A 71854-nucleotide genomic window follows, 5' to 3' on the forward strand; every position below is an offset into this window, starting at 1 on the left:
TTCACACCGGCTCCTGAACACTGATGTTTGAATATTCTGGAATTTTGTGAGCTGACAACTGTTTCAGATGACAAAAACCAATAGGATGCAAATGTCCTGATTTCCTTCTGAGTTCTTGCTATAAGGAAGACACGGAATTGGATGCTCTTGGGCAAGCCAGATGCCTGTTTGTCCTACATAAACATATGGTCTGAACAGACCATCTGGGAGGATTTGAGCCCCCTGACGGGTGTAACACTGATAAGCCCTTGTCATACCTTGGGCCACTGTAAGATATGAATAAAGCAAGTGTTTGTTGAGTGAACAGATAAGCGGGCAAATGGTGAAGGCACAGTGCTTCTTAGCTTGGGAAGATCACTTTCGTGAGAATTCTCGCCACTCGTGTCCACTTTAGGAGAAAGGAAAGGTCTCTGCAATGACCCTTTGGGAAGTGAAATATAAGAAGCAAGAGCTAACAGATCCATAGTTGTGTTTTCTTCTCTTCTTTCGGCCTTTGCCTCTGCCTCTCTGGCTTCTCCTCTTAATGTACTAGAACATAAGTCATGTAAAATATTGCTCAATGGATGTTCTTGCCTCCTTTGTCATAGATTAATTGGCCATATAGGTGTGGCTTTATTTCTGGACTCTCTATACCAGATAATTTCACCATATGTGGCATCTAAAAAACAAAACAAATGAGAAAACAAACAAAAAGCAAATAGACTCTTCAATGCAGAGAGCAAACCTGTGGTTGCTAGAAGAGAGGGCTGGGTGAGGAAATGAGGGAAACAGATAAAGGAGATTAAGAGGTACAGACTCTCAGTTAGAAAATAAGTAAGTCATGGAGATGCAAAATACAGCACAGGGAATACAGTAACTAATATTGTAACATTGTGTAGTGACTACACTTTTGGGGACCAGCGTTGAGTAATGTATAGAATTGTCCAATCAATACATTGTACACCTGAAACTAATGTAACATTGTGTGCCAATTACACTTCGATTAAAAAAATAATAAATGAAAGTATTCGTCTGTGGATCCCCCAGTGATTTAGCAGATGTAGGAAAACTGAAATCATTTTCTTACAAAAAGTCTCATCTGGGGCGCCCGGGTGACTCAGTCAGTTAAGCATCCGACTCCAGCTCAGGTCATGATCTCGCGGTCTGTGAGTTCGAGCCCCGCGTTGGGCTCTGTGCTGATGGCTCAGAGCCTGGAGCCTGCTTCGGATTCTGTGTCTCCCTCTCTCTCTGCCCTTCCCCTGCTCGCACTCTGTCTCTCTCTCTCTCTCAAAAATAAGAAAACATTAAAAAAAATTAAAAAAAAAAACCCCTCTCATCTAGAGAAGTAACATTTATCCGTCTTCTAGATTTGTGTTAGGACCACACTAGGTGCTTTGCCCACATTCATTCAATTCATTCTTACAACCACGTGAAGTAGGAAACTAAGACTCAGAGATGTTAAATGAGTTGGCCAATGTCACACAGGACTTCTGGCTTCTAGGCCTAAGTAATTTTTACTACACAAGAGGAGTCCTTAAGAAAAAAAAAAAATGTAGCGTTTGGTATTCCAGGCCGTTTCAGTTGACATTTGTCCTGAAGAGAACACACTTACCCTCTAAGATGAAAATAGTGGGGATGATGAAAAAGATGACTCTTATCCTTTGAACTTAGGGTTTATCCACTCATAAAATAATTCAGAAGGAAACTTATAATTTAAACATTTCGTAAAGGGATTGTATGTCAAATATGTCTGCAGAGGGGTCAGCAGCCCCGTGAGAAACACCTCAACCTTATCCTGGCACCCAAGACAACTGGTTTCTAGAGAATTCTCTTCAACCACATCTTCCCACTTACCCTCGCCACCCCCTCCCCCATACACTCCATTACGAAGGAGCACTGGTTTTAGTGAACAAGGAAACCTCGGAAACAAGGTGCTGAATGGTTCATGCGCTGACTGAATGAAAGGTACAGGGAAAGAGAAAAATAGAGTGTCCAGGGCCTTGGGTCTGAATACGTAAAGAGCCACTGATCAGAGAACAAATATCCTTTGGAAGGAGACTGAGATATAGCAAGTTTAACTCTTTTTTTTTTTAAATTTTTTTTTAACTTTTATTTATTTTTGAGACAGAGAGAGACAGAGCATGAACGGGGGAGGGTCAGAGAGAGGGAGACACAGAATCTGAAACAGGCTCTAGGCTCTGAGCTGTCAGCACAGAGCCCGACGCAAGGCTTGAACTCACGGACCGCGAGATCATGACCTGAGCCGAAGTCGGCCGCTTAACCGACTGAGCCACCCAGGCGCCCCTAGCAAGTTTAACTCTTAGCAAAAAGGATGAGAGAGAAATGAGAGAAGAAATAGAATGGAGGATATAGGGTCCAATTAGTAAATAGATAGACGATAGATAGATAGTTAATGAAATAAGATAGGAAACAAGCATTCTGAATTTCTGAACTATTATGGGAAGGTTTCCTACTCTTCTCTAAATATGTCTATTTTCACTGGGACTCAGTAGCTGGCCAAAAGGGCAAGGAACCCCAAGGAACCAATCGTCTGCACTGCCAGCTATGGGGCCTGTAAGACATGCACACAGTCAGTGCTCTCCCTTATTCCTTGTCACTTACCATTTCCAGAAGAGGCCAGCCTATCTTTTAAATGCCGGGAACTGTGACTCTTTGCCCAAGGGCTTCCTCTGGTCCCTCTGCCTGCCTTCTATGACTAGAAGTGCTGGGTAATTGATGCCTCCTCCCCCACCCAACTAACCTTCATCTAAATTCACACACTCCTTCACTCCTTGGGAGGATAATTCTGAGTTTCATCTACCCCGGAGTTAAGCTCTACCACAATGACAACTATTGATAACTCATTCTTTATTGGCTTCTTTCCCTACCCCGTCTCCATTCCCCTCTCCCTTACTGGTTTTAGCAGAGATTACCTAACTGACTACTTGGTCTGGAATCCATCCTCGTGGTCTACTTCTGAGTAAACCAAAGATAAAGCAGAAACTATTTCCAAGATCCCACAGTTGGCCAATAAGAATCCAAGCACCGAGGCACAAAGGCTAAAAGTTCATGCTGTGGATAGCCAAGTGGGGCATCCATTCTCCCAGGGGTGAGGAGTCATTCCAAGTTCCAATACCAGGCCAGTAGTTCGGTCACTAATTCTTTAGACATTTTCTAATAGCACATAGAGATACAACAGATCTGTGGATTTTTTTTTTCCCTTGAGGAACATTCAGGTTTGTCTTTATAGTATATCAAGCTGAAGGGAGGAAATGCAGTTCAGAGAATTAGCCATGAGTTATGGAATATAAAATTCCTCTCAAACCTGTCACTTCAAAAATCTATTATGTTGTAGAAGTTCTGCTCTGGGTAAAATAAGAATATGGTGGTTTAGTTCTTAGGAAACTGATACTCCTGTCAGAACCAGATGCACAAGCATCCACCAAATAGATCTCTGTCCTCCGGTGCCCTTTATCCCCATACCTCTGGGGTTTGGGTTTGGAGGATGGAAAAAGATAATCTTTGGGTCAAGAGTGGATTTCACATGTTAGCCTTGAACTCCAACACTATTTGAGGTACTTTAAGAAGGAAGTTAACGGCATTCCTCTCTTTACCGTCATTCACACATTACTGCCTCCTGCAGACTACTTTTCCATATACTGGCTTTATTGTGCAAGGAACAGTGATGGATTACAGATGGCTACAAATTCTTTGCCATTCTTCTCATTGAGAGGTGGAGTATAATGCCTCTCTCCTTTAATCTGAACTCCTATTAGTGATTCACTGGGTAAATGGAATATGATAGAAGTGATATGGGACTTCTGAGTCTAGGTGACTTAGATGTTTTGCAGGTTTCCTCCAGGCCTCTTGAAGAAGGGCTGCCATGTTTTGAGGAAGCCCAAGTATCCCCATGGAGAGGTCCATGTGAGGAGAAGCCAAGATATCCAGTGGACAACCACGGCTGAGGTCCAAGCTAGCTATAAGAAATACTGGAGCACGACATCTTGGGAGTAGATTCTCCAACCCCAGATGACATTTCTTATCCTGATGAGTTCATCAGAGATGAGTTGTCTCTGTCGAACCTAACCGAATTTCACATTAAGGAATAAAAAAATATATATATTTCCATTGTTTTAAGTCACTAAATTTTAGAGCACTTTGTTATACAGCCATCAGCTACATGCCAAAATAGTAAACAAAAAACAATATTAGACTCCCAAGGGGATTGTGGAGATTAGGGCCACCAACAAGGACTAAAAACAATGCAATGATGGTGATTCCTGCCATGTCCCCATTTATTCCTCATACTTGCTGTATGTAGAAAGCAGATGACTTTTGAAGAATGATAGTGGGTTTTAAGATCTCCGTCAGGTATTGGCTCCAATTAGAGCTGCTATTACCTGTGTGGTCTTTATTGATGGAAGAAACCAACACAGCTCCTGGCACCAGGCTAGGCATATTGATCTGACAGATGCGTATTTCTCTCTACCCATGAGTAAAGACCCAGAGCTGGCAAATTACGGCCCGTGGGCAAAATCTGGACTACGGTGGTTGTTTCTGTTTTTGTTTTATAAATAAAGTTTTGTTAGAACACAGCTATATTCATTCATATATATATTGTCTCTGGCTCCTTTTGTGCTATAGCAACAGAGTTGAATAGTTACGACAGAAACGATACGCCCTGCAAAGTCTGAAATGTTTATTTTACGTGGACGAACAATCGCTGCTAAGCCTGCTAAAGACCATCAGAAGAAATTTGCTTTCAGCGGACGTAGTCAGTAATATACTCTCACTGTCCCACCTCAGAGCTAGTGTTATTCTATAGTAATCATAACTGTAATTTGTCATTATCTAGTCCACAGGAGCCATACATGACTATCCATTCCACAAGGCATCATGCAGGTACATTATGTTAATGATATCATGCTGACTATACCTGGTAATGAGGATGAAATAACTATTCTAGATATGTTAAGATGCACACCTACCAGGGGATAAGAAATCAATCCCACAAAATGCAGAGGCATACAGCGAGTGAAATTTCTAGAGGTCTAGTGGTTTGGAGCATGCCAAGATATCACCTCATGGTGAAGGAGAAGTTGTTGCCCCTGACCCCTCCTATCACTAGGAAAAAGGCGCAATGTCTAACGGGCTTTGGGGGATCTTGGAGGAAACACTTACATCCTTGGGCGTGCTAGCCCAATCCGTTTACAAGAACCCTGAAAGATCATTAATTTTGAGTGGGGTACAGAACAAGAAAAGTCTCCGCAATAGCTCAAGACTCTCATGCAAGCTGCTTTTCTATCTAGATCCAGTATATCCCACAGTGTTAGAAGTGTGTGTGTTAGACAGGGATCCTGTGTGGAGCATTCACCTGTTAGGTAAATCCTAGAGCATACCTTTAGGATCTTGGAGCTCAACTGTGATGCTTTCTTCAGAAAAACTATTCTCCTTTTGAATAGCAGTTTGAAACCGGAGGCTTGATCATGGACCATCAAGTTATAATGGACTCACCATGAAAAACTAAGTGTTGTCAGCCCACCAAACCTCTAAGCTGGGCGTGAACAACATGTCATTATTAAGTAGACATGGAATCTATGAGATCAGGTAGAAGTAGGTTGAACGAGCCAGTGATCCGGATACCCATGGTCTCTATTGTTGGAACTCACTCGTGGCTTCGTGAGATGTTCTCTGTGACCAGCAGACTCACAGAAAAAGATTTGACCTTGTTTATAGAAAGTTTTATGTGATATCCTAGTTTTCATCCAAAACAAATGGCTATATCACTTCAGCCACACTCTGGCATGGCCCAGAAGAATAGTAATGGAGAATTTCCCCAGTGGGCAGAATGTCCAGCAGTGTCCCTGGTCATGCATTGTGTCTGGAAGGAGAGATAGCCAGAGCTATGAATCTATGTTGCCTCATGGGCAGTGGCAAATGGTTTAGATGATGATCAGGGACTTCAACATGACTGGAACACTGGTGATGAGAAAGTCTGGGGGAGAAGTAAGTGATGGAACTCTCTCGGTGAGCACAGCATGTCACATGCAAATACTCAGCAAAGCTCAGACTCAGCATAGAAGAATCTTGATAATGGTCGAGATGACACATTCTGTGGACCTGTCCGGTCCCTTTCTTTAGTCATTGTCTTTGACCAATGGGATCATGAACAAAGTAGCCATGGGGGCAGAGATGGAGAGTATGTTTGGGCTCAGCAACGTGAAATTCTACTCACCATGGCTGATCTGGCTCTAGCCACTGCTGAGTGTCCAACCCATCCAAAGCAGAGCCCCACACTGAGCCCCTAAAATAGCACCATTTCTAGGGAATCGCAGGCCTCTGATGGTGAGTTAATTACATCACATCACTTCTATCATGGAAGGGGAAGTCTCCTGTTCACACTCCGTAGAAACTAACTTGTTACGTGGATTTGCCTTCCCTGAAGGCAAATGCCTGAAATGCTTTTGCCAAAGTCAGTATCTGCAAACGTATAGAATTATTATGTCTTATTCACCATCATGGTATTTCATGATGCTTTGCTTCTGGCCGAGGAACTTATTTTACAGCAAATAAAGTGTGGCAACCAGCTCATGTGTGTGGAATTCACTAGTCTTACCATGTTATCCATCACTCTGAAGCAGTGGAACGGTCCTTTTGATAATTCAGTTACTGTGCTATGTGAATAAAAACACTCTTCAGGATAGGGGTACTGTTCTGTAAGGTGCAGCAAATCCTCTAAATTGTCAACCAATAGATGTTGCTCCTTCTCCCTTATCCAGGATTGTGGGTCCCCAAATCAAGGGACAGAAATGGGAAAAGCTCCTCTCGATGCTACGCCTCATGATCCATTTGTAAAATTCGTCCTACTTGTCCTGCAACTTTGGGTTCTTCCGGTCTAGGAGGCTTAGTTCTGAAGGGGCAGATGCTTCTTCTGGGACATCCAGCAATAGTTCCATTACACTGAAAGCTGACGCTGCGTGCTGGCCATGCTGGGCTCCTCATACTAAAGAACCAGCCAACGAAGACGGGGTTCCCGAACTGGCTGGGATGATTGTGGCCACCAGAGGGAAATCGGATTACCACTAGACTATAGGAGTAGAAGTGTATCAGGATGAAGGGCAGCTTTTGTACTCTCACGTCCTGCAGCCAAAGTGGAAAACGACCCAATGCACACAGGACAGCCTGAAGCTCAGATCTTTCAAAGGTGACGATGTCGTTCACCCCAAGAGGCAAAGAAGCATGACCAGGTGATGTACTTGCTGAGGGCAAAGGGTACATGGAATGGGTAGCGAAGGAAGGAGGCTATAAAATCAGCCAAGACCACATGATCAGTTGTAGAAATTCGGGTGATAAGAGTTACAAATGTTTCTTACTTTCCTATAAATATATTTGATTCTATGTTAACCAATTCTTGTTTTCTCCTCTAGCTCCCATCTAACATAGAACGTGGGAAAGGTAGTTATCCTTTGTTTTAGCTTTGTTGGGCTGCCATGACAAAGTCCCACACACTGGGTGGCTTAAAACAGCAGAAATGTATTCTCTAGAGTCTGGCTGCTAGGAGTCCAAAGTCAAGGTATCAACAGGGTTAGCCCCTTTTGGAAGCTCTGAGGGACAATCTGTCCCAAGCTTCTCTGGTGGAATCCAGAAACTTCTGATTATTTGGCTTGAGACATAGCTCTCCAATCGCTACCTCCCTCATCATGTGACATTTGTTCCTTTGTGTATGTCCAAATTTCCCTCTTTGTACGAGGATGCCAGTAATTGGATTCGCCTAATCCAGTATGACCTCCTTAAAACCTGATTACATCTGCAATGACCCTATTTCCAAATAAGATCACATTTATGAGGTCTGGGATTTAAAACTTCAAAAGCATATCTTTTTGGCAAACATAAATCCATCTATAACATCCTTACATCTCAGCATTTAAACTAGAGGATATCAGGGGAGCCTGGGTGGTTCAGTTGGTTAATATGACTTTGGCTCGGGTCATGATCTCACGGTTTGTGAGTTTGAGCCCCGCGCTGGGCTCTGTGTTGACAGCTCAGAGCCTGCAGCCTGCTTTGGATTCTCTGTCTCCCTCTCTCTCTGCCCCTCCCTTGCTTGTGCTCTCTCTCTCTCTCTCTCTCTCTCAAAAATAAATAAACATTATAAGTGAATGAATGAATGAATGAATTCGAGAATAGCAAAGAGAGAGTGGATCTCAACCACAGGAGGAACGAACATCACCCAAAAATGGATAACGTAACAACGCAGGGGGCTACGTAGCCTCTTTTGGAGACAGGGTTAGTGTGTTTTCAACTGTAGAAGTGTCAGTTGCATCTTCTTAGACAGAAACATCATCTTCTAACGTCTTTGCTGGGAAGTTACGTAGAGTTAAAAGGAGTTGGCAAGGATGGACTGTGGCGGTTTCCTACAGTAGCAACTTAGCTGAATCGGAAACTGCGTTCTCCCTTCCTGTTTCACGCGGGGCTAGGGTTCCCCGGAAGAGAAATGTACATGAGACTTGCGAGGCAGAAGTGAAGCAGCCACCCGCTCGCTCTGCAGAGGGCACCGTTCTCAGGGATCTGGTGGCTCACCCCGGCTTCGGGCAGCAGCTGTGATTGCTGCCGATCCCCCCCTTCAGTTCTGCAACTCCTGCACCAGTCCGTGGTCAGCTCCCTGGCGAAGGGCCCCAGATCCTTCTCCAAGGTCACCCACATCATCAAGGTTGATAAAAGGCAAATGTGGGTTCCAGTTCTTCCTCCAGATTCCACTTGTTTGTCCTCCTCTACTTCATGGCCGGCTTTTCTCCCGGGCTGTTGGCTCCACTGACCCACAGGGACTTCAGCCTGTTATCAGACCTGGAGGCAACACACTCCCCTTGACTTCTTCACTAGACCCACGGCTAATTCCCCCCGACGAACCCCTCCTTTTCTCTCTCTCTGCACTTTGGCGTCTGATCGGACCTTGATACATGTGTCTTCCACTAAACATCGGCAAGGTTGTCACAGGAAAGGAAATCAGGAACCCTGGAAAACACCGGCATTCACAATCACCTCTGCACGGGCAGGCAGTCCTCTATGGAAAGGTTTAACTTGGGACTTTTTATCTAAATACCTTATTCTTGCCCATTTTTCGGGGGCCGGTGCTTAATACTCACTTTCTGCCCACATCCATACATAACGACTGTCTCCAGTTAGAGCTTGAAAGCAAACATCAACCCCCATTTCCCGAGACCGGATGTTGTATGTTTGGGGGCTAAACCATAAGTATAACGTGTTGTGGCTTATCTACAAAAGCCTGTTCACAAGCAAGGTGTTAGCCACATTGCTTATATCCATTCAATTTGGCTTGCCAGACATTTTACCTTCCAGGAGATCTAGTTAGAGCAATTTATCAGTGCTCTGTCTTAGTCAACTTCTGAAGTGTGATTCAGGTCCTAGTTCTTTATTTTAATATAGCTTTTCATTTTTGTTTTACTGTAACCTCCAATTTTCTCTTTCCCGTGCTTTATTACCTTTCCAGAAGGTCACCTTTCCTCATTTACTGTCAACATGTGATTGCTGGGTTGTGTATGTTTCTTCTTTCATATTTCTCCATCTGACAGCTTTCATGCCCCACCTCCCTCCTGCTTGTCCTGATCCCAAAGCAGTTAGCACAAGCTGTTCATTGCAACGTGAGCTCCAGGGGCGCCTGGGTGACTCAGTCCATTAAGCATAAGACTTTGGCTCAGGTCATGATCTCACAGTTCGTGGGTTTGAGCCCCACATCGGGCTCTGTGCTGACAGCTCGGAGCCTGGAGCCTGCTTCAGATTCTGTGTCTCCCTCTCTCTCTGCCCCTCCCCCCCACTGATGCTCTGTCTCTTAAGAATTAATAAACATTTAAAAAATTAAAAAAAGAAATGCAACCTCCATCTCTTGGTTAATATGCATTGATTGGAAAAGTATCAACTGTTGTAATAAATGTATATCGAGGGGCTAGACCCGTTGGGCTGTTCAACTAAAGGTTAACGATGGCAGCTGTATCTGCTGAATCTGTACATAACAGACTCCTGCTCTTAAATCATTACACCCATTCAGCACAAAGCAACCCTTGCTGGATGCTGAGAATGACGCATGCACTGGTCGGTCAGAAGCTCTGCTTTCTCAGGAAGACAACACTCAATTATTTCCCAGTCAGCTGAGGCACCTAGCAAGGCCCAGAAACCTGGGAAGTCTGGTTTTTAGAGCCATAGTTGGGTTAATCCACTTTATTTTCATGAAGTGGTTAACATTCCTCATGAAGAAATAGAGGCTAAGTGACTCAAAACGGATTAGCAAAAAAGTCCTGGGTCTCTCAGAATTCTTGGTATGTGGGTTGGCAGGATTCCTGTCGGCCCCAGGACAGTCTTTTTCTCAAAATCATCAAGTTCAAAGACCATCAATCATTTCCACGTAGCTAAAGAAGAGAAATTGTATTGATTCTTCTCCTTGTTTTGTTACAAAAAAAAAGGGGGGGGGAGGGGGGGAGAAAAGATAAAGAAATAAAGGGAAAAAAGCCTTACACTCTATCAGAAATTTAACTTTTGGATTTAGAGTAAACAAAAAGAAACGCCTAGGAAATCACCATGTATTTTAAATCACTAATGATATAACAACTTGACTCCTTAAATATGTTCTGACACCAAGAAAAGTACTAGTCTGAAGAAGAGAAAACACCAAAAGAGAAATTTACTTTTCACCTGATTAACACTTCGTAGTAAACATAATTCAAACAGCTCTCAGCTAATTCCCATTAAATCCAGTCTTCACTTTCTTTTTCACTTCTAGTAGAAAAGCTATTTAAAAAAATATATGGCAAAAATAGTTTGTTACAACAGTTCTAAGCAGTGCTCACAAAAATACGTCAAGCGTAGTCATCTAGAACAGGACATGGCAGGATTCTTCGATTCGGCGACTCATGCCAGGCGTGTTTCCAATTTGCTGTGACTCTTCCCTATGGCCAGCTCCCTCTAGACATGTATTTTAATAAAACGCAGAAAACCTTGAGATCATGTTCTTCCCCTCCCCCGACACCCTCTTTTCTGTGGATTGGGAACCCCCGGGATACCAGCTATGGATTAACCAGGTGTGATGGGAAAGCCACTGTACCCAGGGAGCTGAGTTCAGTTTGCTGTCAAAAGAGCAGGAAATTGCACTTTGCTGCTCTGTACTCTCTGTGGTTAATGTTACCAAAGATGCCAAGTGAGAAAGTGGCAATGGGGCAGGGGAGGGACCGTCAAGACCCCTAAATGGCAGATGCTCACACATATTTATCAGATCGCCACTGCAAAAGATCACAGAATTCTAACTAATCAATCTAGCAGTGACCTGATCATCAAAACTCAAAGGCTGGAGTGGAACCCCCGCCCCCAAACCTCAAAGGTGACTTCACCTGACATTTCCCCTAATTTGGAGAGAATTTCGTTGGTAGAAGAGGGGGTGACGACTGGGCACGCCGATGACCGGGGGTCTTTGGGTTCCTTGCTAATTCTCTGCGCTTCGCCCTGAGAACACAGAATGTTTTCCCTTCCTCATCTTTCTTTCCCCATATAAAAACATGTGTTTCTTTCCAAATTATGTTACATACACAAGGTACCGGAGGTAAGAGATGCTTGAACCTGAGTTGAGGAAAAAAGACACATCCCCAAATGAGTTTCATTTATATAATGAAAATAAATTTTTACACAATCAACAGAAACACATCAAGTTTGTTTTGTTTTGTTTTTTGCGAAAAATATTTTTAAATAAATTTTTGTCTTTTTTTTTTTTTTTTTTACATTCTGATATACATATGTAACAAGGTTTATGGCACTGTAACCAGAATCAAATCCAAAAAATGATAATAATAATAATAAAGGAAAAAAGGTGGGGAGGAAAGTAACTGATTTTTATTGAACTCCTTTCTATCTCCAAGCTGGCAAATTTACACTATTTGCCTATTATTTGGCTGCCAGCTCTCACTGGTTTGCACACTCAAAACCCCGTATTATTGCACGAGAAGCCAGTAAAGGCTTATGGTAACATGGTCAGTCCCTTGCTATTTCAAAAAATCTCTTAAACCCAAGAGAGGGGAAAAAAATAATCCAGAGTATGAAACACACAAAATCAACAGTATCTTTTGTCTCTTTAAAGAATGTGAAGGGTTCTTAGACCACTTAAGTTGCCCTGATTTTTCTCTTTGCACCAGTGAGCACGCCAGGGCTTGGTTTGATTGGGTGTTTGTTTTCTGCGTGGATGACCCAGACAGATGTCGGGCCTTTGTGATTCGATGTCTTTTTCTGCCGCTTCCTTTTGGTTCTTTTTAATTTGTTGCAATTGTAGTAGTATCTTCGGTCTATGAACCTGCACAGACTATTTAATCATAAACTCTACAAATAGCTTAAAAGGAAAAGGGGGAAGAAACAGCTTTTATTATATTTTTATTGTTGGCTTAAAAAAATTACTCCTTTAGCCTCCCTGCTTCGTCAGTTCACGGGAAGTAAATCTCAATGGGCATCAAAAGTTAAATTCTTCTCACACTTGTTAAAAATAAAGAGTTTTTAAACAAGTTTTGTTTCCATTCACAAACGTTACCCCCATCTAAAAAAAAAAAAAAAAAAAAAACGAGAAAGAAAGAAAGAAAAAGAGAGAAAAAGACAGAATCCATCCTCCTTTCTCTTCGTCTCCTAGTGGAGAACAGTAATCCTTTCCATCCAGACCTCTGTCACACCACCGTTTCCACACCCATCAGCTTTGGCGTAAGGATCCGTGGTGTTACACCGTTGTTCAGGTCTTCCTCAAACTCCAGTAACTGCCCCATGAAGTTAAGGTTTGGGGAAATAATTGGCCGTTTGCCTTTGACAAACTTATAAGCGTCAGTCATGGTCATCCGAGTGTGCTTCATCAAGTACGCGATGACGATGGTGGCGGACCGGGACACCCCCGCCTGGCAATGGATGAGAAGCCCCTTCCCACACTGGTGAGCTTCCTCTGGGAAAAGGGAGGGAGGCAACAGGTGCAGGAAAGAAGGGAGAGATGGGAAAAGAGAGATTAGCTTTTATCCAGACGTCACAAGGCTATATTTTGTCGAGAAAAGAATAAATTCCAGCGGTTGTAGAGCTCAGTTAGAATTTGCTAGTTAATTGTGTGTGTTTATGGCACAACCTCCAGAACTGGCTGACAGCAATATGAACGTGAATAAGATGCCACACGTCTACACTTAAAGAGAGAATGAGTGGCTCAGCGGGTTAAGGGTCCGACTCCGGCTCGGGTTATGACTTCACAGTTCGTGGGTTCCAGCCCCACGCTGGATTCTGCACTGATGGTATGAAGCCTGCTTGGGATTCTCTCTCTTGCTCTCCCTCTGCACCTCCCTCACTTGTGCACTCTCTCTCTCTCAGAATAAATACGTAAACTTAAAAAACAATAAATAAAGAGAAGACGAGGTAAAAGAATCATTTAAAGGAACCGTTCACATCACAGGTGGTGACAACCTACTTACAGCCAGAGTCACAACACAGCTAACTTGCCCGTGAAGCAAGCCACTGATGAAGGAGACCCTTTGGATCAAGGATGTTAATTCCGATCTCAAGGTTGTGAAGCTTTTCAACACTAGTGTTTTTAACAATGTCCGTCCCAGCTGTGACAGAGAGGAAAAAAAAAAAAAAAAAAAAAAAAGCCCTGCATTTCTTTCTTTCTATTATAGGATTGATCTGTAGGAACTGGTGTTAAATCGATGAGGGTTTCCGTCCTGCTAAACTCCGAGGCCAAAGAAACAAAACGCAACGAGAAAGTTGCTATGTGCGGCTTCTTACCAGAAAAGTCTATTGTTGCAAATGTAGCTAAAGAGTTGCAGTGCTCGGGCACAGGGGGCATCACCTACGTGTGACTGTCCAATCCCTCCCCGCATCCATGTATGCTGTTCCAACATGGCGATGGGGAGCAAGATGGAGGAATTCTAGTGATGGTCCAGGACCCAGAACGATTGAAAGAAGCAATACTTTGTAAGTTTTCAGATATATTAGAAGCCCGGGAGAATAGCTTTGTGGGCACTGCCTACATGGATTCTTAATGACAATTCTAGACCAAAAGGCATCCCAAAGAAAGTTTCTCTGAAGGGATATCAATTAGATGAGGAGTAGGGGAGGGGTGTAAAGAGGAGTGATCTAACTTAAACCACTGTTTTTTTAAAAAGTTTATTTATTTATGTAAGTAATCTCTACACCTGACATAGGGCTCGAACCCATAACCCCTAGACCAAGAGTGGCATGGTCTTCTGATTGAGCCAGCCAAGGCTCCCCTAATTTAAACCACTTCTATGGGTTACCCTCTGGCGAACTGCGAAAAGAAACCTCACACAAAATTCCATCTTAAATATCTATGAATGAAGCTTACTTCTCCTAGATGACAGTAGCTGAAGAAAGCAGCTCCCTTTTCTAGTTTCTGCTCCTCAGCACACGCTATTTATTCACCTCCACACCAAGACTGGGAAGCATGGTTGTAGGAAAATGAGCTGCAAAGTGCTAGGTTTGACCACTGGTTTCACGGCACACTAGATGAACACCGCGTGTGAATCACCTAACTCCCGAGAGCCTCAATCCTCCTGTCTGCGTAATGGGAATAATACTAACTAACAAGGCTCAGGGAATCTGGGAATAATATCCCCCAATTCAGGAATAAATAAATTGGCACCGTGAAACCCTAAACTCTGCTCAGTTTATATGAGACTCTCAGTGAATGTTATTATGTTTATAAAGCCTATTGTTTTCCCCAAAGCAAGACTACACAATTTCAGTTTATCTAATGATACAAGGACAAAAATGAAATTGTGCCTCTGCAGGCTGTGATGCTGAGTTGTTCTTCAGGTTAAATGCTAGTTGTTATTTGCTTTGTTTTCCTTCTAAAAAATCAGATAAGCCTGAATAACCTGTAAGGAATGCAGGTGCTTGGATTGAAATCCTGTTGGAACAAGCATGTCTTATGCTACTCCTTAAATGGGAAACAATCTCTTAACTTCCCCCAACTGGAATTAAATCAGATAAAATTGCAGTCATAACACCATATATCAACCGGAAAGTTCCTCGTCAACTTGGTGACATACATTTCTTCCTCGGGTCTCAAGGTTTGACTCGAATATTATGAATAAAATATCTAAGACACCTTTGCATCCACAAGTGTTGCCATTCAGGAACCAACTGAGCAGTGGAAACATCGCCCTAGCATATTGTAGAAAGGCTCCTGCCTCAGCGTCAAGAGCCTTGCGTTCTGGTCCTTTCTTGGCCACTAAAATTCTTATAATCTTAGAGAAGTCACTTTACTTTTCTGAGTTCAGGGACCACTCAGAATTTCCTTCCAGACTGCATATTCCATGGTCCTGCATTGAAGGCACAATCGGCCAGGAAAACAGCTGGGTGATGTGGCCAGAACCGCCAAATCCACAGCAAACCTATCAGACCCAGGGCTTTTTTATTCTGAAAAAGGATCACCAAATATGAGTGCATTCTTCCTGGGACAGAGGCCAGTAACAACCTGCTACAGTATTTAGGGAAAGAACTCAATCACCTTTTTGTGGTTAATGAAGGCTGGAGTCACTTAAAAAAAAATTGTTGGTTATGGGCTAGGTATTCCCCCAAATGATCATTAGAGCCTTAAAACAGTTCGAGGCTATGGGAGCAGCAAAAGGTTCCGTTGGGATCAGGGTGAGGCTGGCGGTTCCCTCCTTCTGGAGACTAAAGTCTGCTGTGGTTAGAATTCCCCTCCTTGGGAACTGCTCAGGCTACACAACCTGATCTTTCCTACTTTAGCGGGTTTGGGGTAAGCTGTCTCACGAAACCTAGTACCATTTTGCTAACACGTTCATACGCTTCCGCTACCCCGTGTCTACGAACTGACACAAAGCAAGTAGAAGGGGAAAAAAACCAACTCATCCCTCCGCTCTCCTCCGCACCGATGTGATACCCGAGGATGTTCGCTACAGCACCGCTTTCCTGAAGAACATTCTTCAGAAGCGGCCTTTCAGCAAATGCTACCTGTGCCTCAACCTCATGTAGAGAAGCTATACCGACTGCAAATTCATTTAACCTGAGGTAAGGGAGGTGGGGGCGAGTTTGGAGGCGGTGTCATTTTCCTCGCACTTCATTTCCCGAAAGGCACCCACAGCCATGGTCGACCAGATGGCCATGGCAGCAGCTCTGTCCTCCTATGCCTTCCTCCCTGTTACTTCTTTTGAAATGACGTGCCAGAACCTACCTACACCAAGCCCTTCTGTCTTTTTCCTGGAGAACCACAAGGATGCAGCTTTCTGATTGACCAGATCCCGACCAAAGGGAATCACCGATTCGTTACAACCCATTCCAGGGGCTCCCATGCATTCCGTGGGCCATGACTTGGGAGAATACTTTGGCTGGTCCAGGTGGGGGAGGCCTGAAAACACCTCTGAGCCGCCTTTTTTTTTTTTTTTTTTTTTTTTTTTTTTTTTTTTTTTTTTTTTTTGCAGCCCAAGCATCAACCTTGGACTCGCTATCAAAGCGAAAGCTGGAGGGGGAAAGGAAGGCTGAAGATGAGCCGCCCCCGCGGGAGATAGTTACCAATGAACTCGAAGGCCTCTTCGAAGTACTGCCGCAGGTTCTGCTTATTGCTGTCGGTGGCCGGCAGCCGCTTGTAGTTGAACAGGCCTTTCTCGTAGTGGTAGAGGGGCAGGTGAGTGGTGACGTTGATGACGTAGCCTATGTTCAGCCGCTGCATCGTGTCCAGGTCCTGAGCGTCCTGCTCGTTGCCGAGGAACAGGAAAGGCAGGATGGGCGTCAGCTCCGCGTTCTCGATGTCAGGGGTGGTGGGGAGAGACTGAGGTAGCACGCTGGACGCTGCAGACGCGCCGCCCCCCACCTCCCGGCACTCCTGGAGCTGGAGGGAGTTGTCACAGAGGTTTTCATGGTTCTGCTTAAAACTGCTAAGTCCACCTGGAGCAGACACACAGAAGGTGAGAGTGACCACTTCTAGAACTTCGGAGCCGGCGGAAAGAAGGTGCCACGGTCCCCCCCCCCCCCGGCCTCCCCCCCGGGAAATAAACTATGCTTTGCTGCCTAGGCACCTCTTAGAAAATAAAATCGGACCCCAAGTGCCAGCCCGGGGGCATCCCCAGTGGCTCAGCCGGTTGGGTGTCAGACTCTTGATTTGGGCTTGGGTCACGATCTCACCGTTCGTGGGTTCAAGCCCCCCACTGGGCTCTGCACTGACAGTGGGGAGCCTGCTTGGGATTCTCTCTCTCCTCCCTCTCTCTTTCCCTTCCCCGCCCATGCTCTCTCTCTCGCTCTCAAAATAAATAAACTTGAGAGAGAGAGAGAGAGAGAGAGAGAGAACAACAATGTGAGTCCTTTTGGAGATCCAGGACAAGCTTCAGATGATCCCATGGCAGGCAGTACTTTGGAAATGTGCTCTTTCTACAAACTGTGGCATGTTCCCCTGGAAAGAGTTCCGTGCAGCATCAGGCAATTTTATCAGCAGCAGATTTGATCTGCTTCAAAGAGCCATATGCTCAGTGGCCTACATAGAACCTTGTACTTCGAGAGCCAGGGAAAGCATGGCCGACCTCCCCAGGCACTGGAGGCACGTGCCTTGCACTCTTCCATATGCTTACCTAACCCAGAATGAGAAGTTTGCTCCCAACATGGCAAAGTGGCTATGAACAGGGACCTTGGAAGGCCCGGATTCCCTTGGCTATCGTCCCAGTAACACAACTTCTTGGCTCTGTGACTTAGGCAAGTTAATTTCTCTCTCTGTGTCTCGGTTCCCTATCTGCAAACTGAGGGTAACGGCATCTACCCCTGAGCGTGATTGGGGGTCTGGAATGAATGCACACGGGCAGTGTGCAAACGTCCCCATCAACAACTGCAGCGTCACTTATGGGAATGTATCTTAAGAAAATCACCTAACCAAACATATCCAGCTAGATGTGGCAAGACGTTGACCACAGCATTATTGTTTTATAGGAAAGGCCAGGAACCAAAACAAATTACAAAAAAAAAAAAAAAAGGAAAAGTTAATATATTCATCCCAGGGAATGTGACGCAGCCATTGAAAGTTGTGAAAGGGATCTGAAAACAAAGAAAATGTTTCTGTTTAACGTTAAGCAAAACAAAACCAATCCAAAAACATTCACCACACACGTGACAAAAAGCTAAAGGACCATGCAAAAAAGAATTTGAGTTAGGAAATGTATGGATCGCAGAATATCATTTAAGTTTTTCCTTTAATATTTGTTAGATACATCGCACACATGGTTAAGCCCAAAGGATTGTTACAACAGTCGAATTACATGATATACGTGTAAGGGCTATGAAACCTGAGTTGATATGATTACCGCCGTGTGGGCTCCCATTCTAATCAAACAACCAGATACCCTGGCCTTCCTTTTAAAAGGAGGGGGAGGGGCGCCTGGGTGGCGCAGTCGGTTAAGCGGCCGACTTCAGCTCAGGTCACGATCTCGCGGTCCGTGAGTTCGAGCCCCGCGTCAGGCTCTGGGCTGATGGCTCGGAGCCTGGAGCCTGTTTCCAATTCTGTGTCTCCCTCTCTCTCTGCCCCTCCTCCGTTCATGCTCTGTCTCTCTCTGTCCCAAAAATAAATAAAAAACGTTGAAAAAAAAATTAAAAAAAAAAATAAAATAAAATAAAAGGAGGGGGAAGTTAGAGACCTCCTAGAAGCTGAAAGCCTCCGGAACACGACATTTATGCCTCCTGATACAGGCCTTACATCTGTCTTGATAGTTTCAGGAGATAAGGCAGGAAACACAAAGCGTGAACAGGATACCGTTGTGTTGAAATAAACACAGGAAGTCTATCTGTCCTCTACTTTCTGAACCTAACATATGCCCTCCTCCATTTCAAGTCTCATCTTTGGCAACTCGGGCAGGGATCTCCAGGCCACAACCTAGACAGTCTCAGGTTGTTCTTGCCCCAAACACACACAGCCAGGCGTGACAACAGGCTAAGTCATATTTTCATCAAGGCCCAGCGATGACACAAAGATCATTCAAAGAGGGTAATATTATGGTCATTTCATTCATCTGTAAGTGTCAAAACCTATCTTTGCTTTTCAAAAAGGAAAACAGGAGCTATAGAGTCATTTTGGTGGATTTCTAGAATTAAACTCTGCCCTTACATATTATTAGCGTACTCTGCTACGAAATCATGATTAAAAAGTTTGGGCCCTAAGAGATTATTTGTCAACTAGACAGAGGAAATGGAAAGCCAGAAAGACTTCACTAGTGACAACTTAAAAAAAAAAAAAAAGCAAATTGAAATCACCCACTGTTACCATCACAAATGCCACGAAAGAGACTTTAAAGAGTTATTTTAAAATCTGCTCAGCTTTGCCTCCATAAAATCCAAGTAAATGATTTACACTGATTCTGGGATGGGAACCTAATTCACTTTGTTTTTCCCCTTAAGAAAAAGGCAGTCGTTACACTTTTTCATCTAAGATGAGAGGAAAGAACCAAATAAACTCAAAAGAAGTCTCGAAGGGGTGGGGAGGGGACTTTTCTCTGTTCTTATTTAGGGTTCTCAAGCTGTAATTTGTCTTAAAAGCGGCTAGTTTAAAAAAAAAAAAAAAAAACGCATGCCAAAAAAGAAAAAAAAAAAAAAACCCACACACAGAAAAAAAGCACCGTACAGCTTTTTAAAATTCTGTCTCTATACCTCCTTTCCCAATGACATCAGCTGGAGGCTCCCCACCTGCCCAGTTGCCATAGCAGTTACACAAAGACATACAATGACATCAGTTGGCATGATATCAGCTCTTTGAGTACAAACAATACAAGAAGAACTACTTTGTTTAAGGCCTTTGGTGCAACTGTGTTCTGGGGGGCCAATGATGTAATGCTAACAGGTGGCATGGGCCTTGCATTTGCCTAATGGGGAAAAAACCCATGGGGGAGGGGAGGAGGGAACGTGAGACAGACAGACACAGAAGGCTCCGACTCACAGGGGGTGCTCACGTGTAAAACTACGTGTATGTTGTATGTTGCGGCCATGTGGGGACTCCGTTCATAGAATATTGGAAGACGACGAGGCTAGAAAAGGAAACGCCACGGACTCAAACACATTAGTTGGACAAGGGAATTCACATTGAGGGGTACGAAGAAATCGCCTCCTGTTCACTCGTCAGTCTGCTGACCAGCTTCAGCATCAGTCTCCCTACGGGTCACGCACATCCACACGCCGCAGTCACACAACTCTCCTGGGAGGGAGCTTCCGGCAAAATGAACGGGTCGAATCTCACCGTGGTGGTTCTTCAGAGAGATGTCTGCGGGGAGGATGGTTTTTCTTCTCTTAGGGAATTGGAATGGGAAGCCGGGGAAGGAGGAGAGGGAAGACTAAGGCTGATATGGTTTTCTCTTCCAACCACCTTCCCCGGACCCTACGCTACCATGTATCACTAGAGGCTGAACTGCCTGATCACCTAGCGAGGAGCTTTGATTCCATCCTGTTGGTCCTTCACTACGTAAGAACATTACAGCAGGATAACTGACAAGCAAAGTAGAGACAAAGTAGCTGGTGGTTAAGAGCAGTTGATAGAGGCAGACAGACCCAGGGTGTGATGTTGATTCTGCCCCATCAGAGCAGTGAGTCTTGATGCAAATCACTGCCCCTCATTAAGTTTCGGCTTACTGATCTGTAAAGTGGACGTAATGTCACCTGCCCACAGGGCTGTGGTCTGAGCAGCCTGGGTAAGCATGTTGATATATAGCCAGGCATCTGATACGTAATGTCTTCTTACCCCACAATCATTACCCTCCTTGTCCTTATCTCCCTTTGATCGTCTGCACTGCATTTCGCGAGAACTCTAAGTGCTGTGCGTGGTCCTCAGGCCGGCCGCCTTGGGTCTGAGCGCCAGCACCACCAACACTAGCTTCCGGACCACGAGCAAATTTCTTTCCCCCAGATAGAACACAGGGGCAATAAGAGTACCTCACACTACTGTTTTGAGGATTAAACTACTTAGTAAAAATAAAGTACTTGAAAACAACTATCCATGGTAAGCACTTTTCTACATCTATTACTTTGGGAAACTACCATTTTAAAGATCTTTAAAAAAAATCTTTTTTTAATTTTTTAAAAGTTTATTCATTTTTGAGAGACAGAGCACTAGTGGGGGGTGGGGGAGCAGAGAGAGAGCGGGGGGACACTGAATCCAAAGCAGGCCCCAGGCTCCGAGCTGTCAGCACAGAGCCCGACGCGGGGCTCGAACCCACGAACAGCGAGATCATGACCTGAGCCAAGGTTGGACTCTTACCCGACCCAGCCACCCAGGTGCCACCTCCCCCAAATTTCTTAATATAAAGATCCTACTGGGATGAGCACTGGGTGTTATAGGTAGCCAATTTGACAATAAATTATAATAAATTAAAAAAAAAAAAAAAAGAAGACCCTAAACAACGATCAGGAAACTAATATTCCAGAGCTTTTCCTTTTAAATTTTTACTTAAAAAGAACCAGGGACAAACATATCTGAGCAGTTTTAACACTGAAATAATATACTTTTATCATAAAGAAAACAAATAGCTCCCTATCCTGCCTAAACAAATATATCTGATTTCATTTGTTGGCCCTAGCTTTCCCAATAACGACTGCATAGTTTTTGACTTCCTGTTTGGTTTTATTTTATTTTTTCCAGAGGAGGATGGTGTTTTAAATAAAAGTGCTCTACACCCATCCCTGCCCCCACCCCCCACGCCTCCCCAGTCCCCACCGGGCTGAGCGATCTTGATCTTCTTATGCACACAATTGCTTGCAGTTAACCGTGCAAATATTTTCTAGGCAGGAGCACCATTGCTGGGGGCAAACATTTCAAACCTTATCGGCAAAACTAGGTTCTCTGCCAAAATGAGCATGGTCAGCACTTTGATTCCGAATGGCAACAACCAAGAATACCCAACCCCTAGAGAAAATATGTAGGAATACAGGTCGCCTTGGTTTCCCCCAACAGCAAGGCGACCGTCCCGCTGAAGCAATGGATCCCAGTGTGAGTGGGAAACCTCCTGGTAGATTTGTTTCAGTTCCTGTTGCCGTGTTGACTATCGCCGTCCTAGAAACAGAGGAGCCTTCTGTAATGTGATTCAGAAGCAGGGCTCTGGGCGGCAAATTAAAGAACCACATCCAAATGCAGAATCTACAAGCAAGAGATTTCCGTATTCTGGGGATGGACAGCACTTTCGCGCACACGCTTTTTTCGTTTCATGCTAGGCCGGAAAGTGAGCACTTTCCAGAAATTGAAGGAAAACCCTCACTGAAGGTCAGCAAATGGAATTAACCCCCAAAGGAAGGTGGAGGGGGATGAAAATGGAACTCTTCTAGAAGCTTGCTGACAGCATGCTGATCACTCCTTTTTGTTGTCTACTTTTCCTTACTGGGTGATGAGTCTTTTAAAGCAAACTGGTGCTCTGATGACCGTGGTTAAGAACACAGACTCTGGAGCCAGGCTGCTTGGGTTTAAACCTCTGGCTGCCATCACTAGCTAGCTATGTTACCTTGGGCAAGTTACGTAACGTCCCTGCCCCTCGGTGTCCACATCCACATAGTTAGCTCTAGTATCTATCTCATAGGTCTCTTCATATGGATACGATGCTATATGAGTTAGATATTACAACAAATGAGAAAGATACCGGTGTAAAATGGGCCCTAATGGATCCTATTTTGGGGGTCCTCCAAGGAAACTGCAGCATATCGAAGCAGACTCTCCAGATTCTATACACACAAGGATCCTTGTGGAAGAAACAAAGCTTGGAGAAACCAGAGTGGACGTCAGGCTTCTAGCACTGAAACTCTCATAGAGCGGAAGTCACAGTCAATTCATACTTTTCGAGGCAGAAAATCACCCACCTTCACAGGGGAAGTATTGGGGATGCCAGCTAGAACCACAGAGGTTACTGTCCCTGGCTTGTTTCACATGAAACAGTCTTCATAGTCCACAGACACAACTGAGGATTTCATAGTAGGAATGATTTCAAGTTCAATGCCAGGTGGTGTCACCTAAGCTGTCATATGATCCTGTCCCCAGGCAACGTGGGGAGGCTATCTTAGAGAGGATGAGTCAAGTGAGAGCACTGTGTCACTAGGTAGACGAGGACACAAAGGGATTAAGAAACACTTTTGTTACCCAGGGAAGAGAGAGACTTAGGAGGTTGGGTCCAGCAGCCATGGTGGCCGGGACCACGAGTCAGAGATGAGTCTCCCTAGGATCCCTACAATCCTATCACATCATCGCCTACATGTGAAATGTCCAAGTGTGAAAAAAGAACACAACACATATACAAGAGGTACGTTAAGCTTAAAATTCTTAACAAATCAGTATCTTGACGCCAACTGAGTACATGTTGATTATTTGGGTAAATACCGTTAAGTGTTCCAGAAAGATAGATACATGTTGCCTCACGGGTTTTTGTTTTTATCTGTTTGTTTATTGTCTGATCTCTTTGGTAGGAGATACACGTTATCTACAGATATATCTTAAAACCCAGCTCTAGAAGGCCATCTGTGATATATAAGGCAGAGGGGCAAAGCTTTGCCTTGATTCAGAAAAATGACTCTGTCGTGTGCCAGCTGTGGGGCTTTGTGAACGTTACTGGGTGCTCTTGGATGAGTTTTCCATAAGTATAAATCTGGAATACTTCTGTTCAGGTGGGTGGTAGGGATTCAGTGAAACTGTATGTAAAACATCCATCCTGGTATCTTTAAGAAGGTATTCAAACCCTGTGGCTATTTGGAGAAGAATTGTCAGCAGGGGACAAAGAGGAGGAGCACTTCCGGGGGGGGGGGGGGGGGGAGGGGAGACGTTGGGGGGGGTTTCCTTGCTCTAGAGCTGTCATAGGTTTAGCTGGAGGGGGGACCTTGAAGAAAGGTACGCGGAGGGAATCGGAGATCATCTTCCAGCGCCAGTCCCAAGGGAAAGGGTGCTGGAAGATGCCACCGGGCTGCCGGCCTGCAGCTCTGCTCTTGTAAAGGTCAGGTTCAGTGCTGTTGGGTCCCAGCTTAGACAAACGCAGGAGGAAGTGGCGTGCAGAACGGGGGCGGGTCTTGTGGTTGGTGGTCTCCATTGGAAACTTCATTATATTTAGTTATTCATGTTCTAAGATTTCAATAGAATGGGAGGGGGAGATATATAGGGTTGTGAAACAAGCATAAAATACATGCATTTCTGGCAAATTTTCTGGATATATATATATATATATATATATATATATATATACACATGTATACACACACATATATGTACATATATACACATGTATAATCTACCGGCAAGACATTGCTTGTATAGTCATTATAACTCGAGTAATTTACTTATTTGTGTACCCCTCAGATGACATGCCATTGCTCCCAGCAAAACAGCTTGGTAGATTATAAAATCTAGCATTCTGCAAATAAGCTAATACTTGATTATAATATATACCAAGAACGAAATTCCACTTTTGCTCCTTCCTAATCTTTGTATAATTGGCAACGAGCTCTTAGCTTCATTTTTATCTCTAGATACTTCTGTATATAATTTGCTTGGGGGCTCTTCTTTCTTATGTTTTAAGACACGCTGCTCTCTTCTTTGATTGATAAAATCTTTGTAATGTCCTCAACAGAAAGAACTTCTAATAAATCCCTGCCTAAATATTTACCTCAAAAAAAGTGAACGGAGTCGGAAAGATCCAATGACTGAGGAACTGCGACTTCCGACAACTGAAGAAGAAGGGGCGCCTGGGTGGCTCAGTCCGTTAAATGTCTGACTTCAGCTCAGGTCAGGATCTCACGGTTCGTGAGTTCGAGCCCCGCGTCAGGCTCTGTGCTGACAGCTCGGAGCCTGGAGCCCGCTTCAGATTCTGTGTCCCCCCTCTCTCTGTGCCCCTCCCTCACTCACACTTTGTCTCTCTCAAATATAAACATTAAAAACAATTTTTTTTTTAAAGGTTGAAGACGAAGCTTTGGTTGCACACCTTCCAAGAAACGCTGATCCCGGAATGTTTCTGTCCAAGTTGAAAAGATTCTCCCTGTGTCCCCAGCACAGGGAGGAAGTGGCCTCTGGTGTAGACACGTGCCCTCGCACCAGAACCGGCCAGAAAAGGGCTGCAGATTCCACTTCAGCCCGCTGAAGTCACTCAAATGCACCAAAGGGGCACCTTCTCCCAGGAGGGGAGGCGCCCTTCTCATGTCCCCTTCCTACCACCCCCAACTTTAAGGCTTTCACGGGTACCCAGCGATCAGGATACCACCAGTCTCATTTGTGTGTACTTGAATACCACAAGCAGCTGGTTTGGGAGGCCGCTTCACAAGTATGTAAATACAGCCTGTTTCTTTAAATCTGTTACCTCATTTATTTACATTAGAACAGAAAGCACCGCCAGAAGCAACAGCTGATGACAGTCATGTAATTTTCCACAAAGACAACAATTAAACAGCTTTGTGTTATTTTAGCGAGCAGATGACTTTTCGGAGTGAGTGGGAATCAAACTGTAAGATTTCAGACTTCCCACAGCCGGGACCCCCCTCAGGTATCTGCCAGAGTCCCAGGGACTTGAAGGAAGATCAAGCTTTGGGTCCCTCTCCCTCACAGCCAGCTCTCTCTCTCCCTCTCTCTCTCCTCTCCCTCTCTCTGCCTCCCTCCCTACCTCCTCCCTCTCTCAGAAACCCGACAGGAGAACAGGGGAAGGAAACAGGAGAGGGAGAGGTTCTACCCAGAACTGGTTTCTGCTTGGACTGCCAATGAATCCACAGAATATTTTTGAAACCGATTTTTATCTTTATTATGTTTTAAAACTTTATATTTTTATTTTGAGAAAGAGAGCAAGCCCGTGGGAGAGGGGCAGAAAGAGAGAGAGAGAGGGAGAGAGAGAATCGCAGGCAGGGTCTGCACTGGCAGCACAGAGCCCGATGCAGGGCTCGAACTCATGAATCGTGAGATCATGACCTGAGCGGAAGTCAAGAGTCAGACGCTCAACCGACTGAGCCACCCAGGCGCCCCTGAAACCTATTTTTAAAGAATCCAGGGTAAGGGTGGGGAAAGTGGTCAGGCCCCCTTACCCCACCCCCACATAGCGAGGCCCTGTTAATGGAGAACCCCACCTTCACACTCACTCTCCCCATTCTGTCGGAAGAACCATCTGGAAGGCAGGGGTGGGCATCATTGACTCCTAGGGGTCGATCCCTTTGCCTGAGGGGCTGGGAGAAGCCTTCTGTTCACCCTTCAGCCTGGTCTGGACTGGTCTGAGCAGCCATGCCTGATGGGTCCGGGTGCCCACTCTGGCACCATGGGAAGACCAGCCTGTGGAATCTCATGTTCATGGGGAGTTCGCCTGCCTCTACATCGAGCTTCACTCCCACTAACAAAAATGCCAATGAAAGAGAGTAAAAGTGATTGTCTTCTTTTCATGACAGGGCTTTGGAATCCAATCAAGTGAATAGCTTTCCACGAAGAAGTGTGCCTATCGGGGCGCCTGTCTGTTGAGCCCAGTCTGTTGAGCATCCGTCCGACATGGGCTCAGTTCATGACCTTGTGGTTTGTGAGTTCGAGCCCCGCGTTGGGCTCCGGGCTGATGGTGGGGAGCCTGCTTGGGATATTCTCTCTCCCTCTCTCTCTGCCCCTCCCCCCGCTTGATCGCCGCGCCTGTGCGCTCTCTCTCTCAAAATAATAAATAACTAAACCTAAAAGAAAAAAGAATTGTGCCTATCAAAATACAGGCTGGGTATACGGAGGGAAATGCACAGGAAGAAGGACAGCCAAGTTCGAGCCCCATGTCCCCGGAAACTTGCAAGTTCAGATTCCCTTCTCGTTTCTCTGACCGTCCAGCCCTGAACTGTGTCAAAGCCTCAGCACAGACCAACCGGTTCCCAGGGAGAAAGGCGCATCACAAACACTCAGCTCAAGTCTCTGGATTGTTCTAAACGGACACACCAGAGATATTACGTACGTTTCACTTTTATAATCTCTTTTCTCTAAGAGCAAGCCCTCCCCAACATTTTGGGATTGGAGAGACGTGCCACAGATGCCCCTTCCCTCTCTCCACCTCTCTCCCTGCCCACAGGTCAGGGTCCAGTGGGAAGAGATGGAGGATAAACATTAAAACACACAAGGAAAAAGGTAATGATTAATTATGATGAGGGCATGGGGCGCCCTCCAGTTCCCGGGTGCTAGGAGAGGGAACTAATTAGACGGGGTCCAGGCAGGGCCTCTCTGGGGATGAGAAGGCATTAGCTGGTTTGGAAAAGGGGTAGAGGGGAGGGGGCCCAGAAGGGCAGACGAGGCAGGGAGAACCACACCATTGGCAAGGGCAGGACATTTGCTAGGTCTGCGGTGACTCAAGGGAGCCCAATGTTTAAAAGCCTAATGAGCAGGTGGAGGGATGGGGGGAGGGAGTGACCAGTGGAGGTCAAAGAAGTCTGCAGAGGGCCTCTTAGGGACATTCAGCAGCGAGGATTTTATTCTAAGTTCAGTGGGAAGCTCTTGAGTGTTCAGAAGTCCATAATAGGGGATTAATATGTTTGAAAAGAAAAGGGGATCAAAAGAGAAAGGGAAAAAAATTAATTTACCAGATGGTGCAATTTACCTATACTCTAAAACCTGGGCCCAAATCATGACTTTTCATTCCCAAACTACATCTTCTGCACCTACTGTGGATTGAATTGTGTCCCCTACCCCACCCCACAAATTCACATGCTGAAGCCCGACCCCCCAGCATGGTGGTATTTGGAGATGGGGCCTTTGAGGGATAATTTGGTTTAGAGGAGGTTACGGAGGTGCCGTCCTCATGATGAGATTAATGCTCTTGTAAGAAGGGGCACCGGAGAGCTTGGTGACTCTCTTGTGACCACTGAGGACACAGCGAGCATCTGCAAGCCAGGAAAAGAGGACCCTCACCAGAACCTGACCATCCTGGCCCCCAGATCTCAGACCTCCAGCCTCTAGCACCGTAAGAAAATACACTTCTGTTGTTTATGTGACTCCGTCTGTGGTATTTTGCAGACTAATACAGTATTTTAAATTCCCAGTAAGGCTTTCTTTTTAAAAATATAAATTATAACTCCTACTTTTGAAGAACCACACCCAAACCTATCAATTACCTGAGACCCTGGCCCCTGGGAGCCAAACCAAGTTGGTACCATATTTTAAGATCTTAAAATCGAGCCAGAAATGTTCCAAGGTCAGGAGGAAGACGGTGCCTGAAGAACCAGCATAGCCATCAGAAGCAAGTCCATGGAGCCTCCCAGAACCTTAGTTCCATGAACCAGCTGCAAGCAGAGAAGCCCATTCCTTTCCCAAAGATACCGACCTCCCCGCAGATCAGCATTGACCCAATGCCCTCCGTGCTACATCCTTCTGGGCCAAAGAACATTTTTGCTGGAGAATTTCCGTGTATTTGGGAGGCTACTCTATACCATGCGAGGGCTCCACCTTCTCTGTTCCCTAAAAAGCTCAATACCCGTTAATCCATCAAGACGGATTAAGGGAGGGGAAAAAAAATCCATGAGATCATACTGGAAGGCTGCAGAGGGAAGAATGTTAATAGGAGAGTGCTATAAAACACAAAGCCATATTTTTCCCAAGAGCTCAACCAGATACTCTCCATTATTGTTTAATTCTCTGAAGAGAGGGAAAACATTCTTTGCTTTTCAGTGCAGAAGTTTAAATAATGAAGCATTGCTAAACAAACAAACAGAGGAAAGCCCAGTGAAGCTATTCATTAAACAACCCCACTGGACATAAGGAACACGGCTGCTTAGCGGTCCACCTCCCCTGAGGACCGACATTTGTCTAAGACCCCAAATTAAACACATCACAACTTCACAGCAAAAGTATGTTTCCCAATGGGATTTCGGTAGAGTCCAATTAAATAAACCTCTAGAAATATCAAGAGCAAGCCTCAAGGGAGAGCATATTTCTACTGTGAAACATTCTCATTGGAAATTACATTCACAAAAGGTCATCTGGAAACATCCATGACAAGAGGAGGGGAGGAAAGGCAGGAAGCAAGGCAAAGTTACACAAATAAAGCCCCAGGGGGGTGGGGGTGGGGGTTCACTATCATCGTGTTTGGAAGAAGTGCCCGGCCAAAAATCCTGTGTGCCTCTTAGCTTGCTTTGAATGAAAGCCTGCGTCCGGACTGCTTGTATGACGATGCTTTAATATGATCTGGAGGTCAAAGGCTCTAGCTTAGGGAATTCAGGAAGTGGTAGGGGAAAAGATTAAATGTCAACATCAAAATCTGAATTGTTTTACAGAACCAATGTTTTCAGTTCGCGAAAGGCATAGCAACAAGTTCCTCAAGTCACGGAGCCGAATTCTATATTTGGCAAGAATACTCAGCAAGCCTGAGCATTAGCGATCAACTGCCAGAAAGAGCGGGCGTGAGCTCCACTTGCAATGGATTCACCCAGCCGCCCGTGCCCAACAGTTAGATCACAGAGTGAGGGCTGAGCTTGGGAAGGTCAGCCGGAAGCCAGAGAAGACCTCACTGGAGCACTGAGAGACACAGGAGGTCACACCAGGTCAAAAGCTAGCACGTCTCCACCTAGTGGACCACCTTCTGAAATTAAGGGGGAAACAACCAAGAGGCCAGTACATCTCTGAGGAGGTGGGCTGGGAGGGTATAGGGACGCGGACTTGCGGCTAAGTGGAGGGCCAGCCGAGTAGTGGTCGGTTCAACCTGGGACATGTGCAATGGAGAGCCAGCCTGGGATGCCCCCCACATTGGACACCATCGGACTTCCCGGCCACACGCCCTTGAATGCGATGCCAATGCCCACCACTGCTCAGGGCGACAGAAGTCCCAACGGCCAGCGCTCGAAACGCAGCCCTTCTTCCTGCGCTGAAGTGATCCTGGGTTCTAGCTTGGGGCCCCTGTTGCCACTTCTATGAAGTCGGGAGTGTGGATAATCTGTGCCCCAAGGTCTGGCACTCTATAACTTCAGCACAGCTTCCATAAACCAGATATGGATGGACGATGGCAAGGACGAGGGCAGCGGTCTCGGAGTGTGCCAGGCCTGGGGGGTCTGCCTCCCTTAGCACACGCTGTTCCCTCCTCCCGGAACCCTCTTCCCCTCGTTTCTCACGTAGGTGGCTCAGAACGCAGGTCGGATGTGATCTCCTCACGGGGGTCGTCCCGGCCTCCAATTTACCGCCGACCTCTGATGGCACTCTTTCGTGACATCATCCAATTTCAAAGTTTTGTTGTCTTCAAAACACTTATCACAATCTGAAGTTGCTTCTTATTTCTTTGCCGGTGGGTTGTTGTTGGTAAAATGTAGTTTCTCCCACCCTCACCCCCACCCGAGAATGTCCATATGCTGTTTGTTTTTGAGGAAACAGAGCCTAACAGTTCACTGTGCCGGGGCTCAGGCTGCCTCCACCACTTTCTAGTATGATCTTAGCAAAGCTGCCTTACCCTTTTTGTACCCTAGTTCCCTCATTTGTCAAATGGGGCTAATAATAGTGCCAACGGGGAACAAGGGAGTTACTGCGACTCTTAATGAGTTAATACTGGGAGTTATGAAAAGAAATTATAAAGGGGTTGACTGTTTAGCACCTGGAGCAATACCTGATTTGTATAGACGCTCATTAAATGTTTCTAGATTACATGACCTTTGGCTTGAGATGAGAAAAGGCCGTTTAGTTGGCAAGCACCTATTATGGGTGGTTCAGCATAATGTTAGGGATTCGAGGGATTAAAAAACAGACATATGTCTCTGAAGATAAATCTAATGAGACAAAGAAGGAAGGATAAAGGAACAGTAGAGAAAACAAAGGGACGGGCAGAAATCTGAAGAACCTACTAAAGAGTAACCTGAAATGACACCATCAAGCTGTGACTCATGGGAGGCAGTGTAGGACCAAACAGGTGAATTCAGCATGAGGACACAGAAATCTTGTCACTCTCTGGCTAGGAAGGAGGGCCAACAAGTCTCCTGGAGATGAACAGCCTACGGGGGACCGGCTATGACGTGGGAGGGCTGGGACCCAAGACAGTTTATTTCTGGTGGCTTCTAATGCTTTCTCCTCTCTCCATGCCTCTCCCTTGGACACTCTATCTGAGTGGTGAGAAGTAGAGAGGATGGGGGCACCTGGGTGGCTCAGTCAGTCATGATCAGTCATGATCTCACGGTCCGTGAGTTTGAGCCCCGCATCGGGCTCTGTGCTGACAGCTCAGAGCCTGGAGCCTGCTTCCGATTCTGTGTCTGCCTCACTCTCTGCACCCCCCCACCCCCGCTCTCACTCTGTCTCTCTCTCAAAAAGAAACAAACATTAAAAAAAAGAAAAAAGAAAAAAAAGAAAGACGAAGTGGAGATTGATGGAAAGGAGGAAAAAAGGCTCAGGAGGGCACAGCAGCCTGTCGGACATCGTGGGACAGTGGAAGGGGTCCCCAGTTCAGTTCTACACACGTTCACTAAGCACTGAATATGAGCTGGAGGCTGGTACTGAGCAAACAGACTGGCCCTCCCACTGGGGCACAGTGAGCAGGAACAGATAGATGGTGCAGACAGAGAGTTCTCACCACCCCTGGGGGCTATTTCTTCTGCTTCCTGTTGAAGGGAGACAACGCTGGATCTAAAATCAGGAATTCTGGGTTCCTCTTACCCCTCTCATTAACCATGCACTTTTGGGTAAGTTACTTAATCTTAAGGCCATTGTAAAGCATGATTACATCACAAGAGCTTTTTCTTCAAACATAGGAGCTTCCTCTTCCCTAAAAAAAGGAGGGGGATCTCTCCCAGGAATAACATTGTGGGTGCTCTAGAAAGGCAGACAAGGGGCCTCTGGTTTTCTGGAAGGTGAGAGGCTCAGGGGCAGGGAGTGAGAATGGAACGCCTAACTTTCTGTACCTCTTTACTTGTTTCTGATGAACCCACTTCCCTTTTAGAAACCAGGACTGGCTGACACCCCCACAGTCGCTGAGAGTGGCAGGGAGAGGTGCCTGAGAGTAACCTGTTCCCGGAACCACAAACCTGAATGTATATACAGGCAATATATATAGGCAATATATATATACATATACATTGCAATATAACAATACAGAGTTTAAGTTTGTCTCTTCTTAGAAATGTGCCTTTGAGGGCAGCCCCAAGATGCCCTTGCAGGATTCCACTTTCCAGGAGCTGGTGACCTCAGAGGGCCTTGCAGGACTGGGGCCAGGCCTGAGTATGAACAGAAGGGTAATGGTTAGTAGGACCGCAGGCAAGAGACAGGGTCTATTTTAGGCAGGGGAGGAGAAACCAAACAAAAATCAGTAGATAAGACACACAGGATCGTGGCTTAAAAATCCAAACAAAAGTTTCCAAAGAAAAGACAACAGCTGATTTGAGCACAGCATTTATGAGATGTAGCAGAACACAGACTACAAAAGTATGGTTCTAGACGATGCAAACTGTTAAAAAAAACATGCCATGGAAAACACTCCTTACTCACAGCATCAACCTACATCAGTTTCCAAAAGGATCTCCATCCCAACATCAATATTTAAAAGTCTCCAGCATCAAGGAGATGCCAGTACGTATGTCCCCAGCACTCGAGTGGTGCTGTCTGGGAAATGAAGACACAGAGGGGACCCTACGAGTTGCAGGCTGGAGGGGACTGGTTGTGCTGGTCTCAGAGACTTCCCCGTCTCCCATCTCTGGGCTGAACCTAGTGGTCAAAAGCATTGGCTAGTGGTTAATGACTCAAAGGCTGAGTCATTCTGTGTGTCTAGAATGGAACTAGCCACCATCACCCATGAAATGGGGTTAGGGAGATCAGCGAGTGAAGGTACGGAACCTTGCTTTCCCAGTCACTGTGCCCCGAAAATATATATCCAGATGAAAGGTGTCTATTCTTGTAAGGCTACAGCACAACTCTGACACTAGCAACAGAATCAGCACAGATTCCACAAGTTAAGGGCATAGTCCCCCCAAAACTGCCCTCACTTCAGATGCCAGCCATAATTTTGGGAGTCCCAGGCCACTTACACTTCTGACCGATAGGCAAAAGTTGTGGGATTCCCACACTCAAACCCCACAGGTTGGATAATTCACTAGAATGACTCATAGGACTCAGGAAAAATGCCATACTTACTCTTACAGTTTTATTCTAAGGATGCAAATAAGAACCAGCCAAATGAAGAGACACAGAGAGCAAGGTCTGGGAGGGTCCTAAACACGGGAGTTTCTATGCCCTGAGGACCCCATCACCCTCCAAACACATCAGCGCATTCATTAATAGGGAAGCTGAACTGAGCTCTTGTGTTCAGAGTTTTTGCTGGGGTTTCATCACATAGGCCTGACTGATTCAACCATTTGGTCACATGACTGAACTCAATTGCCAGCTCCCCTTTCTTACCAGGAGGAGGTCTAACTAATACAAAGCCCCCATCCTCTAATGGCATTCTTTGTCTTTCCAATGGCCTACCCCTATTGTGAATCATCTCACTAGCAAAAACTATCCCATTAGCATAAGCTGTCTCATTAGCATAAGTCATCTCATTAGCATAAGCTTGGTTGCCATTAGAGGTTATGACCCAGGAACCAAGGACAAAAGCCAGACAAGTTCTCTATAGTATAGTTCACTAGTGGGGAAGAGCATGGGCCCTGGAGTCAGACGGCTCTTGAGTTTGACTTCCTGCTATGCGACTTTGGGCTATCGACCTAACCTGGCTCTCGGTTTCCTCATCTAAGAAGTAGATCCAGATAATACTGTTACTGTTATACAGTGATCAACACCACTCGAAAGAAATGTAATGCTGGCTACTATGTAACAAGATTCTTTTCTAGTAGCTGCATGTAAAAAAGTAAAGAGGAACTGATGAAATTAACCGTAACAATACATTTTGCTTACTTCAACATGCCTCAAATCGTATCATTTCAACATGCAATCAATGTTAAAACAGTTCGTGAAATATTTTACTTTTTTTCTTAACACGACGTCTTTGAAACCCGGTGTTATTTTACACGTGCAGCACATCTCAGTTTGGGCTAGCCCCATTTCAAAGGCTCAGTAGCCACATGGGACTCATGGCTCCCGTAGTGGATAGCACAGACAGAGATAACAGCCGTTGTTATTTCCATTAAATGAGTTAGTGCTTGGTGCCATCCCATCCCCTTTTATAAACGTTAACTCAAATATGTATGTGCACATGTCACACGTAGGTAGAGGCAGTGGCAAATGACTAAAATCTGAAATGCTAAAAGCCACACTGTCAGTCAGCTTCACAGAACAGGAAAGAGCCCCTCTTTTCTCAGAAAAGAACCACTGTAACTTGGAATAGAGAGGTTTTCGGATAGATCATCCCTAGTGGGCTCTTCTACTCCCATGCTCCCGTGTCTCCCCAACACGTGTTCATTGTTTTTTAAATGTTTATTCATTTTGAGAGAGAGAGAGAGAGAGAGAGAGAGAGAGAGAGAGAGAGCAGGGGAGGGACAGAGAGAGAGGGAGAGAGAGAATCCCAAGCAGGCTCCACACTCTGCCAGAAGCGTGACGCGGGACTCAATCCCACGACTGTGAGATCATGACCTAGCCGAAATCAAGAGCCGGACGCTCAATTGACCAAGCCACCCAGGCGTTCCCCCAACGTACGTTTCAGACGGCAAAATCAAGGGACTGTGGGCAACAGCTTTCAATGGGGAAAGATGCCCCAAATCACGGCGCGGCCAGATGAAGAAGGGCCACTTGCAAGGGGCAAGTATGAATGGCTGGGGACTAAAGGGGGGCAGGGGGAGAAAAACCATAGGGAGGAGTTTTGGCTTCTTGAGTCACTGAGCAGCCCCTCCTCACCCCAGGCCACCTCCCAGAGTCACTGCCCAGCCACCAGCTAAGTCTACCAAACCGGTTACCCCCCCCCCACCCCCTTCACTTCCTAGAAAAAGCTGTGTCCTGTAAATCCAGAAGAATATCACTTAGCAGGAGACCGATTTCAAGCAATTATTCAGGCAGCTTTGTAGCAGGAGATTCTCAGGCCCCAAAACATTCTCCACGGTTTGTTTTTTGGTTTTGGGTTTTTTTGGGGGGTGGGTGGAAACGATGCCGATATTAATATGAAAGCTCTGTGTCTTAATCGTGGTGCCCCACATTCAGCGTCTCCCAGCTTTTATAAGGGAGAGCGGCCGTCACTTTGGCGTTCCTCCAATTCATTCAGTTCTCACTGGAGTTGCGGTGGGGGGTGCCAGCCACCCTCAAGGTAGGAATAAAGGGCCCCTAAGAAGGGCAGGCGGATGCACTTTTTACATAATATGCAAGATTAATTATAATAAATGCAATCCAATTCACATACCTTATCAAGGAAGACAAACTAATTATCTGTTGGAGAATTAGCTCCTATTTAAAGGGCATTTTACCTCAATTTGGCAAAAAGAACTAATGGGAATAGTCTTTCCATTCTGATGCATTCTTTTGGCTGCACCAGCTTCAGGGCTCAGAAGACTTGAACACTGCCCTGAAACCCCAGGGCTTAAGAAAGGGGGAGGGAGGGGGGCGCCTGGGTGGCTCAGTCGGTTAAGCGGCCCACTTCAGCTCAGGTCATGATCTCACGGTCCGTGAGTTCGAGCCCCGCATCGGGCTCTGTGCTGACAGCTCAGAGCCTGGAGCCCGTTTCAGATTCTGTGTCTCCCTCTCTCTCTGCCCCTCCCCTGTTCATGCTCTCTCTCTTTCTCAAAAATAAATAAACGTTAAAAAAATTAAAAAAAAAAAAAAAAAAAGAAAGGGGGAGGGAGGAACACAGAAACACGTATCACTCAGCATCTCCCAAAGTCTAACTCTTTGTGGTGTTATTGTAATGATGTCCCTTCCAAAGTGTCTTATCAGCAGCATGAAACTGGGAGTGACTCATATTTATGACACAACATAGGGTTGGCCCTGCCGGACCGTTCGCGTCCACAAACGCTTCTGTTATTTTCATACTGCTGAGTGGTGCCTCGATACTTCCTCGCTCTGCCCACCAAAGCAGAAGTCCAAGATTTACAACATATCCCTCTAGGGTGTGGGTGCCATACAGGCAGCTGGAATGTGCAGGGAGACCTACGATCGAGGACAAAGACCTCTCTAAAAATCAGTAACTTTGATAGGTAGTTGGCTCTTGTATCCTCAAGAGAAAAACAGGAATAGACAAGTGGAAGGGAATCACGGTAGAGGGGGAACCATAAAGCCAAGGTAGCTGGCCCCAGCCACCATTCCTCAAGGTGGAGGCGGGGGTGAAGAAGATTCCAGGCAAGGGAGTCTCCTAAGAGGTTTCTCTTGTAATACCGAAAATTTGGAGATAACCTTAACCTCATTAATAGGCAAATTAGTTAAGTACAACGTGAGGCATCTTTAAGACATGTTACAACATGAAAAGAAAATCTGATGGCCAATACAGGAATCAAAAGGACACACGATATAAAGGGAAAATGAATTTCAGTTTCTATACGAGAAATGTTGCAAAATATGCACATATATGGGTAAAGAATGAAGAGAAGATATAAAAATGAAACTAGGCCGGTCAGGGAGATTAGTAGATGATCTGTTTTCTCCTTTCTAAAACGTCCTTGATATTCCAACAATGGGTATAAAATTGAGTCTCTGCTAAGACTTAATTTTGTAAGATTTCCTTACATAGAAATAGTATATAATTTTCCAGGATGGCACTGATTCAGAAAAAAATACGATGTAGGTATCTATCCACCCCACCAGAAACACTGGGTTGTCTCAAACCTTTAAACGAAGCAACGGAGAGTCGTTTCTATTTATATTGTACCAGTGGCAATGTCATTTTTCTGAATTATAGCACTCCTGTATCCCCTGGACACAAGTGGCTAATGATGAATTATTTGTGGGTATTTGATATTATAATCATGAAACCTTTTTAATAAATGCTAGTCATTATATGTCTGGCACTGTTCAAAGCACCTGTACATGTATTATCTAATTTAATCCTTCATTAATTCCACGAGGAAAGTGTCCTTGCCCTCCCCATTCCATGGATAAGAAAACTGAGGCACACCGCATTTAATGTGCTCGAGTGCATGCTTCTAATAGGTGGCCAAGTCAGATTTCCAACTCAGCCAGCCTGGCCATGGGACCTGTGCTGTTAACCTCCATTCTACACTCTGCCTGCTGGAAGAGATATAAATTCTGAAAAAGAACAGTGCCTACAAATACAGATCAGCGGACCAACTCATTGAGAAGTCAGCTACCAAGTCACTGCAAAGGGAAAGGGAACGAAAACATGGAGTGATCTGGCCAAACACCTGGACCCCTGAGATTTTCATATTTAATAACAACTCAGATACAAACCAAAGGATTACATTCCCACTGGGGTTAAAAAAAAAAATCACGGGGCACCTGGGGGGGTGGCTCAGTAGGTTAAGTGTCTGACTGTTGATTGCAGCTCAGGTCATGGCCTCTCAGTTTGTGGGACGGAGCCCTGGGTTGGGTCCATGCTGACAGTGCAGAGCCTGCTTGGGATTCTGTCTCTCCTTCTCTCTCTGCCCCTCTACCCTCTCTCTCTAAAAATAAATAAATAAACTTTAAATAATAATAAATAATTTGTTACTGAACTAGAGTTAGGAAACACGAATCCTATACCAGTTCTGTGACCAGTTACTTAGATGCTTTTGGGTAAATAATCAGCGTCCCCATCGGTAAAATGGGATAGTTGGAACAAATGCTCAGTAGTACCGCCTGAATGAATGATGCTTCCGGCCCAGGTTCCCAGGGGGCCATTCTGCTAGCCTTCAAGGGTGTCAGTTATGCTTTTTCCAGGGTCCGTCCCTGCCACACTCCCTGATTATCTGAGCTGTGTTTGTACACTTAGGCTGTAGAAGGGAAGAAGAAAGATAAGAAAGGAGAAAGAAAGCAGAGGGGAAAAAGAATAAAAAGTAAATAGTTTGGTAAGAACTCTGTTCCCTTATCCCAGAGAATTAGCTTCCCCAAAGGATAAGGAGAACCTACTAGAAGTTCCTTCTTCACACAATTCAGGGCGGGGGGTGGGGGGGGGAGGGAAATCTATAGTTAATGTTTATTATTCACACTAACAGAATGGATAATGGATACGTTAGGGTCTTTGGGCTGTCATCACACATTATCTCATTTTATACACACCTCGTATCAGATAGTGTATCATCTATTCCTTCTTACTTCCTAGATCTAACTTTGTCCCCGTCTTTCTTCCTGCTCTAATTCCACTCTAGAAAGTGAATAGATTAATACTTGCAGAAAGAACATCACCCTCACATCTACAGGTATCCTGAGGTTCTCCCCATTGACAGAAACCCAACAGTGTTGTGCCCAGGCTCTCACAGTCCAATGACCTCGGACAGGTGCCTGGGCCTCTCTGGGTCTCAGGCACTCGTATAGAAACTGGAGTGTTATCATGAGCTATAATGCTTCGAGCACAGAGTCTGGTAGGCAATAAACATCGCATAATGTTGGAGATAATTGTTGCGGTTTTCAAAGTTTCTTTAATCAATCTGTTACTCCTTAAAAAGCTTCAAGCTTAAAAAGTTTGAAGTTGCCAAAAGCTGAGATAGAACCCAGGGTGAGGTCACGGAGAAGACGGCTCTTCTCTGAGGACACAGAGGGGGCCAATATTCTCACCAGTAGCATTTTCAATTGAGGATATACAAGCAAATAGAGGGGATGCGGAGGTAAAATATAACTTAGGGCGCATCAGAGAATAAAACACAGTTAAGGTGACCACTGGGAATGAGATACATGCTCCCTGATAATTAAGCATGTGGCCAGCTTGGAAGGAACTTGGGCCCCAACATTGTAAGAACTGGGTTTCTGTTCTTGTTCGCCAGCTCACTGGTCAATAACATGGGAGAAAATATTGAATCTGTTCCTCAGATTCTGCATCTGTAAAACTGGGGATCTGAAACCGCTCTGATGAAGCTGCTCTGAGAAAGAAATAAGACACAGAAAGGACGGCCTGATGCCCAGCACACAGAAAGCATTCAAGAGCTCTTAATTTTTGTCCCAGACTATCGGGAAAATCTTTTTTTTTTTTTTTTTTTTTTTTTTTTTAATTTCAGGGATGATAGATTGGCCAGACCCAGGGTAGTTATATGTGATTAAATGGTGTTCTGCGGTCAGATTAAAATATCACTTCATGGGAACCATAAAACCATCCTTATAAAGTCTTATCATAAAAATGTGCTATTTTAATAAGACTAGAAATACAAGTCCCAAGAAAATGTCCCCTATCCCTCCAAAGAAGCCCCCCTCTTAGAAGTCTGCGTCTAGACTTCCTCTCATAAGAGGGAAGCAGATGCTCTAATAACTAATGACAACAATTCACTGTCTTAAACACTAGAACCCAGGACTCAAGTCCAGGTCCTGGATGATCCTGTCACCATAACCCTGAAGGTATCCTCTGTCCTCATACTGTCGTGTCCCCTTTTCTCCACTGCCTCTCCTTATGTACCTCCCAATCTGTGTTTTCTTTTCACCTGCCAGTAGCAACAGCTGCAGATATTTAGCCCAGTGGTTGTGGACCTTGGGGCCGTGATTCAAACTATGTGGGATGATTCCTTCCATAGAATAAATATGAAGTATTAAAGAAGTAGCTACTGATGTTCTGACGCAAAGAGGTGATTGCCTCATCACCTGGGGACACCACAGAAGGTGAGCTGAGCTCCCATTATGAGCTGAGGAGTGGATGTGCCTCAAAGGGGACACCAGCTGGGCGTTACCCCTGGACCAGACAGCTTTATCTATTTACCTGGTGGAGAAATTTGGCAACAGATGCCCCACGGGGGTCCTGTTGGGGTGGTGAGACAAAGAAGATGAAACCCTTTGGTGGAGCCCTGAGGATGTTCGGCCTTGTTTTGTTTTCCATGAAATTCGAGTCTTAAAAGGTGAATTAAAAAAAAAAAAAAAAAAAAAATATATATATATATATATATGAGTAGGCCTTCACTGCAAACAAAACCTCAAAGGCAATGCAGATAATTTGATGAATCCACAAACTCTTTTCTTCCTGTTAGTGATGTTCCACTTTGCCAGAGGCAGGGCTTGGGGTCACAGCCTTTATCTTATATGTAAGTACCAGGCTGTGTGGCTCATTTCCTTCTCCAAGAGGAGAGGCTCAAGGTTTTTTCCCTTTCATTTACATATAAAATAGGGGTCTTGCTGGGGTGAAAGATTGGAAAGTGTGTGTGTGTGTATGTGTGTGTGTGTATAAATATATATATACATATATGTGTGTGTGTGTATGTGTGTGTATACACTTATAAGTAATAGATGAGATGAGGCACATGCTAGAAAAAAAAGATATTATTATCTTCCTCTTGGCTTATGGATGAAAACATCTCAAGAGTTAAAGACGTCATAATTAGAAAACACACATCAACTTCAATATAAAATGTACATTTCGAAAATGTACGGTAAAATTCAGGCTGTGATTCATACTCGTCATTTTCTCTTCCCTCCAATTTTTCTGAATTAGTAAGGTCATACAATATGAATGAAGAGTAAATAGTATATGGAAACGCAGCCAATGAACATTTGCCCAAGAGGGACCCATATGGTTTAGGGGAAATAACGCAGGCTTTGAAATGACAGAGACTTGTGTTTTTACCCCAGCCCTGTCTCTTAGAGTGGTTTTTAATTGTACTTGCAAACTTCTTCTTCTCCTTCTCCTCCTCCTCCTCCTCCTCCTCCTCCTCCTCCTCCTCCTTCTTCTTCTTCTTCTTCTTCATCCTTCTTCATCATCTTCTTCTTTTTTTTTCCCTGAGCAGGCTAAAACCTTGTCTTTGAAATATCATTTACAATGCTTGTTTGCTTAGCATGCCCTCTTTTCGTCGAGAGCATGCAGGAAAAAATAAACACCAGTCCATTCCTATCAGCAACATGTCCAAAATTAGGTCCAAATTACAAAGTTCCACTCTAATGCTTGGAGAAGGCCTGTCAGCCCTGAGCTCCTAAGGCAGAGAGAGAGTGCATATTCCCTTTTCCATTAAAAACCAACACATTTTTTTAAGAAGTCATTTCTTTTTGGATCAAGTCTTAGAAAGAAATCCTGTTGGCCCATGAAGATGTGCTTAGAAAAGGCCAGACTTTATCTTGCAAAGGAGAAATAAAGGAGAAAAATGCCAAATGCTTCACAAACATGTACTTCCCAGGAGAATGGCATTTCTAAAGATGAACTGCTCCCTAAACAAGATTGTGTAGCACGAGAGGATGAAGAACACAAACAGGTGCATGATCTTCAAGGTAGAAAGGATCTGGAATATACTGGCCTGGTCTGTATATGCTCCCATGCTAGCATTTAGATTTTGAGGGTTACAGCTACAGATTCCCCAGCTCAAAAATTAGTACCCAGCACATAGAAGGCATTCAGTAATATTTGTTGAACAAATGAATGCATCTCCTCTACCCACGGGCTGTATATCCATGGAGACCAACACATCAAAAAGTCCCTAGAAACCTGAGATACTTCGGGACAAGGGTGCATTTTGATACATGTTTTCCAGCTCTTTCATAAACCATTAAGTTCCCTAGAAGATGCGTTTAAGTCAATGTCAATATTTGACCTATTAATCTAGGACCCAGGCAAATATCGGGCCCATGAGCTGCTGGTTTTCAAAAGAGCTTAGACTTAGGTCCCTATAGTTCTAGACTGAAATCTCAAAATTCAACAAAAATGGTATCAATAGGAAAAATGATTGATTAAATGTTACTTCATATTTGTAAGCTATACAGTAGATCCTGTTATCATTAGGTAACCACACACACACACACACACACACACTCTACCAACCTGGCAAGACCTATTTTAGCACTGAGGACCAAGGCTCTAAAATTAATCATGCATGTGACCTTGGGCAAGTTAAATCTCTCTAGGCCCCATTTCAGTAACTGCATAATGAGACTGGACTAGATCAATGGTTCTCACACTTTCCTGCACGTCAGAATCACCAGGGAAGCGTTATGCACAGGCTGTACCCCAGACCAATTTAACCAGGATCTCCAGAGGTGGGAACAGAGCATTGCAGGTTTTAAATCACCCCAGTGGATTCCACTGGGCAGCCTGCAGGGACGACTGTGGGACTAGGGGTCGTCTAAAGTCCCTTCCTGTTCTCAAAACTGGGATCTTGAGCTCAAAGAACATGAGAAGACCTCTCCTGGGTTCAGAATTTCTCTCCCTAATGTGGAGTGTATCCTTGCCTACCTACTTGAGTTAAATCGCCAAAGCACTGCAAATCGACACATTTTTATGCCCAAACTGCTCCCCCAGGCTGGGGCAGGAGGGCCTGGCTGGTGGCAATGCTGAGCCTAAGGAGTGAGGAGTGGGTCTGCTCCTGGTCAAAGGCTCACACCTAGGCTGTGCAGAGTTTTTCTGCTCCTGTGATTTTGTCAAAACTCCCTCCCCTTACCCTCCTTTTTCTAATCTAAAATCATGATCTACTACTGCCAGGAAAGGAGTTTCTTGAACTTGTCCTTGACAAGCCAGATGGTTAACTTAACTGATCTGAATTGGTAAGGACAAGTGGTTGATATTTAACATGCTCCCATAGTACCGTGCTTAGAGCAACTTGCCATCCTCCCCAGTGACCAGTGTCTAACCTCAGAGGATCTGCAAGGGCACAGGGGTAGGGGAACAGGGCCCAGGGGCTGCTTGATTGAGAGCCATGCACCAGGCACTTGATTTCCGCTGTCTCAGTTCATCCTGTGATGTTGGAATTACTCCTGTTTCACAGCAGAGAAACAACCGGGGCTCTGGGAGGTGACCTGAGCTCCCTAAGGACACCTACAGTTGGTCAATAGAAAAGCCTAGAACTGAGCTCAGGTGTAAGTGGGCTAAACCACACTTTGCTGAGCACACAGTGAATGGGGAACAGATAAAGCAAGGACAGGGATGGGGGCGGGGAGCTCACTTACATCCTTTCACTTACATCTTAATTAGGAAGAAGGACAGGATATCCAAGAGCTCAAAACACAGGCAACCGTGAACCCGTTGAGAGCAAAGACCCAGGTCTCGCTTCAAGAACAGGCCTTCCCACGATTCCCCGCCCTTCCTTCACATGCCATCTCCTCACAACTCAAAGCTTTGAGAACCTTTGAAAATGAAGCACATTCCCCCCCTCCTTCCACCTACCCTTTTATAGTCAGACTACAATCCTTCTTCCAAAAATAAATCAGCCCGAGAGGCCAGAAAAAGCGACGCTTAATGGTTTTATACTTTCATCATTTAGTTATGGGACGCTAGTTGGACAGATTTATCATCACATTTTTACAGATTCCCCTACAAATAAATAACTCTAGGATATGCCCAAATAACCCTGGCCTCTTGACCTAACATGTTTTTATAATTATTTGGCACTCCAATCGTATGCTACTTAAATTAGGTAACAGTCACCAAGTTATTTTTAGGCCATAACACCACACACACACACACACACACACACACACACACACACACAGTCTCTCTCTCTCTCTCTCTCTCTCTCTCTCTCTCCCTCTCTCTCCCTCTCTCTCCCTCTCTCTCCCTCTCTGTTATATCTAGTTTGCTATTTGCACTCCTTTGCCAAAGGAGCACAGACTGCCTTTTTACTGGCACCACCATTTCTCCCCAACCAATAGTAATAACAATGTGAAGCCACATTTACTGAATGCTTACCACATATGAAAACCCGGTCTAGACAGTTTGCACACATGAATTCATTCGATTCCTAATCTAACACTATGAGCTAGCTACTGTTATATCCTCTTTTATAAGTGCAGAAACTAAGGAAGTAAGGGATTAAGCAATTTGCCCAAGGGCGCATGGCCGGTAAGAGGGGACCAAGACTAGCTTCAGACAGACCGGATCCCAAATCCCGCCTGAATGTCTCCACCATTTGCTACAAGGCAAACGTTTGGCACATTTGGATGGTGAGCGGAGGTTCAGAATAACAACGGTAAGTTCGTGCATGTAGGTATGTCTTGATTTCACATATCTTAAAAAAAAATCCTCCTAACACCCTGAGAGACAAGAGGAAGCCTGTTTGTTCCCCCCTCCAAAACAAAGCAGGAATAGAATATTGTCACAGGGTCCCTGATTTCCAAGCACAGGCGTTTATTTTGTTGTCAAACTCAGTATTGCCCAGAAGTGTTAACTTCAGAATCCTTTGTGATTATGGAAAAATGTGCAATCTATGTTGTTCATTCCTCAGGAATCATGATGGAAGGTTTTATGGTATAACAATCTAACTCTCTATGTTATCAAATCTTCCTTATGGATCAGCCTTCCTGACGTGATTTCCTCTCTTCCCCTGCTCCCCACTCAACACCTGTAGCCAGGGCAGCAGGCCTGTGGGGGACCGAGGCAGTCGGTCAGTCTTTGTATCCTGACAGCACAGAGCAAGTATGGGCATGGGCCCTACAGACCCCCAAGGAAGTGCCTAGAGCCCCCTCCCCCACTCGCTTCTCCACAGACCTGAGAGCTACCTAGCCAGAGTGGAATTCTGAGTTTGAAAAACTCTCAAAAATGGTCACAAGACCCTGAAGGTTTTAGGAGTGCAAATGTTGTCCACGCTAGACTATAAAATATCCCCAGCCTTCTCAAGGCTAAGACACTGAGTTCCAACGTGAAACATATTTGAATACATTATGGTCTATGCTAGGAAATATTTCAGCAACCGAAAAAGGAAGAGAAAGCCAATTGGGAAAATAGTGACAACTGTTTACTCTAGGTGATAGGCATGTGGGTGCTCGTTAACCTCTTGACTACTTTTCTATCTATTTGAAAATCGTTACTAAAGTTTTAAAGGCACACACCGTCTTTCGAGAGGAGCAAAGCCATAGACTATCCTTTCCAACATAGGCCTATCGGTAATAAAATATTCCCTGAATCCAGCTTTCCTGAAAAGTAAGGGTACCCTATAAACACCATGACAAAGGCGGTAGCTCCCATTAAGGAAGGGACCGGAACGGTCTAGTCTTCTTACTCCGTTTGGTTAGAAATTATACCAAAAAGCAACTTGGGGTGAAACAGATTGTGGCCCTTTCAGAGACTTTGCAAATCCCTACATATTTATTCGTTTGGATCATTTTCACCAGGATGAGCAGAAGCTCATGGTCTGATGCCATTTATTCTTCGGAAGCTGAGAATAAAACATAGATTCAGACATAGGTCACCACAGGGAGGGGACTGTAAATTAGAACAGTAACTTAATCCCAGGGGCTTCTGTGCCTCTGATCGGTTTCTTCCCAACCTGACACAGCATTACTAAAATGGTAACTGAGCAGCCACTCTATTTGATAGCACCAAAAATGGAGAACATGTCATTGAAATAGGGGGACATAAAACTTGGACAGGGAGGGTAGCAACCAGTGTTTACAAACACAACCCGGAGAATCAGTTGGGCCAGCCATAAATTACCCAAGATTGTACCGAAATCTCTGAAGAGAAATTAATGAGGCCCCAGAAGTTTCCGCCTTAGACTTCCAACCACCTTCACCCCCATAGCTTCCCTGCAAAAATCGCTCATTCCAAAATGGTACCGCTCCCACCTCGCTAAAATAAAATCTTACATCACCAAGGGAGGGGTTAGTAGAATGAACCCCAGCAGAGAACCCAGACCAGAGTGGTCGGCTTGACCCACTCGAGAACTTGGGAGAAGTTGCTGGCCATGCGCTTCTGCGAGAGGCCCACCCCGTTCTTCACCTCAGTGGTGCTACGGGATTAACCTTTGGTTTATTTACCCAGATGAAAGCGTAGGTAAAGGGGGGGGGGTTCTCATCACGATCGCTTTCCTTTCTTTCCCATCTTGGTCCCAATGTTAAGCCGTTCCCCCAAAAGAGACCAAAACGGTAATGACGACAATAATAAATTAATGAGATTACACGCCCTTTTGCTCCTAAACTATGTATTTTCAACCAACTTCCCAGATACTTGAAGAAAAAGCCCCCAAAACTACAAATAATCCAACCTCTACCACCAGCGCGTCTTCCAGGTCGACCGCCGCTGTGTCTCACCAACCCGAAAATGACGAGCCCTCGGGGCGGCCGCCCAGGGTGCCCAGTGGTGAGGTCAGCAGCATGTCCGGCCCCGCCCCACTGAGGCAGTCTTACTCAGTGACACCGAGGAACAAGCCCAGGCTGCTTGGACTCTCAAGCTGCATCCACCAGAGAGGAACCCCACTTCCATCATAGCACCCAGGAGACTCATTTTCCAGCGATCGACAAGCGACCCCCAAACACAACAGTGTCCGCTGCAAACGAGAGGGTAGGATCTACAACTCCTCCTAATCACCCAAGTGTTCAAGGTCAGGGTCATCTTCATTTCTATTGTTTGATGCCTGCCCTCAGATCATACAGACGTAAAAGGTCTACTGTCTCTTAACAACATCTCCTCTACGCGAGCAAAGAGATGCCCCGCACGACCACCGGCTAGCCCCTCTCTTTGCTCCCCACTATTACAAATGGGAAATTTGTAGGTCGTATTTTTTCCCACCTGAAAAAAGACAAGACAAGCCATGACCGTGGTGAGAGAACACTAGCTGGGTAAGCCTACTGGGAATTACTCAAAGTCAACCAAACCAGAATAGGAAACGATAAAATACACAGATTTTCCTCCACAGAGGAAATCTGAATATATCCGTAACCCTGAGAAAACCCATCAACCACAACAAAAAAGTCTGGGCCCTGCTGAAACTCTCTGGATGTGACCTCCATTATGTTCTCCTTCCCACCAGACCCCACCGACCCTAAGAAAAGTTGTGCCTTTGTGGGAGCACAATGACAGCAAGCTTGAGGAGCTCAGGAGAGGATGGGATCGGGGGACAATATCAGAGCCATTCAGAACCGTATTTCCAACAACACTACTTAAGAAAAGGCAGAATGCGTCACTGGGAAGACAAGGAGAATGGCGGAACTGTCACACAAAGACAGAACAACCGACTTGCTCGTCCCAGTGGCCTGCTGCAAGTGAAATATGGAAGGTATTTAAAGGAACCCAGCAATGCCTTTGGTCAACACACTTCAGGAGACTTGGTGGTGATGTGGCCCAGAAACCGTATACCTTAGCTCTAAATACAAGAGAAGAAAAGAGAGAGGATGACTGTCTCTCACGATCACCAAAGGACAGAAGACACGGAAGACGCACAGCAGTGCGTAGTGCCCCAAAGGACAATATCGGACGCCAAGGAGGAGCAACCGGGAAAGATCCCAGATGAGGGCTCCCCTGCTGGGTTCGGCAACCCTGGGTGGAAAGGAGCTCAGGAAAGAGTGGGTAACTAACTCTTCCTGCCAGGGCTCAGCAACGCTGACCTCACAGTTATTACGCATCCAGGGTACGTGGGCAAGTGACCCACCACTCCATCCTGGAAGAAGCCATGATGCCAACGGTTGCCAGGTGAGGCCAGAAAGAACAACGGGCTGGGGAGGTATTTCATAAAAATGTCTCTGTCCCCCTGGAGCTTTGGCAGAAGAATGCATGTTTTGGCTACACTTAACGCTTTCTGTGGGGCCTTATAATAAGGGTCTCTGCCCTTCTTGAAGGTCACTTTATAAACCACCTAAAAGCCCAGCTGGCCAGAGAGGTGAGGAAGAAGCTTCCCCACCAAAAGAACCGGTACCTGTAGGTTTACTTGTAGTTCACCATAGTTGCTGCTGCCTCCGTTCCATCAACTTGGGTTAAATCTGAGAGACAATACCTTTCCAGCTGGTTATTGACTGGAATGGTGCTACCAGCCCAGTTAGGACTTGAGACACCATCTGGTGGCACAAAGCCCCTCTTTAGAAAGATGAGAAAACAGTCTCAGAGAGGTGAGATGCTTGCACCACACAACTGAGCGGCTGAATCGAGACTAGAACCCAGGGCTTCTGGCTTCCAGTTCTGTGTTACTGGGCTTTTCTCACTCTTACCAGAACAACGAAGGGCAAAGAAGGGAAGACGAGAAGAAGAAAGTCTGGCTTGGCCTCGGGTCGCCAGGGTAAGGAGGCTGCCGGAACTTCTAAGACCGAACCCGCACTGGACCCAGGCTGACCGGGACTGCGCCGGGGAAGGGGGCAGGGAGGGCATTACCTTTCAACACCAGAGGCTCTTTGCCTTCTCTCTTCAGGGACTCGAGGACTATGTGAAGAGGCTGGGAGGGCATCACTCGGCTCGGCTCATTGGTATTCTCATCATAAACTATAATTTCTTTGGAAAAGATCCTCTTGAAAGAGTCCTTGCCTTCCCTACAGGAAATCAAGTCTAAGACAGTGATCTTGCCCTGCTGCAGTCGCCGCCGGCTGATCTTGTCGGCACAGTTAATGTGGACAGCTCCTTGGATGTGACTCTTGTTGTACTCCATGAAGGGCCTGCAGTCAATGATGACGGGGCCCTGGCTCGGCAGGTGGCTCTTGCTGCCTTTGGCCATCTTCTTCGCCAGGTCATTGGGGTAGATTATTTTGATGCTGGCTAGCTGCTTGGGGGTCCCTGACACAGGGCTTCCCACCCCACCTGACGGACTTAAAGGGCCTGCGTTCTCATTGCTGTTGACCATCTGGCTGGCAGGGCAGGCGGTAGAGGTTCCGATGGCAGCGGCGACGGCCTGGGTCGGGGCCTGACTGTCCTTGTCGTAGGTTGCCACAGTGCAGCAGCTGGCACTGCTGCATCCACAATTCAGGGAGCGGGCAGAGCCGCTGGATGAGGGCATATACGTCAGATTCGCAGCCTTGAGGGACACGACGGTGGTGGCAATGACCGGAGGGCGGCTGCTACTGCCGGGGGCGGCAGGGCCAAGGTAGCCTGAGTCTAAACAAAGGTTGAGGTCCTGAGGTCGGACGGGCCTAGACAATGCCACCACTAACCTGTCGTCTAAAGGAGACGGAGGCATGAGGAGGCTGAAAACTGGCAATTCAAGAAGAACTCAAGACAGTCTGTAAAGAAGGGGAGGGGGGAAAGAGAGAATAAAGTCACGTGACACAAAAGGCAGTCGGCTCCAAAACCTGGCAAGGTCTCCGCTTCCCTCTGAGGGAAGGGGTCCCAAGGGCCCTCTACCACGCCACTCTCCAAGCCTGGAGCTCGTCCTTAGAGCTGCCAAGAGGATGTCAACCTGAGGGCCCCCGCCTACGTGGTCACCAAGTCCACGGCTGCATGGACCATCTACACCAACGCTGACGAACGACCTTCCGCGGACCCACAGCAAAGGTCGGCCTCGGAGACAGCAAAGGCACGAAGACTCAGACAAGCTGAAGACAGAAAGGAAGGCTCTTCAGAGGCATCTGTTCTGGGCCTCATCTCCTGGGCAGAAGCATCGGGCAGCCATCTGAGAAAGAGCCACTTGTCCACCCTTACATACTTTCCATTTCATCCCCTCACCCGCTGCAAAGGCAAAGCAATGACCAAGAGCGAGAGCGCTGGCATGGCTCACCAAAATATACAGCAGCTAAATATACATCGGGGGCGGATGGCAACTTTCTGCACATCAGAATGAAAGTGTCCCCCTTCGTGAATCTCTTTAACAGCAGCTAGTCTCGCTTCCCACTCCTTTGAGAGGCACAGCACGGTCACATTAACCCCCCCCCCCCCCATGTTTCCTGTCAGTCTCCTATAAATTAATCTGCATTTCCCCTTTTGTTACGAACGAGATGTCCTGAAACAAAGCCTCGGGCCAAGGAGCCAAGTCTTGTAACCCCCCAGCTCTGGCGGACCCATCACCCTTCGCTCCTCTGCTGCCGACCTCATCGCCCCCCCCACCCCCACTCCTGCCTTTAAGGAAAGGACCACTTCGACTCTCCTCCCTCCTTCATTTCTCTATTGGCACACGCTGTGCATCCCAGAGCTTCTCTCAATGGCAGGCAGCCACCATAGAGGACATTTCAATCCCCCACAGATAGACCCTTGCCCCTTGAAGAGGATGAACTCTGTAGAAAGGACTTCCCAATTAGCCAGTCCCTGTTAAAGGGCGCAGGGAAGGGTTGCCCGCTAGGTCCACCTCCTGTTTCATGAGAGGACGCCTGCAAAGGAACAGTTCCTTCCTTCCCGTGGGCACAGGGGCACTCTCTGACCAGACCCTCCTGGGTCCTCTGCTATTAGACATGCACAGAGAAAAGAAACCAAACCCCATGCAAGAATTGCTCACCTAAAGGAACTTTAAGAGATGGGTGGAAAAATGTCATCTATCATCCCTCTACACACGACCGTCACCATTCTCTGACACAGAGCCAAAGTGTCACAGGCAGAATCCACACGCGCGCGCACACGCATACACACAGAGGCACCCACCCAACACGTCCACAGATCCCCACCGACTCAGGTTTCTCTCTCCCACCTTTGGATGGGAGAGAAGGTTCCATCCCCTTCCCTCCCCCCTCCCTCTCTTCTTCCTCCCTCCCTCCCTTGCGTAGTATTTTTTTTTTTTTTTTTTTTTTTGAAGAGCAAGTACTATTCCAGAAGCTATAACTGTTTCCCAGCTGGACCAAGCTGGGAAAGTCTTTGCTATTGTGTTACCAGGTAGGGCTCGTCCCGGGATCAACAGCCCGTTTTCTTTGCGAGGGACGCAGAAGCGTGTTTCACGGAGACACAGGCTGGGACCCCACCTCCACACGGAGTGCGCGGCTCACACGCGCGCGCGCGCACACACACACACACACACACACACACACACACACACATACACACGCGCGCGCACGGAGTGTATAAAGAGATCTGCATCCCTGCAGCAGAGCGTCGGGCGTATATATTGCCCGTGAAACCATCCAGACTGGCCCAGGAAACCTCCCAGCGAAACACGGAGCTACCCCCTCTCCCTTGCTAGTCGTCCTTCCACCTCAAGGCAGGGGCTGGAAAGAAAATTAAGTCGTTCGAGAATGCTACTTCCCCACTCCTGGGCGCTTATCCCCCTTCGCAACAGAGCGCACGAACAAGCCCCTGGCATTTAAAACTGCCGCAAAGCATCCCAACAAACCTCATTTTTTCTTCTTTCCAAACCCAACTAGACTGCAGACAGAGTAAACGCACAGGGCAGCGTGAGCCAACAGCCGGAACCCTCTAACCTCACCTGCTGTGGCTCCCCCGTGAGCATCGCATCGCACACACTCACTCACACTCACACTCACACCGCCTTACACTCCCAGGCTCTCGGGAGCAGCCGCGGTGACTTCCACTTACTTCATAAATAAGCGTAGCCCTCCACCATCTGGCGCTCCGCTTCAGCTAGGGATTCGCCCATTCAGCCCCCATTCACTTGGCTTCATTGATCTCCAGCAGCAACATAGTTACTTTCTCTTTTGCTACACTGTAAATGTAAGGTTCTGGGGGGGCGGGCCGGCTGCCGACCGACGGCACGTTGGGCCAATAGGGATCCGGAGAAAGCCGACCGCGGCCTCACAGCGGCCCGCGGCCAATGGGCAGCCTGGGGGGAGGAGCCGGGGGCGTGGCCTCGTCTCTTTAAGGAGGGTTTATCCGACGCCGCTCCGGGTCCTCAGAGTTAGAACACGGGCGGTGATGTCATTGGCAACCAATCAAAAACTTAAAAGGGCCAGCCGGGGCCCGCGCGGAGCAGCTGCTCTCTATTTACATGTAAACCGAACCGGCTGGATGCGGTTAACCCTTTCCGGGGCTGAAGTGTCAGTGGGCTGGACTCGCCGCTCCGGCTAAAACTGGCTGGGTCCGTTTGCCAGGATCCCCCCCCCGCCCCCTGCACCCCCGCTCCCGGTGGGCAGACCACGCTTTCCTTTTCCTTCTCACTCGGGACGGAAGATCAAAAGTGTCGGAGTAACTTTCTCCAGGCAAGAAACAAGAACAATCGCCGTCCCCAGTGGGCAAACCGGGTTCTCCGAGTCGCTCGAGGTGCTTTGACAAACGCGAACCCGAGAGCCACGGACGTCGCCGAGCCGCCAGCCGTGGGACCGACGTGAGCGCGCTGCCAGGGGCGTCGCTTCGGCGGCGGCCCGCGAGCACCCGCCGCGCGCTGGGGGCCGGGGCGCGGGCGCGGCTGGCGAGAGGGCGGGCGGGCCGGCCCCGGGGAGCGAGGCCCACCCACCCGAGCTGCGCCCCGCGTCTTCGGGCCGCGCGACTCGGCTCTGCGTCTCCGGGAAGCGTCGGCCGCCCGGCCGCCCGCCCGCCCGCAGATGTCGCTGCCCCTCCGGCTGCCCTGCTGCTACCCCGCGCGGCGGTGGCGCGGCGCCCTCTGGCTCGCCTGCATCTGCGCCCCGGTCACGCCCCCGCCGTCCCCCCGCCCGCGTCCCGGGGCTCGGCCGAGGCGGCGCTGCGGAGGGCTGCTCAGAGGTGGCGGCGGCCTGCGTCCAGGCCAGAAGCTACAGGGTGCGCGCCCACGAGGCCCGGCGTCGCGACCGGGCTCGCAGTGCGCTCGCCACACCCCCGGGGACCCGTCTGCCGCCCGGCGCGCGGCATCCCCGCGCCTTGCCTGCCGCCCTCCTCCCCGCGTCCTGGGCAGCCGCCCCGCCACCCCGCAAGGCCCCAGGCGAGCCTCGGACAGTCAGCCCGGCGCTGCTAGAACCCCGCCGCTGGCGGACAGGAGCTGGAGTTGAGAGTAAACAACCAGATTGCGTGTAGCTCGCGGAGCGTCGAGGAGGCGGCGCCGACCCTCTGGGTTTTCCAGACTTTTGCCGCCCGCGGAAGTCGCGGGCCCAGGCACGCGTCCGGAGAAAAAGAGTGGGGGGCGAGAAGCCGGCTCGCGCCTGGTCGGGAAAATATCAGGGCCACTGCGGGAAGGTTTTCTTGGGGTGCGAAAAGGGGTGGAGATGACGAAATGGACTGCGGAGAGCCTTGCGTCACAGAGCCCTAAAGAGAAAAGAGCTTTTTCCGTTCCCCTCACTGGTCTCAGACGGGAGCGAAGGAGTGAAATAATTACAGTGGAGGACATTGCATTAGGAGCACTGCAGACATTTGGCGATGATTTTTCTCTTAGGAGCTTGAAGGTGTTTGGAGACATTCTTCAGGCTCCAGGCCTATTAAGTAAGCTAAGTGGCGGTGACATATTCTTATAATTGCCTTAAGTGCAGATCGGAAATCAGAAGATGCCATACGATGGCCGGCTGTGCTCCAAGAGCTACTATGAGCAACCCCTTCGGGTTCCTCTGGAGGGAAATTACCTGTATAGTTTTTCACATAGGTGCGTCCACATACACAGTCCAGCTTTCACTCCAGGGTTTCAACGTGCAGTAAGTGAATACAATCATCTTAAAAAATCATGTGATCATCTTTTGTGTAACCCTTCTGCATTCACACACCAAGGCACCTACACCCTTAATGATAACTGAGTACTTAGGGCAAGCCCGTTTGTCCTTACACCTTGGGGATCAGCAGGTCCTGGCTGAGGAAGTTGGTTTTGGGTAATTTCCATAGACATCAGAGAAGAAGTTCCCAGAGGGTCTACCCTGGATCTATTTGGAGCTTTAATAGCTTGCTTTTCCCTAACCATAGAAGACTATTGAATAAGCGTTCACTAATTCAGGGTCAGAGAGTTCTGGATAGAAGTCTGACACACATCTGTTGTGTCTGTTCATCCAGAGTCACTGTGTTCATTTGTTTATCTGTAAAACGGTAATACCCCAGCCCAGAAGGAAGAAGGAAAAGTCCTGGTGGGGAGGGGCTGGGGAACCGAACACTTGTGCTGATAACTGGGTGCCTCTGTTTCAAAGCACTTGTGATCTCTAGATTATGAATTCATTGCTAATGCCTCACGATCTAAGCCCAAACAAAGTAGGCTTTATACAATTACAGAGGAGTTTATAACAGCTTCTCCCACAGGCCCAGAAGGGGAATGTCACTTCAAAAACAAATGTAACCCATTTAATGAGATGATTATTTTATTATAGTTTCAAACTAGTGGATTATTATAATTTAGTTGACTAAGAATCGAAGCCATCCAAGTTGCAAAATTAGGAAAAATGGCAACATTCCTCCTCATTTATCAAACTTGAAACATGGAAGAATTACCAGATCATTCACACACAAACATGTAATTTTTTTTTTAACTAAGCATCTCTGAAGGTACAGCTTATGTTCAAATTATAGAATGGTAGGAAACAGTTTACAGGTGGATGTTGTTTCAGTCGTTACACTTCTGAGCTTCTTTTGTACAAACAGAGGTGATTGTGTTCCTTTAATTTTTTGTTTTGAGTCATAAATGTGAGAACGCTATCTGTAATACCAGCCAGTCGGTGGCTATGAACCTGATCCGTACACAAATAACCAGCAAAGCCTTAATGTTCAGTTTTAGTCCCAAAGAAACAGCAAAACATCTTCGCCGTATTTGAGTGTTCTAACGTGATTATGCTGAGCCATATCTTTGTTCCGACAAACATCATAAGGAAAATACTGTTTCAGCGCAAAGCACTATGTGTTAAAGCCAAAAGATGGAGATGACTTAGACTGACACAGAAGATATAATATGGATAACGTCGGAAAAAAAAAACACGTACTAATTAAACGACTTCCTTAATGCGCACTCAAATGGCGATGAGTGTGAGATGATGACGGCAGAAGGTAGGGATGGGTGTGACAGCCGAGTTTTCAAAATACTCCTCCAGGTCAAGGTGGATTCCTGGAAGTACTAGAATGAAGGTAGAGAAAGGCTTAAGGAAAACTTAGAAGTAATAAATCCCAGGGTAAAGGTGACAGCGGATCCACAAGAGGTGGAGCATGAGCTGAGTGACAGAAAGGTGAGGTGTCGAGCAGCTGAGGTCACCGAGGCCAGCCTGATGCAACGTCGTGCAGCACTTTCCAGGCCCAGAAGAAGAGTGGCTCCCGCAGCATCTGGTGTGGCCGTGGAAACACAAGCGGGACCATCTGCTTGTCTCTCTCCATGAGTTTGGAAACAGGGAGCCCGCAGATGTTTCCCGGTAAAGTCATGGATAGGATGGACCTATGCCCGAGCCATTTAAGATTCTGTGCTTCTGTGCTTTCTGGTAGGGTAACCATTTGCCACATGAGACCACTGAACACTGGCGACGTGGCAAATAGGAATTAAAATGTGCTGTGCGTTTAAAGTAAATGCCGAGGGTGCCTGGGTGACACTGTTGGCTAAGTTTTCAACTCTTGATTCTGGCTCAGGTCAGTATCTCATGGTTCATGGGATCAAGCCCCAAGTCAGGCTCCATGCTGAGTATGGAGCCTGCTTGGGATTCTCTCTCTCTCTCTCTCTCTCTCTCTCTCTCCCTCTCTTTCTGCCCTTCCCTGTCCCTCTCTCATGCTCTCTCTCTCTCTGTCTTCTTTCCCAAACAAACTTTACAAATAAAATAACAAAATACAAGCCGGATTTTGAAAATTTCACGTAAAAATGTGAAATATCTCAATTATTTTTATATCAACCACATGTGGAACTGTGCAGATATGTTGGGTTCAATAAAATATGTTGATGAAATTAATTTTCCCTATTTTTGTATTTGTTTATTTTCCTTCTTCGAATAGAGCTATTAGAAAATTCAAAAAGACTTATGCACTTGACATAGGTTTGTGGGCAGTGCCGTTCTAGAACCTGCAATTTCTCCTTTGATTTGAGGTCACTTTGGGGCCAAAGGGACCAGAACCACTCAGTGTTAGATCTGAACTGGACAGTGTTAGATCTAGGCTGGTGTTTTTCAAACCGTGTGAGGATGAGCCACATGGAATAGAGACGCCCAGGCCAGGGGAAGATTAAAGAAAGAGCCCTGGGGGGCGCCTGGGGGTGCTCAGTCGGTTAAGCCTACGGCTTCAGCTCAGGTCACCGGCTCGTGGTTTGTGAGTTCGAGCCCCACGTCAGGCTCTGTGCTGACAGCTCTGAGCCTGGAGCCTGCTTTGGATTCTGTGTCCCCACCTCTCTCTGCCCCTCCCGTTCTCATGCTCTATCTCTCTCTGTCTCTCAATAATAAATAAACGTTAAAAAATATATACATATCAAAAAGAAAAAACAAAGAAAAGAAAAAGTCCTGAGGGGTGAGCTGAAGGAGATCTGGGACCACTCCTCCTTCCTCACACACTGGAGATGTATTGTTTTATTCCTGAGACTTCAAAGTAAGATTGCTTTTGAAGAAAGGATTCTGGCTGGTGTTTTGTTTTCTTTTGTTGTGTTTGACTCAGGGCCCATCACTTTGCCCGTAAGGCAATCTGAGGTCCGGCGAATGGCAATAACCGAGTCAAAGCCCTGCTTGACCTCAGGACTTGACCTCAACTTCACTTGAAGGTCCAGCGTGGTCTCTACAGTGCAGGCAGCGAGTGCCCCGTTGGGGGAATTAATAAACTCCCTGTGTCAACTGAGGCAAGCCGGTCCCCTTCCCGAGCAGTTACCTGTTCGTCCCCCTCGGCTCGTCCCTCTGTTTGTGACCTCAGAGATGTCTACTGCTCTTTGTCAAAAGAGAATTCTGGCTAGGCCCGAGTGTGTGGATCACTGACACAATTTTCCTTCTGAAAATACCAAACAAAAAACTCACTGGCGGTAGGTTTCCAGCAATGCCTTGCTCTGCAGTGGATGGCCTATTATTATTATGAGCTGCTACATCAAAGACTTCCCGTTTTCCCGTTTGCCAGGCTGAGCAATCATTCTCTCATTAGAAAATGCTCTTGGACCCACAGTGGCTCAAGCCCAGGAGGCTGTGAGTGCCGGCTGCAAAGACGAAAGGCAAACACTCCCGCTCAGCGTTCCTAGAGCCCCTCCCGGCTTGCCTCAGGTCTAACGAGTGAAGAAGGCGTTAATCTAACACCCTCGGTGGCTGAGGACAGTACCGCCCCTGGATAGAATAAACTCCTTTCCCTTTTGCCCAACGTGTCACGATGCGCCTCGCTTTTCTTTACAATTCAGCATTGACCGCACTGACTTTCAGGATCTGGCAGTTGGAAACATAATCATAACGGGTTAACACGCACGGAGCGTTTTGCTCTGGGCCCACTGCTGTTGTCGGTGATCTACGGCATCCACTCGTTGAAACCTTCCCATCCACCCTGAAGCTATAAGGAAGCACTGCTTTTATTAGCCTTAATTGGAAGAGGAGGCAACAGAAATACAGACCAGGCAAGAATCTGCCCCAGGTCACACAGCTACAAAGCAGCAGAGGCAACATTTGAACCCAGACAACCGGGCGCCACAACATCTGCTTTTAACCATTCTGTGTGATTTAATTCACTCTCTCTGTGATTTTATAAACTTCTATCACATCCCCTTCAGCCTCCAGACTGCCAGCGTACTTTTAATTGCCTGCTTGTGAGACTTCGCTGTTTTTTCCCCTGCTTTCTCCTGCACTGCTTGGAGTCCCTTATGTCCTCACATGGTCTCTCTCACTGCTGGATCCTCCACGTTTGGGACGGGATCAAAACCTCCGCTGTGTTTCCAGAATCCTCCCAAAGAGTGCTCTAAACTCAGTCAGTGTTTTGGTCCCCGCTTCAGGCTATGCTGCCAGAGTCCAGGAAGAGGCTAGGACAACTCCATTACCCCGACGGCGTCTCGCTCAGGCTCCCATCCCAGCGCCTGGCCCCAGAGCTAGCGCGCAGCGGGAGCGCAGAACGTTCCACGCGAGGGGACGGCCCCACTGCGCATTTTTCTTAACTCAGCCCCTTGAACCCTTTTTCCCTAGATGCGCAGCTTGGCCGGGCTGACGCCTTTGAAGCTACCGATCTGGGCCTTCCGCGGTAGGGGGAAGTCAAGGCCCCTGTGAAGTCCCTAAATTCAGTCCTCTTTTGAAATACTTAACGCAGATATTAACCGCGGGAGCCCCGTTGCTTGTGGATCGCCGCGTTGGCTCCTCAGTCTTCCATTCATAGCTTAACTTCAGTTTCTTTTTCTCCTGGCCTCCACGCAAACATCAGCATCTTTCTCGTGAGCGCACATCTCACTCTGGTCCATAGCGCACATCTCCGTTAGCACACATCTCACTCTGGTCCATCCTCAAACTTTCATATGTGGCCGCCCCGTGTGTTGTGATATCTTTCACGCTCGGGAAAATTTCGCCCTTCCTGCTGGCTTGAGTTTGACCAGAAGGAAGGCACGTTCTTTTTCACTTTCAACATCTTCCCTTTTTTAGCATCCAAAGGCATCCGTTTCTGTGTGCTCCTCTCCCGGACCAGCCGCCTGGCCAGTGTTTATTTTCCAGCATGTGACTGATGCTGATGAATCGCTTTTTTCAGAAAGAGGCATTGCATCCAGACCGGTGCCTGGAGGCTCACTTTGCCTTCTCCTGGGAGTCGGTGATGTGCTCAGAAAAAAATAAATAAATAAAAATAAGAAAAAGAAAGAAAGAAAGAGAAAGAAAGAAAGAAAAGAAAAGAAAAGAAAAGAAAAGAAAAGAAAAGAAAAGATATTCTGGCATTATTCCAACCTGAAAAGTCCTGGTTCTAGTGTTCTGTGATAATGTGGCCCATGTCCCCCTAGACACCTGCCAGAGGGGGCGGGTGGTGGGTGTTCAGTTTTGCCCCTGATTTATGTGGTGCATAAAGCAACCACTTTAGAATTACGCTCTTGGCTTCCGAGTGCCACGAATATAGAAATGTGGTGGAGAAGTCCCCTTCTGGGTGAATTGAAGCATCCACTGTGGGCTGACGACCGAGCCCACTGTAACACCCTGAATAATAATAATAATAGGTGCCCAAATGAATGCAGGTCAGGTCAGGTCATGTCACTTCAAGTTATTCAATGGGTCAGAGTAAGATCCCTATTGAAGTTGACTACAGTTTTAGTTCAAGTAGGAATCTCAGAGAAGAAGAAAATGTTACCGATGCATACACTTCCAGTGTTCACAAAAATTCAGAATTCAAGGAAGATAAATGGATTGGATCCGAAGGCAGCCACACAGAGTCAGAGCTGCATCGCACTCACCTGCCAGAGCCCAGAGCGTGGGACGTAGCAGGTGCGCACGGCTGAGCGACTGTGTCCCCTTTCGAAGGAACGCATTAACGTGTAATTTGCAGGGAATTCTAAGCCTCCTCCAGTGCTTCCTTTTGCAATTCCTATTCCTAGGAACTAGGAAAATGGATACGACTTGAAATTGCTATTGTGAACTTTAAATTAGGTGAGTAACAACAACCCGTCCATTGAAGTGTTTCCTCTGTATTCTTCACAGAACAGAAACGCCGGCAGGCTCTGATTCCCTTTTCCATGCACAGTCCCAATCCTCATGTATTACATGCATTCTCCAGAATATGCATAGAGACTTAGACATTTTACCCACCAAGATCATCCAATACATTGCACCGAGGGTTGCTCCCAGCCCATCTAGCATTCGTGACTATTTTCCAAAAGGTCAAACTTTTGCCTTCCCTCTTCCTGCCCTCCAATCATCAAACTTAGTTGTGGAAGAAAGAAGGAAGGACCAAAAGAAGGAAAGAAAGAAGGCAAAAGGAAGACAGAGATTATATACATATATATATATATGTGTGTGTGTGTGTGTGTGTGTGTGTGTGTGTATGTGTGTGTGTGTGTATCTATATGTGTGTGTGTATATATATACATATACATATATATATATATATGTATATGTATATATATACATATATATATTTTTTTTTCTGCTTGTATTTTTGACTACAGGGTCGGGAAGGGTACACCTGGAGAGAGAGACAAAGCAAAGAGTGGACAAATAGAGGAAATGTTGCTGGTTCCAGACATTTTTGTTTTCATAAGCAAGACAGAGACGCAAACAGAATCTGGCTGCTGCAAGGGGTTGTGGGATGCTGTGCAGCCAGATCACGCACAGCACCAAAGCTGAGCCTGGCTGTCCCCAGCAGACACTGGGATGGCAAGGAGGCGGTCGGGCTTTGGTCTCGATGCATCTCTCCGAGATGCTGACTCAGGCAGCAGCTGACGGCTGCTGTGCCCGGCCACGGGGTCTCAAAGATGAAAGAAGCCAGTCCCTGCCTTGCTGAGCGAAGGGAAGCTCGGTGAAGTTGAAGGGAATGGAGAGTCACTCTATTGAAGCCCAGGGAAACCCCAAAGGCAAGTTTCTCTGATCCCACAATAGGAGGAGCAGATGGTGCCTCTCTCCTAAGAGGACGCAGAGCTTTTCCCTCTGTGTGTTGAAGCTACTATGATCTTGGTCTCTGTTGGTTAATTTCATGTGTCAACTTGACTGGGCCATGGTGCCAAGCTGGTTGGTTAAACATTATTCTGGATGTTTCCAGGAGGGTTGTTTTTTGGATAACACTGACCCTGAAACTGATAGACTTTGAGTAAAGCAGATTGCTCTCCATAACGTGGGTGGGCCTCACCTAATCAGTTGATGGCATCAATAGAACAAAGATTGATCTCACCCAGGCAAGAAAGAATGCCACCAGCAGATGGCCTTTGCATTTGAAGTGCAACATCGGCTTTTTCTAGGTCTCCAGCCTGCCTGCCCATCCTGAAGAATTTGGACTTGCCAGCCTTCATAATTACATGAGCCAATTCCTTAAAATAAATCGCTCTGTATCTCTGGGTATACACACACACACACACACACACACACACACACACACACACACATCCTTTGGTTCTGTTTCTCTGGAGAACCCTGACCAATATATCTTTCTTTCCTTTTGTGGACAAAGCAGAGGAAAGCTTGGGAAATGAAACATTGTATCACATGTTAACACATCTCCATTCCTGTCCTGAATTACTCAAGACACTGAATTGAGAGCATCTTTGTCTCAGTGCCTCTAGGTACAAGAGTTTAAAACTGGTGAAAGGGTGATGAGGATACACTAGATAAATCTAAAAACAGAAATTCTTTTTAAATCTAATCTAAGATAAGATTACTGATACAGAAGGAAAACAAATATCCCACTTCACCCCCCCCCCCCCCGCCCCACAATTTATTAGGAAAAACTAGTAAATCCCAGTGAGGCTTCTGGCTTTGGGATTCTAAAGCAATCCAGAGACTGGAAAGATAAAAATAACCCCGAGTCATGTTTCTGAGCCCCTATTTGTGTCCATTTAGCCTGAAGGAAGAAAGATATGAATATGTTTGCTTTCCCCCAAATGCATATTTAATCTTTTAGCTAAACATCCTGAATTTGGAGCCTGTCAGGAGTTTCCATAGTAAATACAGATTGCAGTCCCAATTTTCCATCCTGTGTTAAGAAAGAACCACTTTAAATCGCAGACTTAATGTTGCAGTTACGTATTTCTTGTTACTTTTGCTTTTCCAAGGTAATCGACATGCAATTAGGTTATTATAAGATCTCAGTGCAAGGGTCTGAAGAGTGGACTTCTCAACACGAAGAGGTCACAGTTTACAAAACCACCTTGGAGATAAAAATGTACTCTGTTTTCGCAGCTGCCTCGTGTTTTCGGTTTCCCTGGCTCTTTATCGGGAATGTGTGAAGAGCTGGGCTGTGAATCTATAACTCCGCCTCACCCTCCCGGGTTTCTAGTCGACTGGAAGCCCGTTCTCTAGACCAGAGCTTCTCCAACTCTGAGTAGCCAGAGATCACCAGGGTATCTTGTTAAAATGCTGGTTCTGATTCAGCAGGTCGAGGCTAGGACTGAAGAGTCTACATTGCCTAACACTCTTCCCAGTGATTTTGATGGAGCTGGTCCACAGATCACACATCTGGACCCAGACCATCCAATTCAGAAGCCACCAGCCACGTGTGGCCATTTGGGCATTTGAATTGGGGCTAGTCTGCATTAACATTTACTCTAAGTATAAAACACATACCAGGTTTTGAAGGTTCAGTAGCAAAAAAAAGACAAAATATCAAATTAATAGTTTCATGTTCATAATAGTTACATGTTGACATGACATTTTAGAAATAAGGGGTTAAGGGGCGCCTGGGTGGCTCAGTCGGTTGGGCGGCCGACTTCTGCTCAGGTCATAATCTCGCGGTCCGTTGAGTTTGAGCCCCGCGTCGGGCTCTGTGCTGACGGCTCAGAGCCTGGAGCCTGTTTCGGATTCTGTGTCTCCCTCTCTCTGACCCTCCCCCATTCATGCTCTGTCTCTCTCTGTCTCAGAAATAAACGTTTAAAAAAAAAAAAAAAAAAGAAAGAAGGGGTTAAATAGCATATTACAACTACTTTTACTGTCTTTAATAACAATTACTTTTAAGAAAAGTTTTTTTAAACATTTATTCGTTTTTGAAAGACAGAGACAGAGCGCAAACGGGGGAGGGGCAGAGAGAGAGGGAGACACAGAATCGGAAGCAGGCTCCAGGCTCCGAGCCGTCAGCCCAGAGCCCGACGTGGGGCTCGAACTCGCGGACCGTGAGATCGTGACCTGAGTCAAAGTCGGCCGCTTAACCGACTCAGCCACCCAGGCGCCCCAATACCAACTACTTTTTAAAAATGGAGTTACTCGAAAATTTTCAATCACGTGCATTGCTTGCATTTGTGGCTTTGCGTTGAGTGTCTTTCGCAGGGAATGGCTCCAGATCAACAGAGCCGGCCCTGGAGACATGTGGGAGGGAGTGAATCCCCTACTCTTTTGGTTCCTTTTCACCAGGCACTGAATTCATCTCTTGATCCGTCTCTGTGGTGCCTCAGGACTGTTGCTCTAGTGTTTCCCCCGGCACCCCGCTCCCCACCCCTTTCAAAGTTGGGTCATCTGCCAGCTTGGCCATCTTGGGTCCCATCAGTCAGGGTGAGTGCTCTCTGGCAAGGCCTCGCCCAAAATGACATGGAAACACTCTTAAAAATTCATTAATGGGGCTCTCTTGTGTTCCCCCAAAAGTCTGTGGCATACAAACTTTCTTTATAAGGGACCTAGCCTCTTAGCAAAAAGAGCCTGGGCTTTAGAACCAAGAGACTCTGGAGTTTAATTTGATCAATTTATTAATTAGTTAATCCAATAAGCTATACTACGCTTGTCTTTTAGGTGCTAGGGATTCAATGCAAAAGTATCACCTTCTCTGCCCCCAAAGAGCTTAACGTTCAAAAGAGAAAACAGACATTAAGCTAGAAAGCATATAATAAAGAGACGACAAAATACAATCCCAGCATCTCTCATTTTCATGTGAAACATTCCTTATCCTTTCTGAGCCTCAGTTTGATTTTTGGATCGGGAATAAGGCACCCCCTTCCAGGGTTTTGTGAGGACTAGATATCGCGATTATATTTGCATAGCTAGCATTCGTCTGACCCAGAGTAGGTGCTCAGCAAACAGTTGCTGGCTGGCTAAATAAAATTGAGCAGCCCAGATCATATTTATTTGTTTGCTTATTTATATGCTAGCCTGTGATGGGCAAGTTCATGTGTCAATTCGACTGAGACACGGGATGCCCAGATAGCTGATAAACATTATGTCTGGGTGTGGTCTGTGAGCTGTTTCCAGAAGAGATTAGCATTTGAATCAGTAGATAGGAAAGAAGATAGCCCTCAGCATCATGGGTACGCCTCATCCAATCCAGTGAGGGTCCAAACAGAACCCAACAGGTGAAAAAGCTCTCAGACATCACAGCTTCTGATTCTCTGGCCTCAGAACTCCAGGACCTACACCAGTGATGATTCCCCAACCTCCCCATCCCCACTGCCAGGTGGGTTCTCAGGCTTTTGAACTCGGACTCAATTGTACTATATCACCGGCTTTCCTGGGTTCTCCAGCTTGCACTTCGTGGACTTTTCGGCCTCCCTTCCATAACCATGTGAGCCAATTACAAACGTAAATCTCCTTTTCTGGATATCTGTATATATCCTGTCAATTCTGTCTCTCTGGAGAACCGTGAGTAGGACGATGCCTCATTCTACGAAGCGTTCTGTAGGAACTGGGTAGGCTGTTGTCACATTGCAGATGGTAGGTGAATCTTGACTCCCGATGGAATTCAAACTTCTTGGCGACATTTCCTAACTCAACTCTTTGCACATAAGAAGCATTCAGTCAACATTTCTTGAGTCAAACTATACCTGGAACAGACCTTCCAAGAGTCCTGGTACAAACCTCCTCATCTGCAGAAGGTGATAGAAGCCAGAGTTGATGCAGCTTATCCAGGAACACAGTTCCAACAATCCCTCTTGGGAGAGAACACACTGGTCACACCTGCCAGGCTCTTGTGGAAGGAGAGGAGGAGAGTTTGTGGAAAAGCAGTCGGAGAAGAGAGCAGGTGCCTGGAGCCAGAGGAGAGCTGGGAGCAGCCTGTAGAGAGGCCGGGAGGTGGGGACCCAGGGGCAGTGGAGGTGAGGAACTGGAGACAATGTCAAGGACTCCTCTTCCAGGATGTTTTGTGGTTAAGAAAAGGAGGGAGCCAAGAGCCTCACGGAGGAAGCAGTAGCACCAGGGAGCTTTTCGTTGGCTTGTTTCTGAAAGTTTATTAATTTCCTTTGAGAGAGACTGAGACAGCACAAGTAGGGGAAGGGCGGGGGGGGGGGGGAGAGAGAGAGAGAGGGAGAGAGAGAGGGAGAGAGAGAGAGAATCCCAAGCAGGCTCTGCAGTGCCCACACAGAGCTCCATGTGGGGCTCGAATCCATGAAGCTGGGAGATTGTGACCTGAGCTGAAACCAAGAGTCTGACGCTTAACTGACTGAGCCACCCAGATGCCCGTTTGTTTTGTTTTAGAACCGAAGACAAGAGTGGAGTGGAGGCTGAGCTGAGCTGAGCCACTGGTTAAAAGGAGGCAGAGGTACAAGAGAGGTACAAGAGAGGACGAGAGCAGCTGTGAGCCCCAAGTCCTGGCAGAAGAGAGAGGGACGAGTGGGTCAGCAGAACAGGGGCGATCGGTAGCCTTAGAAAGTGAGGGGGCACCTTTGCTTCTGAGATGAAAAGGGAGCGTGATAAATATTCAGTTCTATGTTGAGGGGAGAGAAGGACCGTTATGAAGTGAAGAAGGAGGCAGGACCCTCTAGGGAGAGAGAGGAGGGCATCAGAGGTTGGTGTTCCAGCCCAGAGGACTTCCAGCCCAGGCTCTCCTGAACTTACAACCCAGACCTAGGCTTCTAGAAGTCTGGTCTGAGGACCAGTGCCGGACCACACGCTGTTTGCTGCTGGTCTGAATTCAGAGAAGGAGCTTGTGTTCGGATGCAAATAAACAGCATCGCTGAGCACGCTGTTTAGTTCAGCTGAATTGTTTTCCTCTGTCTGGATGAAGCAGAGCATTATTACACCTTCTGGCTGGGCTCCTTTGCTCATCACGGTGCACGGAGAAGGTGCTCCTGGGTAGCACTGATCTGCGCAGTCTCCTACTGGCAGTTCAGTCTCCGTGCCCCACAGGCGCCTCTCACCACACTGAATTCATCACTTTAGCTCCAAACTTGCTCCTGTTCCCTCATTGTCCTCCGTGAGTCGGTATCTCCCTCGACCGGGTCTCCAAGCCAGAAATGTCAGGGAGGGTATTTTATCTCACATCTCCCTCTCCAACCTTGACCGGTCATGGTCACTCATCAGCCGGGTAGAACCTGCTCCCCCCGCCCCCCTCCGCCTACATATACACATAGTTCTCAAATCCAGTTTTCTCTCCATCCTTGTTGGAAGGGTCCAGTCGAGACCACGAACATCTTGCCTGGATATCTCCGCAGGTGTTAGGCAAGCCATCCTCCACACCGCTACCAACAGCTAAACCCTTCACTCCCTTGGCTAACCCCTCCAGTGGCTCCTTCTAGCCCACATGAACACCCTGGGGTGGCTCACGGCCCCTCCCCTTCAGCCAGGCATTCTGAACCCCTGGCATTGGCCATTTGGTTGACCTCCAAGTTTTCATGCATGCTGCTCCCTTCACATGTGATCATTGGCGTGGGTGTCTGTGACCTCAGTCCCTTAGAATCTTTGCAATACCAACACTTAGCCCGGTCCCCATAAAATAGTAAACAGCCCGTACATGTTTGTTGAATGAACGAATGGATCAAGCAGAAAAGGACAACTTAGTTGACCTTGTACTGAGCAGAGGTGCTGGAAGCGGGGTCATGAAATGCTACCTGACTATGGTCCAGGTGGTCTCAGAGCTGGGGCTGAACTAAACCTGTATGTAGATGGAGTCCTAGAACTCCAGCAGTAGAGGTGGGGGCTCTCCCCGCAATGCTGCCACTGGCTGTGGCTTCTCTCACTGACTCTGGTACATTCATGAAAAGTCTCCTGGACCTCTGAAAAGTACCATCTCTTTGTCAATGAGATTCTTCCCCCCTGTGCATATCATCGGCTACTTTTCATGTCTAGGCTTCCTGGTTTCTCTTGCAACCCAAGTGGCACCCTCCTCCCAAGCCCCACCAACACCACTACCCTTTGGGCTTTTGCCCTTGACTTAGATCCTGTTACTTAACATCCCATGGCCTCCTTTGCATTCCTGTAATATATGGCTTGCAGAATCTGGCCCCAGATTCCAACATAGCACTAGCTGGTAAGAAGGCTGAGGTCGAACATTCTACCCTGGTCTTCAGGACTCTGTTTGCTATGCTGTCACATTGTCACTTTATGCCAAAAGAATGATAGTAGGACAGAGAAGGGGTGGAGGGAAACTAGCACAGCCTTTCGGAGCCAAATAATAGATAATAGCTGGAAACTCCGTCTTGATTTGGCTCAAGGGCCACAGCTATATTTGGCTGGCCCCTGATTGACATAATTATTATTGCCAGAAAGTAATTTTAGAAAGACCTTAAAAGGAGGACATGGGTGATTAAAGTTCTAATAATAACATTTCTAAAAAGTCTGGGTTAATGAATCTGTAACTCAGGTAAAAGAAAAGAGGCTTCAGGTGTTCAGGGATTAGTACCTGGAACTGAACTTGGAAAAAAAAAAAAAAAACAATTCTGTTGGGGAGTCAAGTAGGGCAGGGGGAGATCACACGCCCCTAAGAAATCAGGGGGAAATGGAGAGGATGTGGCTCATTTTTATTTTGAAGTTCCTCTAAAAATTTTGCTAGTGAAATAAAGTTTCACAAAGTTTCACATATTTTAAATTCATTCACTGAGCATCCCTTATGTTAAGGCACTGTACCAGTTCCTTCGTGGGATTCCCATGCGTGCGAGTAGGGCTGGTCTGAGCATCGGCTTAGGCTTTCTGGCTGTTTATAGCCAGCGTCTAATTGGCTGATGCCCCACCAGTTGTTAAATATTTTGAATGTCACCCTTGGATATAAGGCAAACTTTCTGTCCTAAAATAGCTTACAGTTTACAGGATGATGTATGCCCAGGAACAAGGATAGTGTAATGCAGTCTCATAAGAATGGTTACAACTGTATTTCCTGTTGTCCTTTGCAAAGTGATTTCAGACACTTTTACCACATATGAACTTTGCAACAGCTCTTGCGGTGCACGTTCCTATTCTCATTTTGCAGATAAAAAAGCGTGACAGGCAAGGAAGGAGGCAGTCTTTCACATTTCACAGAGCAAGAGCTTGTCCTGGCTTGACAACATCTGATTTTCCCTCCAGGTCTTATCCCCAGTGCCCACATCCTCCGTATTTAAAACTGATTCATTAAAGCAAATGATTGTTTATTTCCTGAATTAAGTCTTTATCGCTAAATACATTTTTTTTAATACCCTGTAACCACATGAAGATCAGCCTTGTAGATCACCCTGATAGAGAGTTTAAAAAGCCTCATTCTGAGAAACAGGTAACGTACATTCGGGAAGCAAGAGTGCCTTCGGGGACCTCATACAAGCAATAAAGATAACATGTAAAAGAAACGCAAAATGAAACAAAAAAAAAAATCAAGGGCGATAAGAGAGGGGGTTGCAGAGGGAAGAACGAAAAGAAATCAGCAAGCAAGCAAACAGACACATAAAAGCTTTCAAGATAAAAAGTGCCCAGTGATCTGGGGGGCAGACCTAACCCCGGTGCAAAAGCCACAGCGTGTTGCAAAAGCTCAACACAGAACAGTAGTAGGTGTTCCTCATGCTGGCCCTGAGGAAGTAGGTTAGATGCTAGAAAAGAGTGTGGATGCCTGCAGAAGTAAGCTTGGGTGTTCTGGGACTTCACTCATGCAGAGTGCCTCCTTCTCCGAGGGCCCCGTCCGGGTGCAGCTGCTTTTGAGTCACCTCCAGCATTTATACAAATGGTCACGAACAGCGTGCCCGTGAACTAAGAGGAGAAGAACAAAATATCTCCCGAGTGAGTGATGCCTATAGTCTATATAACCACTCATCCAGGGCTCCCGATACAAGAGGATGCCCAGGTCCAGGCTGTCAGCACTGACCCCCTCTCTGGTTGATGGGGTGCTTTTCTCGTGCATCTGGCACGCAACGTGCCAGCATCCGCTCGGTTCCATTCCGGTCCATAATCCCCTGTGATGATTTCTTTCATGAAACCTTACAGAGATACTATGTGAGGTGGGAAGGCAACATACAAATTATGTAATGCACGCCCCTCCTTTCTTTCAGGAGAGGAACATGGAATTTATAAAAATTAAATGACTTGGGGTACCTGGGTGGCTCTGTCGGTTAAGCTTCCGACTTTGGCTCAGGTCATGATCTCACAGTTCGTAAGTTCGATCCCCACATCGGGCTCTGTGCTGACAGTTCAGAGCCTGGAACCTGCTACGGATTCTGTATCCCCCTCTCTCTCTGCCCCTCCCCCGCTCACACACACACGCGCGCACACACACACACACACTCTCTCTCTCTCTCTCTCTCTCTCTCAAAAATAAATAAACATTAAAACTTTTTTTAAATTAAATGACTTATTCAAGGTCACAAAAAAGGTTAGTTACAAAGTGAATATTAAAAACTATAATTTCTGGTTGTCATCACTAGATGCGCGTTAATTGCAATGTTTGGAATAACCTTACTATCAAACGACTTGCAGAACTAGTAACTCCGCCAGGTATTAATAGAGTCAGTTGTGGAAATTAGGCCACCTGATTAGTACCTGCTCACTGGAACATCCTGTTCTGAAACGTTGGGCATAAATACACTTCTGATTATTTAGATTCTATTTTGCAGGTTCTCAGGGATCTCTCTCTGGTGCGCCTTTGAAAGGACTTCCGAATAAACTTCTGCTGTGTAGCCAAGAAGCTTCTTACAGTGAATATTTGCTGTCGGATCCATTCCTTTGACAGCTCGAACAGTGCTCACCTTCAGAGCCGGCATCCCACGTCACCAGCACGATCTGGTGCCTGTTGGTGGCTGATTCATTCACGTGCCGCAAGAGGCTCTCAAATTAAACTTCTACGGGCAGGGGCATTTGTCTCTCTTGTTCGGTCCCGGACGCCCAGTACTTAGCCTCAGCCTGGGACACAGGAGGAGCGCTATGCATATTTGATGACTGAAGTAAATAAATAAATTTTCAGAAAGGGAATGTCTAGCCTTGGCTCACTTCTGTCACCATATCTACCTTCACAGACGCTCCCTTGCCTGTGAGGAGTGTGGCTACGAAACTGCAGATGACCCCTTCCCTCCCGCCCGGGCACCTAAGACAACGTGGCTTTGCCTTCTCCTTCTCCGGACCTGAGCAAACAGTCCACCAGCCCAGTGGGTCAGATGCCTGCTTCCGATGCTCCGTGGCTCCTCGAACCACCTTCTAGGTCTTCTCCAAGTGCGTTCTTCCTAAGGCCATCCTCACCTTGGGGGGAACATCCCCATCCATCACCAAGGAGTGTAAGCACCACATTCCCGGGGGCAGGCACCCTGGCCCTGTCGAGCCCACCAGGGGACAGAGCTGCCCTGTGTGGGCGGGTGCAGCTCAGTCTCTTGTGACCCCTGTTAAGTCATAAATGCCCTTTCCCCACGTGAAGGTCATCCAGAGTTACAGGGTGTATCACAGTCACTTGAAGACAGGATGGTGTAACAGTCAAGAGCGTGGCCTTGGGAATCAACCGACCCCAGATCAAGTCTGGTAGTTTCTACTTCCTGTGTAACCTTGGGCAAGTGACTTCATCTCCCTACAACTCAGCTTTCTTATTTGTAAAATCAGGAAAATACCGGAACATATCTCATAAGGTAGAAGTGAAAAAGTAAATGTGAAAAGTTGCTCGGTGCGTGGTACATCTGAGAAATGCTCAATAAATGGTTTCTCTGTCTGAGAGGGGAAAAAAATATATTATTTCCAGAGGATGGAGGCGTGAGCTGGAGAGGTTGAGGGAGGGTCAGACACTCCGTATGAGAAGCAAGCGGGCTGTGGGGCCGGGTTTGAGACTGGATGAGGCGGAGGCAAAGGGAGGAGAGAGTTTGGCCAGGTTTGGAGGGAAGGAAGGCGAGGAATCGGAGAGAGAAGAGGGGCGTCTCGGAGGCATGAGAGAAGAAGGGGGTGCACCAAGCTTCCCAGGAAAGAGAACTTTCTGCATTTCGTCAGCAACTTTCCCTGCCAGCCCTCGTCATCCCCCGGACAAGGGTATGTGCCTGTCCCTTGGACTAAGAGAACGTATAGCCTTCCTCTTGTCTTGTCGCTTTATAATTTGTCACCAGGGCTGGAAACTCTGTGACAGCAGCTACTCTCCAGTCTTGCTCACGGGTGGATCCCGGGGTCTGGCCTCTTCCAGATGGGACGTCTCACTGCAGAGGAAGCAGCCCGGGGTCCCTTGCCACCTTCTGCCAAAGTTGGAGCCTCAAATCCCTGACTCAGAAACGATAACCCCAGAGGCTCCAGGGCTTCCTTCCTTCCCTCGCTGCCCTTGCCGTAAACGCAGCAAATGAAATAAATGCAGTCAAAGCTGAATGTGTATCTTCCTCAACTTCAGTTCATTTGGGATGTTGGCCTCCTGTCCGTGGGTCCGCTCAACGGCGCGCCTGGCTCGGCGAGAGAGAACACTTAGGGCTGACGCCGTCCCCTTCGGGTCCCCAAGTTCCAGTCACTCTTTTGTGTCCCAGGTGGTGTGTGCCTCATCAGGGGACTCCCTGGGCCGACAGAGGGCGGGCCGAGAGACCCGGCTTCTTGCTGCACCCCAACTCGGCCCCCAGGCCATCGGCCGCGATGCCGTGAGCACTGTTCCTGGCATAAATCTGACCTCGAGCAGGAGTTACTGACCCCACTGCACGCCGGCCCCCCATCACCCACGCTGCCCAGAACACGGGTCCTTTCCCGGCGGAGGCTGCCTTCGTACAACTCGGCTTGGGCTCTGGCCCCTTACCCCTCAGTGCTCGCCCCTTCAACTCCCAGTTCCCCCCTAGCGCTACACCCTGCTTTGCTCCTAACAATTACGATACCAAGGGTCGTAAGAGCTAACCGTTTCCGAGCATTGCCAGTATGCCGGCCGTGGTGTTACACAAATGCTGTGCTCACGTAGCTTCATCCAGTCTTCACAAAAATAGACACTGGAACCGTGTCTGCCCATTTCACAGATCAGGACACTGAGTCTAAGAGAGGTTAAATAACTTCCCCAACGTCTGGGAATGGGAACTGGTCTCCCTGCTTCCTTTATAATTTCCTCTGCCCATCTATTCCCCTCACTGACATTTTCTTTAAAAGAGGAGTCTCAGGGGCGCCTGGGTGACTCAGTCCGTGAAGCGTCCGACTTCAGTTCAGGTCACGATCTCGTGGTCCGTGAGTTCGAGCCCCACGTCGGGCTCTGTGCTGACAGCTCAGTGCCTGGAGCCTACTTCGGAGTCTGTGTCTCCCTTGCTCTCTTCCCCTTCCCACTCGCTCTCTCTCTCTCTCTCTCTGTCTTGTTTCAATGTTTTAATAAACATTTAAAAAATTTTAAAAATAAATAAAAGAATAAAGTCTCAACCAGTCACTCCCTTGTTAAAACGGCTTCAGCGCTATCTCTGCCTTTTGAATAAAACTCACTCTTTCTTGGTCTACAGGAAGGTGCTGTAGCGTCCGACCCATCTCATTGCACGGCCTCAATCTTAGCCCTTTCTCTTCTGTCTTTAAATTCTGGCCCCATCAACTCCCGGAGGAGCTTGTCCTCTTTCCGGCCGTAATATATTTCAGTCTGCCATTTCCCCTCCTGAAGGCTCTTCCCGAGCTCTTTGCCTTCCTGACTCCTTTCCTTCCGTCACGTCTGAGCTTAAATGTCACCTCCCTAGAAGTTTTTCTAAACCGGGTACTCGTCTTATTCTGCCTCCGATCACCCTGTTGATTTTCTTCATGGCAAAAAAGGCTTTGAAATTACTTGTTTACTCGTTGATAAGCTGTACCGTTTCTTTGTACTGGCATGGGCTTATGATGAGGGCAGGAGGGCAGGGACTCTGTCTCATTTATCACAGAACACACAGCTCTTTACATATTAGGTGCTCGGTAAAT

General features: G+C 46.8%; 1 protein-coding gene and 1 long non-coding RNA gene across 2 annotated transcripts; one reads left to right on the forward strand and one right to left on the reverse strand.

Annotated features, from left to right (window-relative positions):
• Positions 1 to 12386: 12386 nt before the first annotated feature.
• Positions 12387 to 51769, reverse strand: DUSP10 (dual specificity phosphatase 10). The gene is made up of 4 exons (XM_042925297.1): positions 51018 to 51769; positions 47946 to 48784; positions 16546 to 16917; positions 12387 to 12949 (listed from the first exon to the last, which is right to left on the reverse strand). Exons 2-4 carry the CDS (start codon positions 48739 to 48741, stop codon positions 12684 to 12686), a joined length of 1434 nt encoding a protein of 477 aa, XP_042781231.1. The 5' UTR covers positions 48742 to 48784; positions 51018 to 51769; the 3' UTR covers positions 12387 to 12683.
• A 17669-nt stretch (positions 51770 to 69438) lies between these two features.
• On the forward strand, positions 69439 to 70324 carry LOC122212038. Its single transcript, XR_006198957.1, has 2 exons — positions 69439 to 69609; positions 70075 to 70324. It is a non-coding gene; the product is annotated as an uncharacterized LOC122212038 (long non-coding RNA).
• Positions 70325 to 71854: the final 1530 nt, after the last annotated feature.

Source organism: Panthera leo, chromosome F3, assembly GCF_018350215.1.
Source record: "Panthera leo isolate Ple1 chromosome F3, P.leo_Ple1_pat1.1, whole genome shotgun sequence".
Classification (NCBI taxonomy): domain Eukaryota; kingdom Metazoa; phylum Chordata; class Mammalia; order Carnivora; family Felidae; genus Panthera; species Panthera leo.

Bases quoted from the DNA above. Each gene is read 5' to 3' on its own strand.
- DUSP10 (XM_042925297.1), bottom strand. From the start codon at position 48,741: ATGCCTCCGTCTCCTTTAGACGACAGGTTAGTGGTGGCATTGTCTAGG. The intron at 16,918-47,945 runs GTAATGCCCTCC...TGTCTGCTCCAG, and splicing joins AGAGCCTCTGGTGTTGAAAG to GTGGACTTAGCAGTTTTAAG. The intron at 12,950-16,545 runs GTAACTATCTCC...CCCTTTTCCCAG, and splicing joins AGAGGCCTTCGAGTTCATTG to AGGAAGCTCACCAGTGTGGG.